Here is a 72,089-nt window from a genome sequence, read left to right on the forward strand (position 1 = left end):
GGCAGGGAGTGGGATGAGACTGCTAAATAAACCTCACAGTGCTCTTCCTTTGGACGGATTGACCTTTATCACGGCAACACTATACACTGTAATTGTGCTCTTGCTCTTCTACTTTTAAGGTGGGTCTGCCAGACTGCTCATGGAAGAACCCTTTTCACCGTACCAGGCACAATGTGACTATGAAGTTGGACTTGAATTTTAGATAATAATTGCTTTACCGCTTGTGTTCTTTTGTCCTGGATTTACTGAGCAGATTACTTACATCAAGCAGCCTGCATGGGGACTGTGATTACACTCTACAGTTAAACCCCTGGTATCGAGCACCTATGGGGATTGGTAGAAGTGGGATAAGTTGCTTTTTCGGTTGCTTGGGACTGTGTGTTGCATGAGTAGTGAACTAACGGTGAGGCACGACAATTTTACACTTGCATACTTTTTACCTCTTTATTTTCTGCTTTTTTTTTGCCGGTTGCTTGAGGGTGCCGGTTGTTTAAGTTCCAGATAACAAGGGTTTTACTGTACATTGCTAAATATTATCAATGTTCTCAATTGAACCTCAGAAGCCAAATCAAGGCTTACTTAAGATGATGGAAGGCAGGAGTTGAATGGAGTATCTTCTCCCAGATAAGTTAATTTAGCTGTCTGTTCGCTCAACAGCCTAAACATTGCTTTCATTAAACTTTGCATGTGATAGAGAAGGAGAACTCACTCCATGAAAATTTACAACCAAAGTAAATTAAAGCAGTTTGTAATGTGCTGATGCTCAGTGTTTATCATCTTTCAATTACTTTAAATTGTTGGTTTGTGTTTTATATTCAGGTTTGAAATTAGTCAGATGGTAAGATCTCTTAGCAATTCAAACAAATTGGTGATCAATCTACAAATTCATTAAAAGTTTTGCCTTTAATTATCTTTGTTACTTCCTGTCCTTAACCACTTGTCTGCTTTCAAAATTAATGACATCCTTGAAGGATGTGCAAAACACTCAAATTCCACTCTTGAAACCAACAGCTAAACACCTGGTATGAGTTTGAACTGGTCACTTTGTGTCAGCTTTGCAAACAGTACTGAAGTTTGTAATGTGAGTCTCTCTCTCCCAAATTTGAATAGGTTACTTAAAGCTTGGAAACTGTGAATAAAGGTGAAGTGGCACTGGCGATATATCCGTAGGTGAATTTCTGTCAGCAGGCTCTTGATTCTGGAGTTGGTGCTTCAATGAAGGAAGTATTCCTGCACTCTAATAGGGGAGAGGTCCAATATTTATATCTGAATTAGTCTGATCAAAAATGAAAATCATGAGTTGGCATCAAAAAATCAGATTTCAGATTTATTGTCAAAGTGCATACATGACATCACATACCACCCTGAGATTCTTTTTCCTGCGTTAGTGCAGAAAAAAACTGTACACAACGTTTTGTTGAGGAGGAGTCTGATGGTGGAGGGGTAGCAGCTGTTCCTAAAGCTGGTGGTGCGAGTCTTGTGGCACCTATGCCTCTTTCCTGATGGCAGGAATGAGAACAGAGTGTGTGCTGTGTGGTGTAGATCCTCGATGATCGCCGCTGCTCTCTGATGGCAACGCTCCCTGTAGATGTTCTCGAGGGTGGAGAGGGTTTTGCCTGTGAGGTCTTAGGCCGTGTCAGGTAAGGGCAGGTATGATTCTCTATGCACATTCTTTTTGGATCCAGTCAAACCTTGTGTAAAACCTAAATCTGGAAAAATCTCATGTAAAGCTGGGAAATATGACAACCTCCGTACATAGCACACTTTTTGACTACACACTGTTCGTGATGCCAGAATCAGAATTTATTGTCATGAACATGTCATGAAATTTGGTGTTTTTACGGCAGCGTCAGTGTGCAAACATTTATCTTATAATCCTCTTACAACATTACTATAAAAAAATTAAAATAATAGTGCACAAAAAATGTCTTTGGTTCATTGAATCTTTGGTTCATTGAATCTGATGGCAGCGGAGAAGAAGCTGTCCTTGTGCTGTTGAGTGCTCATCGTTAGGCTCCTGTACCTTTTTCCCGATTGTAGCAGAGTAAAGAGGGCAAGACCTGGGTGGCGGGGGTCTTTGAGGATAGAGGCTGCATTTTTTAGACACTGCCTCATGGAATTAAGTCTGGTACCTGTGATATCACAGGCCGAGTTCAAAATGTGAGCTGGAAGTGAGTCAAGGATGAACAAACAGAGAGCAACCAGAAATTCTGGAAATCTCAGTTAGTTGGGTAGTTTCAGTGGGGGGAGGAATAAGTGTTGCATGTTACAAGTTAATGTTTCACAACGATGAATATAAACTCCGTTTTTCTCTTTCTGCCTAAACAGATGTTCAAATGCACATCCCAACAAGCCAAGATGCATGGATCATTGGTGGACAGGTGAAGATGCATGTATGTAAAACAATAATATCCTCAACACCAACTTGGCCCCCAACACTTACTAATCTATTTCTGAGTTATCCTAATGCACATACCAAACTCACGACCTTTACCATCAAGAAGTTCAAAGACAATAAGTATATGGGAACACTATCAACTGGGGCTTCTTCTCTACATCAAATCCCACCTTCTTCACAGCAACGCTGCCACTGGGTGGATCCGGGAGAGCGGAGAGTGGAGACATGGCACTGCTCTGTAGGGTCCTACTGCCTGGTCCTGATTCTGATGGCTCCATAAAGGCTTTAAAGGGGCTGACTGTGCTTTTTAAAAAAATCCTGTGCTCAATATGACAGCACCTAGACTGGACAGCGTACCACGAGGGGCTGCAGTTTCTGCGGGAGCAGCTGACCAGCAGTGTGCCAGAAATGGAGAGAACACCCCCCGTTGAGAAGGAGAAGCATGGTAGATGATCCTTCAAGGAAGGTGATCATGGCAGAAGATAGAGGGTCTCAGTGGCTGAAAGACCCACACAGATTATGGACTGCTGGAGACTGGCTCATGGGAAGATCTGTTTATGAAATGGGATTCAAGAGAGTGCTGAAGGCAAGAAGGGCCTCAGGTGCTGAAGGCTTCCTTATCGTATTGGGTTTCCATCTGGAGCTCAGGTTGCCAATAGTTTGAACAAGACTCTGTGAAGCTTCAGAGGTCTGGGAGCACTGGAGAAGGCAGACAAAAGTTAAAGTACTATATATCGTGTTCAGTATATTACATTTTGATGTATTATTATGTGGGAATAAAAGGAATCTTAAATCTTAAATCTTGGAAAATTGAAGGAATAGTTTCACTAGGACGACTAAAATGATTGAAGAAGCTGGATAAAAATCTACTTCTCAGCAGAAGTTAGAGATGGGCAATAAATGTTGGCCTTGCTGGATCCTCATAGATCGCAGAAAATTATTTATTAAAAATAAACATCTTCCCACTTTATATCTGCGCCTTTCTTGTACTACAAGGTGGTGTGATCCTGATTTCCTGTAATATTCTCGAATGGACATGATAACACCAGTTCATGAAAGCAATCCTGCATTTTCATCCATTGGGAATTATCATCTTTGCACTTCAGTTCCACTTCAATGAAATAGGAGTGGTAGTTAAAATGACTAATTCAAGTACTTTGGATCGAATTGACACTGTTACTTGCCTAGCAGTAGCATCTTTGAGTGGGTGGATATGATGATTCCAAAACCAGAGCCAAGTAATTTTGCTGTTTTCTAAACCCAGTTATTGTTAACTTGTTAATTGATAGAACTTTATGAGTTAGTCACTGCTGGGGAGTCGGATATTTCGTGTAGTCTGTACTTGTTTTGATAAGTCGACGCCTCAGTGGAATGGACATACCTCAAGAAATATAGTGCAGTACACAGAAGTGCTGGAGAAACTCAGCAGGTCACACAGGATCTAAAGGAAGTAAAAAGTAGCTAATGTTTCAGGCCTGAGCCCTTCGTCGAGGTGCCTGAATAAAAAGCTGAATAAAAAGATATGTATTATCTCTTTTTTGCTAGTGGATTGCATATCAATTTGTAGTTTTGGGCCCACCTTCAATTTTTTTGAGGCCAGGTAAATGAGATGAGGGTTGTACATCCAGAAAATGGAAGTCACTCCTATGGACTTCAAAACAGTTTGTTCAGGAAATCCTACTACAAGTTTAAATGTTGCTGTATTTCTCCAATATCAACCTGAAGAAAAAGGAATACTTATTCAGTATTAACTTATTACTAGAGCATTATTAACAGATAATATTGGGCAATTCTAAGGATAGAAAAAAATAGTTAGGAATGAGGAATTCAAAATTTTCAGGCAAAATGGAGAAGGTATCAGAAACTCGTGAAGCCACTGTTCTAGATGAGAGGTTATGCATATCGGGATTGTGAGAGAGATCAGAAAATAGCAGAGAGAAGCAATGAGGTCAGAGAGTTATGAATGACAGTGATATTAGGTATATCTCAAAATATATTTGGACAAGATGGACCCAAATGCAAAATTAACTATGAAACTGTTAAATTATATGCATGTAATTTTCCATTACTCATTGTTGAGGTTGTGAACTTGAAAGTACTTGACAATCTCACTGTTCATTGCTCTAACGCCACGTCTATATTCCTCATTGAACCAGTTTCCTATTTCATTTGCGGATAAGTGCAAAGCTGACATTTAGTAATCGACAGCTAAATGGCACTCATGGACAAGATAGTTCAGGGGCAAACTGGGCAAAATCCTTTGAAAAGTATCCAGTGCAATTCCCCTGAATGGTAAAGGAAATGAGAGGTTATTAATAAAGATTACATTAATAAAGGAGAAAAAGATGATGGACAATGTTGTGGTTAATAGAGATGTGTTGAAGTATAATTAAAAGCTCACTTTATGTTGATGAAATGCATTATAGATTTTTTTAGAATATTTTATTTTAAAAGACTCAAGCAAATATATATACAAACAATATGACATTTTCTTATCTCAGAACATAATATACAGAGTCCAGTATTCCCCCCCCTCCCAACCTTCCCCAGATATTAAACGGGAAGTCCCATTCTAATCTATCAAAGGCCTTTTCTGCATCCAGAGGTACAACCTCCTCCTCCCACCACCCCCCCACCCCCCCACCCAGTCTAATTCCGACTGTGCCAGATGTATTATATTAAGCAATCTAGCTATGTTATCTTCAGTTTGCCTTTTTTGAATGAAGCCATCTGATCGGGATTCGTCAATTTCAGCATATATTTTGCCAATCTATTGGCCAATGCATTTGCTATAATTTTATAATCTGTGTTCAATAGTGATATAGCCCTATAGGATGTGGATTTCAATGGATCCCTAACTTTTCTTGGGATCACCGTAATAATTGCTGACGAGAAAGAGTGTATGTCTTTCTGCCACCTGATCTACCATCTTCATAAGAAGAGGTATTAAAGTGTCCTTACATTCTCTATTCTCTCCCAGGGATTTACCCACCTGTAGAGGGCTTAGAGTTTATTCAATCTCTTCTCGAGAAGGGGGTATCCAGTTCCTCTTTCTCCTCCTGATCCAAATTTGGCAGTTCCAATGTATGCAAGAAGTCATCTATTTTAGTAGGGTCTCCACTTGATTCTGATATATGCCATTCTTTATGGAATTTACTGAATGTATCATGTATTACTTTTGGTTTATACAAATTCCCCCATTTAAATTACGTTAATTGTCCTCAAGACTTCTTCAGACTTTATGGGCCTTTCCCCCCCAGCTTATAATATTGTTGCTTTGATCTTAAAATCAACTCTTCCTTGTTTGTAATGTATTGTATTTGACCTTTTAATTTATGAAATCCTTGTATTTTTCATCAGACTCTGATCTTTGACATTCTTTTTCCAGTTGAGCTATGTCCTATACCAAATTATTAATTTTTTTGATATTTGCTTCTTTTTTTAACCCTATTATCTGGCTCCTTAAATAAATCTTCAACACATTCCAAATTAAAAAAAATATTATCAATAGAAGGGCAGTTTGCCTCACAGAACAATTATATCTAAGTTCTAATAAAGCTACAAAAGCTACAACAGAGGTGAATTTAGTTGCCATCTATATGCCTGGCATTATACTGAAGAAGGTCGGGGTGAATGATCCAACAGCAAATACACCTTGTACTCAGACGCCATTATCCTACTTTCCAATAGGGCTGACATCTAGAAAAAAATCAATTCTAGTGTAGGAGTCGTATTGTCTTGAGTAAAAGGAATCATTTCTTTCTCTTGGGTTTAGCCTTCTCCAAGTATTTATAAGTTTCAAGTCTTTCATTAAGGCCACTGTGGACTTGCCATCTTGACCCTCCTCACTTTCCTGGCTGATATGTCCATGAATGGATCCAGACAAAACTTGAAATCCCCTCTAATCGATATATTTTCATTCCCATCAGCTACTTTCAAAAATACTTCTTGTATAAATTTTTCATCGTCAAAATTCGGGTCTTGTACATTATTCATGTGTGTACAGGATTCTGAATATATTTGACAATGTATCATTTTCAAACCTCCCTGCTGGGTCAACAACCACTTCCCGGACCGACACTGGAACATTGTTTCCTATCAAAATTTCCACTCCACTGCCTTTAAAAGAAGAATTAAAAGAGGATGGTGCCGCCTGGCCTACCCATCCCCTCTTTAATTTATTGTGTACTTGGCTTGTAAGATGGGTTTCTTGCAAAAATACTATATCAGCTTGAAGCTTCTTAAGGTGTGTCAAGACTATTTTTCCTTTGATCGACCAATTAAAACTTAAAAATTTAATTTATTTACTCATTACCCCATTGACTCTCCATCCTCCCCTTCCTCTTCCTCTTTGTCTTCTCATACCTTCCTTCCATCTCCTTCCCCTTTTCTTGGTTCTCCATACAGATTCTTGTGTGTAAAACAAACCCCAAACAAATTAACTAATCCAAAACCAATATTTCAAACAGAAAGATTAAAAGCCCCAAAGTCCCACCCCAAAAAAACACTAAAAAGGCTAAAATCAACAAAGTTGAAATAATAAAAAATATTGGATATCCCCCACCCCCTTCTCTTCCAACCCTCCACCCCCTCATCCATCCCTTCTGGCATCTACACCACTATGACAGGTGGCAACTATCCCCTTTATATTAAGCATGCCTGACGCCTTTGCCCAACTCCTATTCTGTCTCATCTCTTCCCGTCTGAGCCTCCTTTATTCCCTTTCAAATTAACTTTATCAATAAATATAATAATATGACATGTAATTAATAAAATCATAAATCATGTAATCATGGAGCCCTATAACATATACCCCCACCATTTATCATGTAACGATGTAACATTATAACAAACATACAACCCCACAATCTATCATAATTTTCCCCTTAACAATATATATAACCCCACCATATATTTTGTAAAAATATAACATATATACATTCTCACAGTCCATCATAATTTTTCCTGTTAACAACAAATCTAACAATATTAAACATAAACAATAACAGAAGCCATATAAATAATATAATTGTATATCAATATACCAATATAACAGTCTTCATTCATAATTACTGTGATAATAATTATTTTTTAACATAAGCCATTGCCTCCTTAGCTTCCTTGAAAAGTTTATTTTCTCCCTCCGGCTTTGTTACTTCCAAGGTGGCTGGGTGAAGGAGGACATATTCCAGCCCCCTTTTTGACTGGGTCAAATTCCTTTCTGTGACTGACAAGTGCCGCACTCATACCTGGGGAAAAAAAATTCTATCCCCATTCCATATTGCTGAAGCTTCCCTCTTCTTCGCTCTCTCCTCCGCCGTCTCTAAAATTCACTCCCTGTCCTGGACTGAGCAGGGTTTGTGACCCAGAGCCGGGTTGGGAGGTGTGGAGGGGGTCGAGAGACCGGTGAACCTTAATTTCTAAATTATCAGTTTAATTCCCACCCAACACCTCTGGAATCCACTTTTTGAAGAAACCTGCCAGGTTCCCTCACCCACCCCCCCCCCCCCCCCCACCACGCCCTCCTTCACCTCTACCACTTAACAGTATTTACTCTCATACAATTTTCTAAATTGTTAATTTTATCCCAAATTCGATGCATATTAGATTACTGAAGGAAGCACACTTAGTTATTACTAGAATCATTGGTTACAATATTTTAATTTTGATTGAATAAATGAGTGAAACCACCATATTTGCTATTACTCAAGTTAAGAAGACATGGATGTCAGGAAATCACAGGACAGTCAGCGTAACATCATTGGTGGGAAGATATTAAATAAATAATCAGAGATAAAAGAAACTTTCACTGGGAATGAAAAAGTCAGGCTGAATAATTTCTAACAGCAACCAAACGATAATTTTCACATTGCAAGAGGAAATAATATTTCTTTGATTTTCACACCAGCAAAAAAAAATCCAGTAATCATCAAAATGACTGTTCGCCACCACAGAACTGGGGTGGATCCAAAAAAGCAATAGAAACAGAACTAAGAGCAGTTAGCTCTGTTCATTTCAGACACGACTATTTCATTTTAAATACAAAAAGATGAAATTCAGTATAAAATTGTAAGTCTGATTATAATTGTCATTTTCAACATTTGACTTTTACTGTGAAAATAATCAGCATTAATTCATATAAGGACCACATATCACAAACAGTTTCTTTCATTTGCTTTTGGATGTTTGGAACAGCATGAAGCGATGCTATTATTATATCCTGAGGTTACGTTATTCTACACGTAGCAACTTCTACAGAATTATGTTGGTTAGAGCGTAAAGGCAATTGATATCACTAAACCAAAAAAGCACCCACAACAGATCCAAACCGACACAACTCCCTTACTAATGTACTTCAGTCTGCACTGTGAGGAAATATTGTCAGTCTCCGGGGGCAGGGAGGAATAGGCAAAGAAAGAACAAGGGTTTTGGTGAAGCTTTTTCCCCCTCCAAGTAATGCATTCAAATTAAACAAATGAAAAGTATAGAAATAGAAATAGCTTAGAAAATGAAGTCCCCAGATACAAATAGAGAGAATAGTGTTAGGGACCTTATTCCTAAAATGTTTTGCATTTCTCTAGTCCAGTTTACAACTGTGGGACTTCCCAGAAGGGAAATGTGAAATCACCCCTATTCTGAAGAAAATCTGGTATAAATGATATTTAATAGACAGAACCACATCAAAGTCTTCAGAGTTAGATAGGACCTAGTCAAATGGGCATTCAGTTTTGTTAATATATACGCTCACGATCTTCTGAAATTCAGCTCCCCATTGTTTGCATATTTAGTGCAAGCAGCACAGCATGTAAATTTACACCCCTTGAATGCCTAAACAGCAAACATGTTGAACTCAAAAAGTGAATTTGTAATGTTGTGGTGCCCTGTTAGCCAGAATCAGACACACACAAAGATAAAGACTGCACAACAGGCTTTAATCCACAAAGACTTCCACAGAACCAGGCTGGCTGTAGCTGCAGCAACTCTGAGTCAGGCCTCGGGAGGCCGGCACAGGCTTGTATCCCAGAGGGTGATTGACACCCGATCGGGTGGGGCTTGATCCCTTCAGGCCGACTGATTGACAGCCGGCCAGGTGTTGTCCTGTCCCCTTACGCTCCTGCAGGTACAGAGGTTTCCCCCTGCAGTAGGCCGGTGGTGTACCACCACAAATGTAGACCTGGATTTTTGTGGATATTTAATGTGAATAAGTTTGAATTTTAAAAAATGATCTTTGTGATCGATCTTTGTGAATTTTTTTCCCTCCTTTTTTCAGAAATGTTTTTGATATGGTGACTTATCAAAGCAGAAACTAAAAAAAAAATTAAGACATACGGAAATCTATTTTTGCTCTAAAAGCAGAATTTTTGAAGATGTTCTGTAGCCTCTTCTCAACTCGAGTTAGAAGACATAGAAAATATAGAAAATAGGTGTAGGAGTAGGCCATTTGGCCCTTCAAGCCTATACCGCCATTCATTTTGATCATGGCTGATCATCCACTCAGTACCCTGTTCCAGCTCTCTGTCCATACCCCCTGATCCCCCTAGTCACAAGTACTAAATCTAACTCTCTCTTAAATATAGCTATGGAACCAGCCTCAATCACTTCCTGTGGCAGAGAATTCCATAAAAACAGTTAATATATTAATGAAACCAGAAGGTATGGATGATCATCTCCACACTTGGTATTTTATAATTTCAAAATCTAATGTTTAGAAGGAAGTAATCCTTCCCACCCCCATCCACCCTGCCACAGGGCACAAGAGATGGATGATAAGTAGTGTGGCAGAGTTGCTGCTTCACAGTGCCAGACTCAGGATTAATCCTGACCTTGGGAGTTTGCACATGGTCCCTTTGAACTGTATAGGTTTCCTCTACATGTTCCAAATTCCTCCCACATCTTCCCACATTCTAAAGACACATGTTGGTCACTCTTAATTCTTTCTAGTGTTCAAAACTGGGAGAAGCAGATGAGAATGTGAGGAGAATAAGAAATAAAATGGGATGTTATGTAGCATTAGTCTAAATGGCTAGTCATGATTGGTGTAGACTTTTTAGACTCTATGATTAAAGCAAAATCACCACATTGTACAATGCTACAGAACAGATGTATGGTTAGTTGAAGTTAAACATATGAATTGGTAAACTTAAGCCAACACAGATGATTTCTGAGAACATCAACAGTTTCTCTGGGCTATTGACTGAAACCACGACTGTTCTGTGCTACACATTCCCAGTCACAAATTCAGAAGAACTCACACACAGAGTGAAACTAACCAGAGCAGAGTAGAAGTCTTAGATCAAAATGAAGCATCATTATTATCTGATAATATCACAGTAGCTACAGTATTGAATGCAGTGTTTCTTTCACAACTCATTAGCCACAAGAAATTCCCAGTGATTTAACCAGTTTTGAAGAGTTTAACCACGGGTTTACCAATCTCCTGCTCTGAGCCAATAGCAGGGTCCACATACTTACAAAGAAGTTTGATGACCTCACGTACCATGTGAGACAATTTTCCAATGAGCTAGTGACTAGCTGGAGATTCTTCAGGCACAGAGCTCTGGTTGAGCTGACACTCTCTCGGGCCTCACTTTGAACCACAGAACCACAAGTGTGGTGCAGCCTACATCTCAAGACTGCACCTGAACCTCTGTGGGTTTATTTTCTTTAAACCAAGATCCCCCTCCGCTGGATCTCTGCACATTAACGGTAAGCAGTACCACCCCCCCTCCCCCACTTTGTTGAGGGGTTTCTCAGCGATGCCACATTTCTGCTGTTGCATTCTTCATAATTGTTTCTTATTCTGAATGTCTGCATCTATCTCATGTTAAACTTGTGGCTGGGCATTCCTGTGGCAGTGTAAACCCAGATTCTTGGTTACAAATTCCTTTGGGATTTTTCTGTTTTCTCTTGGTTGTTCTAGTATAACGTTCTGAAAAGTGACAGCATAAGGACTGAGAGAATCATCTGGAACGGACCATGGCTTCCAACAGCATATTTGATTCTTTTACAACTTATCCACAGACCTTCTTGCGGGGTAAGTACACGCCTCTTTTGTCTTTCAAGGCAGGAAACCTCAGTGTACAAGAGTAATCTTTTTGAAGGTGTATCTCTAGTTCTAGTAAATTTGGTTCAATGTAGCTTTCCAATAAATGACTGATGAAAAGTTATACCACACTGAAGTGAGATGGAGCAGATCAAACCCCTGCATATTGCTTTCTGGTTCAGAAAATAAATGATTTCAACAGCTTGTTTAAGAGTGTAATTGTGCCTTACGGAGCTGCAGTTATGATCAACAGAACAACTACATCATAATTTCTCAATAATTTTCTTTCAAATAGGTGTAGAGCACAGGATGATGTCAGCACAAACCACGGAAATTAATTACTTTTATTTTGCAGTTGACTTTCCCTCTGGCCAAAGTTATTTCTTTGCAGGGAAGGTTCAACATTTTTCAAGGCAACTAGACTCTTACCACAACCAGACCCAACACCATGCACCATTCAATCCTGATATCTTCCAGGAATACCAAAGGAGTACTGCTTTCATAAATCAAAGTGAACCATTTCACTTTGCTGAATTGTCTGGAATACAATTTTAATATTGCTTTAGACTGGACAAGTTAAATTACAATTTTTCAAGTGATTTCCTGTAACAGACTGAAATTCTGATTTCAGGATTAATCAGTTAAACTGGAATTATTTTCTGATTTAATACAAGTTCAAAAAACTTGGTAAATTGCTTAATGTCCAAATACTCACTTTTATTTCATACATTGCTCAAAGCACACGAGCAGTTTCACTTCAATGTAACATATTAAAATTTGTCATTTTTGATATTATTTACGAAAAAATATGGAACCTTACTTTCTGCAGGTTCTCATTTCATAAAGGATTAATAAATTATAAATTTACTTAAAATGCAAGATGATCAAAAGTTATCGAAATATAAACTGTAGGCTGCTCCCAGGAAGGTCAAATAATATCTTCTGATTAATTGATCTTGTTTAGTTCAGTATATCTAATATCATTTTCTTTTTCAACAGAGATCTTACTGAGCTAACCTGCAATTCCTTATGTTGCTCATGATATTCTGCCAGTGGCATATATTAAGTTCACTTTAGTGAGTATTTTTACACTGTTGGTGAATGCAGTGTAGGAGATCTATTCCACCTATTTTTTGTTTAATTGAATTCCTTTATGCACAACTTGTACATTTGAGCATGCAATTAATTTATCCAGTCGGCTTGTGGCACAATCAAAATGCACACTTCATTCAACAAGTTGAGCAGGAGTCATTTCATCAGAATTCTGTAAATACCTTCATTTAGATATATTCCACTTTTTGTTATTCTTGAACATTTCTGCATTGTGAAAGGAAAACTACAAAGAGCTAATACATCAGTGGTTCTCAACCTTTTTCTTTCCACTCACATACCACTTTAACTATTCCCTATGCCATAAGTGCTCTGTGATTAGTAAGGGATTGCTTAAGGTGGTATGTGGGTGGAAAGAAACAGTTTGAAAACAACTGTTTTAATTGTATCGAATTGACTCGTTATCTGCACATTTTCATAACTCCAAAGTTTTTCTCAAGCAAAATATTTCAGTAACAATTGGTCCTAGAGCAGTGATTCTCAACCTTCCCTTCCCACTTACATACTACCTTCAGCAATCCCTTACTAATCACAGAGTACTGATGGCATAGGGATTGCTTTAAGTGGTATGTGAGTGGAAAGAAAAAGGTTGAGAACCATTGTAATACATGTATGGGCAAAGAACTATGGAAACATGAATGATTAGGGTAGACGGCACCTTCATACCATAGCTATAGAAGGCACTTCATGCTGTATAAATTAGATGGTGTTATATCTTAATGGCATTCACTTCATAAGTGCTTGAAAATCTATCTCTCTCTCAGACATTTTAGCTGAAATGTGAACCTTTATGTGAAAACTTGCTCAAGGCTTTGTTTCACAATATGATAGTATGTACATTCTTCCACATTTAATTCTGTCTAATACTTAAACAACAAAAACAAGGCAGTGATAAAGTTGTTGACAATAACCGTGGAAAAGCCTATCACCTCAATCACCCAACACTGCTGGCCAAATGAGGAAATAGTGCAGTGGTAGGCAGTGTTGGTAAGATCTGAAAAGGGAAATAGGGAAAAATAATGTGGTTATTTAAATATCTAAATCAGTTAATATTACAAAAATAATCTGAAAAATGCTTTGATTTCTTATTGAGTTAATGCTGGACCCTTATCTGTGATATAAATAAATTAGATGTGAATTTAGGAAGTATAATTAGTAAGCTGGCAGATGAAATGAAAGTTGTTGGTGCCATGGATAGTGAAGAAGGTTGCCTGAGGCTACTGCAAGTTAAGGGCAATTGAAAAATTGGGCAGAGCATTGGCAGAATGTGGTGGAACATGGTAATGCAGGAGGTGACCTCACTTGACTGTACAGGCTGTCCCGCCTCTAACACTGTACTGAAGAACAGAGAGACCTAGGGGTTCATCTATAGTCCCCTGAAAATGGCAGCATGGGTTGATAGGGCATTGAGGAAGGCATGTGGTTTACTTGTCTTTGTGGGTCAGGGCATAGATTTGGGATATTATATTGCAATTTTACCAAACTCTAGTTAGGCCACAGATGGGATATTCTGCATTATTCTGGATGCCTTACAATGGGAAGGATATGGAGAGAGCACAAAGGTGATTCACCAGAATGATCGCCTGAATTGAACAACTTTAGTTACAGCAAGAGATTTGGATAGCTGGGCATATTTTCAATGGAAGAAAGGAGATTGAGGGATGACCTGTCAGAAGTATATAGATTATGAAAGGCACAAATAGAGTAGAAAGTCAAGATCTTTCCCTCATAATAAGGGAATCAAAAACAAGAGGCCATAATGATGTGAGAGGAAGGAGTTTTAATGTGGAATCTGATGGGATGTGATTGAAAATACCCAGAAGCAAAGGGACCTGGGAGTCCATGTGCTTCGTGAAAATAAACTTGCAGGTTCAGATGGTGGTGAGGAAGCAAATGCAATGCTGGCATTCATTGGAATAGAATATAAGAGCAAGGATGTGATGCTGAGGCTCTGTAAAGCACTGGTGAGACCTCATATGGAGTACTGTGAGTAGTTTTGGATGAATTGATGTTGAAGAGGGTACAAAGGAGGTTCACTAGGATGATTCTGGGAATTAAAAGGTTATCGTTTGAGTAGCATTTGACAGCTCTTGGCCTGTGCTAGTTGGAATTTAAGAGAATGAAAGGAGTTCTCATTGAAGCATTTTGAATATTGAACAGCGTGGACAAAGTAGATGTTGAAAGGTTGTTTTCCATGGTGGGACCTAGGACAAGAAAACACAACTTAAGGATTGAAGGTCATCCATTTAGAACAGAAATGCGTAAGATTTTCTTCAGCCAGGGAGGTAAATCTGTGGAATTAGTTGCCATAGGTGGTTATGGAGGCCAGGTTATTGGGTGTTTTTAAGGAAGAGATTGATAGATTTTGATTAGCCAGGGCATCAAAGGTATAGGGAGAAGACCAGGCAGTGGAGCTGAGTGGAAAAATGGATCAGTTCATGATTAAATGGCAGGTCTGTGTCAATGGGCCGAATAGCCTATTTCTGCTCCTATGTCTTAGGGTAAGTTATCAGAGTTATGTAGAATGAGCTGCCAGAGAAGATGGTGGAAACAGATACAATTGCTATATTTAAGAGAAATGGATACTTAAATTGGCATGGCAGAGAAAGATGTAGCTTGAATATGGACAAATGGGATTAGTGTAGATCAGCAGTAAAATCAGAATGGAGTTGTCAGGGCCGATTGTGTCCTGTAAACACCATGACTCTATTGAATACTTACAACAAAAGGGGGTTTTTAAGCAATCCTGGCAAAAATGGAATTCAATTGTTTGGTAGGATTTACAGGAGCTTAATTTCCAATAGATGATACAACCTTTTCTGTTCAGTTTCCAGAGACTTGCTGTCTCTTGTATTCCTTCATCTCCATTACTAACAGTGTATGGCTTGCCTGGTAATGGGCACCCTATCAAAAGAATATTTATTTAAACTAAAACTTTTGGCCACCACCAAGGTGTTCTGAACATAGAACAAAAATCTAATATGCCTCTCTTCCATTCAAACAGCTTATCCCAGAAAGATGCACAGTGAAATTTAATGAAAGTCCTTAAAATTGGATGGTTAATGAAGTTTTAGCTGACATTTGTTTTAAATGTATTGCGCAGCTCAGTGGAAATTGTAACTAAATATCACAGAGCAACTCAATAAACATCTTCTTGGATGTAAGCATTTAAATTGGCGGGGAAGGGGGGTCCGCTTCATGAAGAACAGTCAAGCTTCTAATGTGGCCTGCAGGCCCAGTGTTCTTTTCTTTCTTTTTCAATCTCTTTTTATTGGTTTATATAATAAATACAGTGCAATGCCCAGTGTTCTTAATTAAAGCCAACCTTTGCCAAAATAAGTTACAGAACATTTAAGAGAAAAAAAGTGTACTCACTTTCAAAACCTCCTGTTTTTCCTCTAATCCAAATGTGTGTTTTGAGGAAGGTTTCAGAATATTCATTAAATTCCAATTGGCAAAACAATTTCAATTTGCTAAACACTTGGATTATTCATCACAGCTGTTGAGCAATTCAAAACCCAGAACATCTCCATTTTAACAATGTACATGATTTTTAAAAAATAGACATAAACATAATGAGATTATTCTTTCAATGTACATTCAGGATGTGAAAATGTGCAAAATAATCGTTCTTTGCCCTTTTTCCATGTGGTGGAAGATTGCATGAAGTTACAGTGGATAATATTGGTGTAGAGTCCTCTTTGGTGTTCCAGATATGTGCCTGCATTAACCCAAGCAAAGCAACAGTTTTCAAGGTCTTTCCACTGATGTAAGACCCCACCAACTAAATTCTGGAGGGATGAATCCCAAGAATGCCTTCAAATATGGTGCTTGAATAAATCTATCCTCAATTAAGGCAGGCATTTAATTAATTATATTAGGTTGAGTGAAACATGATAGGCTGCAGATGCTGAGATTGTGGTAAACACACTGAAATGCTGGAGGAACTCGGCCGGTCTCTTCAGCATCTATAGGAGACAAAGATCTATTGCTGACATTTCAGGGCTGAGCCCTTCTTCAAGGAAAAATCAGGAAAGCCAGATCTATCAGAAAGTCTCAGAATTCAAACAATGGGGGAAGAATCAAGACCAATAAAATGTGTTAATTGGATATGATAAGGGACTAGGTAGAATTTATCATGTCTGTGTGAAAGGAGACAGGGAATGGAGCAATGCCTTTACAGCACCATGCTCTCTGTAAGGAGTTTGTGCATTCTCCCAGTGTGGGTTTCCCTAGGGGCTCTGTTTTCCTCCCACAGTTCAAAAATGTTCCAGTTATGTAGGTTTATGGGGTATAAATTGGGCGGTACGGACTTGTGGACTTAAATGGCTGCTACTGTGCTGTATGTCTAAATTTTTTAAAAAACAAACAGAGTTTCATCACATCACATACTCCATTGCAGATACACCTCTTTTTGTAAAAAGAGTCCACCCCCCCCTGAGGGAAGCTGACGTGTGACAATAGGCATTATATAAATTGATATTTCACTTCCTTGCAATTACTATGAAGTCAAAAAACTTTTCATATTGTAGCCAGAGCATTGTAAAGGGTGGATGCTGGGGGCTTCATGAAGGAGGGAGTGGCGAGCTTAATATTTTCTCCTATGTCGTACATTTTCTCAGGAATCTAAGCTTAAAACCCAAGAACTTTCATAGAGACTTTGGTCTTCCAGAGCTTCATCAGTTTTTGCAAGCAAACTGAAATGTTAAAACATACAGAAGGAATTGTTTAATACAGTGTTTTCTGAACAGATATTTTCAGTTGACTGCTGCCCGATACCTTTATGGACCAAATCAGCCAATTCTATAGTCCCACCATAGGACTTGGAAGCTTGAGGACCATGAGTAAGATAATAATGAGAAGGAAAGTGGTGAGGATGGGGGAGGGGGCACACTCATCACTTCCTAGGCAAATATTAAGCATTTGTTCAGCAAAACATTCTCTATTCCTGTCTGATCAAAATCACCTTGCATCAAGGCTTGCCTCCAGCAGATGTTGACTGGACACCTTCACTAAATCCCTCCAAATGAAGGAGCATCTCACCTCCACCTCCATTAAGAGCTGGAAGCTGAAATACTTAGTTGCTTATCAGACTCATTTCAACATGCAGGAGAATGCACTATTGAACAGTTGCCCTTTCAGAAGTTCAGGATGTCTTTAAATCCCAACTAGGCCTTGACATTTCCAAAAGCATGACTGGGCAGTCTGGTCATCTGCCTGCTCAATATTGATGAGGGAGGGAAGTATTACAACTCAAGAATGACTAAGGGTCAAGCCCAAGATGAGGTCACAAAACCAATTCAATGCCCAAACATGAGGGGAAGCCGAGATCTTCCCACGGAATGTCCAACATCTCTGATTCACTCTGAACAAACAGCTTCATTTTTAGAGTTGTGCACAGTTACATTTTTACCCATTGTGGTGACTGAATCCTGTATTACTTTTAAAAAAAAATCATGACACACTGGGTTCATCCCATGGGTCAGCAAATTCATCCAGTATGATTATTCTCACTGGGCTGAAAGCAATTAACTCGGTCTGAGCAGAAGGTTGAAAATGGGGTCTCCCTACTTTGCATAATTTCAAAACTGTGAATAGCAGAACCACAGACCCTGAAAATGCTTGTGCCTGAACGTAAGCCTGTGTTGAGCTCGTCAGTCTCACAGGATGATCTCAATTTCTCCTTCACATGAAAATTGATATGAAAAAAAACTAAGATTACAATGAGCCATACCATTAGATTCTGAAAGCAACCTTGCAAAACAAACTTCATCCTCACTAATAAAGAAATAGGATGGCTATAGTTACTTGAGCCATTTACATTTACCTCCCTTCAATTGAAATGTTAGAGAATAACAAGAAAGTGAAAATTTCCACCAGAAAATGAAACAAATTCTCCACCAAATTTGTTGAAATTAAAGCAGAAGAGTTTGTTTTAGCATAGATAATACTTCAATGTCGAGACATTCTGAGTCACATTGGCAAGCTTTGGAATAATTGGGCATGTCGTCAGTAAGGAGATGACAAAGGGGAAATAGGAATAACCTAAGTAAAGTTGTAAAAGTTTTAACACATAATTGGCTTAGTGCTTTGATATATCGATGTATATAACTGGCAGATATTTATGTAACAAGCTGACAGATAACTTCAATTAACAAATTAATTTCACATTCAGGTCATCATTTGAGATTGCCTATCTACCAATCCAATGGCTGATCATTCAATTGATGTTATACTCTGTGACCAGTATACTATATGAAACTTGATGTGTAATTGGTAGATACAGAAGGTCTGAGAAGTATATGGTGGTACTCAATTATTTTGCTGAACTTTAACTGCTGACCTTTCCTTCCTTCTGACATTAATGCCTTACCATGACAGCTGGATGTACAGTGAAAAATGCAGATTCTGGCAAAACATTTAAAGTTAAAATGGCAAAGTTGCAACGTGTAGTGTTTAGAAGGCATACCACTTTAAATCACATGCCAAGATAACTTCTGTAAGAATATATTTTCCTCACAGAAATCTAGTCACTATGTTTCATTAACTAAGCAATTATGAACCAAATGATTCCCTCTGATCAGCCACTTAAGTGTCTTGTCGTAGAAACTCGCCTCATCATGGGTTTTACAAATGATAACCTCTTCTTCCAGGTCACCACAGAGTTCCTCTTGTTTCCCTTAGTTCAGGGGAGACACTCTAGCCAGTCATTTCCTCTTGTAAGGACCACAAGGGTTTTCAACAGGCTGAACTTAGAACTCACAACTCATCTTCAAAATGACGTTTGCCAAAGCTTCTAAAAGCCACTGCAGAAATTCTCTCTCTCTCTCACTCTTTCTCTCTCACACACACACACTCTCTTAGAGAAAGCCTATTTAGTCTTTTCTCTCTCTCTCGACTTCCAAAACCACATGCCCCCTCTTAGAACAGCAAACTGCAGATTGCCGGCACTGGAATCATTTTCTGCCTGGACATCTGTTGCTTTCAAAACAATAATCCATTTACTCCACAGCATCAGTCCAATTAACACCTTCAAAGTTTCTGTAAAGTCACAGTAGACGTGAAGTCTCTCTTTCAGCAAAGCTTTCACATTTTAAATGAAATGTCTTGTGAAATTTTACTGTCTTTTTGTGGTAACCTACACACTAACCCCCCCTCCCCCCACAATCTATCTCTTTTAAAGACATATTAATATATCTTCTCTCTCTCTTTGGCTTGGCTTCGCGGATGAAGATTTATGGAGGGGTAAATGTCCACGTCAGCTGCAGGCTCGTTTGTGGCTGACAAGTCCGATGCGGGACAGGCAGGCACGGTGGCAGCGGTTGCAGGGGAAAATTGGTGGGTTGGGATTGGGTGTTGGGTTTTTCCTCCTTTGTCTTTTGTCAGTGAGGTGGGCTCTGTGGTCTTCTTCCAAGGAGGTTGCTGCCCGCCGAACTGTGAGGCGCCAAGATACACGGCTTGAGGCGATATCAGCCCACTGGCGGTGGTCAATGTGGCAGGCATCAAGAGATTTCTTTAGGCACTCCTTGTACCTCTTCTTTGGTGCACCTCTGTCATGGTGGCTATAAAATATAATATACCCTGTAACAGTCCATTCCCACATTGCACAAAAATTAGTGCTGTGATTGATAAGAACCTAAGAAATAGGAACAGGAGTAGGCTATTCAGCCTGTCGTGCCTGCTCTGCCGTTCTCCTCGTACCTTTTCTCCATATCCCTTAATTCCCCAACTTTGTTAAAATTTATCCAACCTTCTTTGAAATATATTTACTGAGGTAGCCTCAACTGGTTCAATGGGCAGCGAATTCCACAGATTCACCACCTTCTGGGAAAAGCAATTCCTCCTCATCTCTGTCCTAATTCTATTACCTTGGATGTCCCGTGGTTCTAGTCTTCTCCCACCAATGGAAACAACTTACCTACCTCTATATTATCTATGGATTTCACAATTTTATACATTTCTATAATATCCCCTCTCATTCTTCTAAATTCAAGTGAGTACAGATCCAGATCACTCAATCTCTCTCCATAGGCTAACCTCCTTCATCTCTGGAATCAACCTGGTGAGCCTGCACTGGGCCATCTCCAAAGACCTGTACATCCTTCCTGAAGAATTGCATGCAGTACTCCAGATGCAGCCTCACCAAAAGTTGGTCCAATTGCAGCATAAACTCCCAGCTCCTAAATTCAATCCCTCTAGCAATGAAGGTCAATATTCCATTTGCCTTCTTGATAGCCTACTGCATGTGCAAATCAATCTTTTGTAATTCTTGCAGAAGAACTTCCAAATACTTCAGCACAGCAAAATGCTGCAATCACTTGGCATTTAAATAATAATTTGATCTTCCATTTTTACTTCCAAAGTGGATAACCTCACATTTACCAACATTGTTCTCCATTTTCCAGATCCTTGCCCACTCATTTAACCTATCCAAATTTCTATATCCTCTGCACAATTTGCTTGAAAATTCTGTTCTTCTTACTTGAGGAAGGATGTATGGGCCTTGGAGGCAGCCCATGCAAGTTGATTCCAGGGATGAGTGGGTTAGCCTATGAGGAGAGATTGAGTGGTTGGAGTTGTACTTGCTTGAATTTAGAAGAATGAGAGGGGATATTATAGAAACATATAAAATTGTGTTCCCCTCTATCTATCATTATATCCTCAAAGAATTCTAGTGAGTTTGTTAATCAAGCCCTGCCTTTACTGAATCCATGCTGCATCTACTTGATGGATCAATTTAACTCCAGATACCTCAATATTTCTTCTTTAATGATAGCTTCAAGCATTTTCCCCACTACAGATGTTAAACAAACTGGCCTGTAGTTCCCGGCCTTCTGTCTACATCTTTTTTTGAATAGAAGTCTGATATTTGTCGCCTCCCAATCTGCTGGGACCTGCCCAGAGTCCAGAGATATTGCTAAATAATCACCAAAGCCTCGACTATAACTTCTGCCATTTCTTTCAGTGCCCTGAGATGGATTCCATCAGGACTTATCTATCTTTAGACCCACAAATTTGCATAATCCTACCTCTTTAGTGATAGCTCTTGCATCTAAATCCTCACTTCCCATCACATCCGTAACATCTTTCTTTGGCATGGCAGATGTGTCCTCCAACGTGAAGTCTGGCACACAATAGTCATTCAAAGCCTCAGCCATTTCTTCATTATCCAATATCAATTCCCCCTTCTCATCCTTCAGGGCCAACCTTCACTTTAGCCACATTTTTCTGTTTTATATAATTATAAGCACTTTTACAGTCTGTTTTTCTATTTTTTTTGTTTTTTTATTTTTTGTTTTTCTATTTTCTGTTTTTCTATTTATGCTAATCTTCTTTTATAATCTACCTTCCCTCTTTTCATTGCTTGCTTCATGGTTCTTCGTTTCTTTTTAAAGTTTTCACAATCATTTAGTTTCCCTCTACTCTTGATGACTTTGTATGCATGGCCTTTCAGAAACATAGAAATATAGAAGATAGGAGCAGGAGTAGGTCATTCGACCCTTCGAGCTTGCTTCGCCATTCAATGAGATCATGGCTGATCTTAAAGTTCAGTACCCCGTCCCCACCTTCTCTCCGTAACCCCTAATTCCTAATTCCCTAATTCCCTAATTTAGTTTGATGCCTTCTTTATTTCCTTAGTTATCAAAGGCTGGCTGCCCCTGCCCTTACTGACCTTGTTTATAACTGGAATATACTTTTGTTGAGCAGCATGAAAAACCTCTTTGATAATAAAGAGGCTAATGTTAAACAACAGAATGATATTGATCAACTAATAAACTGAGCCGAGCAATGGCAGATAGAATTTAATCCTGACAATCATGAAGTGAGGCTTTTTGGGAGCCAAATAAATGAGGGAAATATACCATAAAATGTAGACCTTAAGGAGTATCAAGGTGTGATGATGTAATGGGTGGGGAGGGGGGGGGTATTATACTGACTGCTTGCTATTGGCTATGGCTGTAGAGATACTCCACCCTACTGGAGCTGCTTTCCCACTGGCCAGTTTAGTGGTGGTTATAAACTGTTAATAAAAGCCCAGTATTAATATAACACTTGTCTGGCCCATGTCTATGGCATATCAATTTTATTAACAGACTATAAGCTAGCCAGTGGGAAAGCATCTCCATCTGTTATACCAAAGATCGTTTCTGATTTGCTGTATCATGTAGGAAGCTGGAGAAACATTAAATTAACTTTTATTGAATTTAGCATGCTTAATCGCATAAAGATCCTGACACGTGGCATTAATTCAACTGACCTAAAAATGTTTTGCCACTGATTTTGTTTGTGGTCAGCACCTGATGCCTCTCATGTCAGTGTCCCGCATTGATAGATTCCTGTTGCCCTGATACCACTTTTCCATGGTTGCAATATCCTGGCGAAACCTTTCACTATGTTCATTACCAACTGCACCAAGGAAGAATTCCCAAGTGTGAATGCAGAAAGTGAATTTTCAGTGGCATGTTTGCACTTCATGGTTTTGCATGTTTGAAGTAGACTTAAAATATGACAGGAAATCACAAAAATAGGTAGTATCTAAAAAACAGTACGTGAGTGGAAAAATTTGATGTGATTTTCATGAGTATTTGCATCTAAGTTACTATTTCAGTTCGTAACTCATGATATAGTCCCTCAGCAGGTCTATCATCATACAGGTATAAACGATTGAGTATATAGATTATAGTATATGGAACAACCATACATCATAGGTGACAGTATGATATACCATGCACTATTAATTAGGAACAATGATTGAATGATTAGGATAGTGAAGCGTTTATTGAGTTTTAGGGACAGAGGGAGTCTGTCTGAATCTTACCAGCACAAAAGTGTAGGATCAAGAAAATATTGCTGTAAATAATTAACTTGCCCTCGGTGTTCCTTGAGAGTCCAGAGAAACATGCACACCAAACTCATGGATGAGGAGCTGGTGGCTTCTCAAAGAAAGCATTCGAGGTCAGCACGTTCTGGAAACCCTGAAAGCAAAGATAACAAGGTTGGAAAAGTCAAATGACCAAGTCAAGTTTATTGTCATCTGATTGCACAAGTACAACCTAGTGAAACAGTGTTCTTTAGTCCTCGGTGCAAAATACGCAGACACATAACACACATACGGACAAACGATTCCTATGCAGGACAAGTATTGGTATATTCAAATAAATAAATAAATATTATCTCATAAATATGAGCGTCTCGCATGGTTAGTGTGAGCAGTTCCTTTGGTCATTCAGCAGTCTCACTGCCCGTGGGAAGAAGCTGTTCCTCACCCTGGTGGTGCTGGCCCCGATACTCCTGTATCTCTTCCTGACGGGAGTAGCTGAAATATGCTGTGTGCAGGGGAGGAGGAGTCCTCAATGATTTTCCATGCCCTCTTCAAATGACAAACCCGGTAGATCATGTTGATGGGGAGAGGAAGACTCCAGTGATCCTCTCTGCCAGTCTTATGGTCCTGTGGATTAACTTCCAATTCATTTCTCTGCAGCACCCATATCACACTCTCAATAGAGCTCCTGAAAAAGGTTGACATAATGGTGACCGGTAGCCTTGCCGGCTTCAGTCTTCTCAGGATGTGCTGTTCACTGTTGTGCATGCTGTCAAGTGAGGAGATGCTGTGTATCCAAAGCTTAGATGATAAAGAATATTGAAGGTTTGATCAGAAAAAAAAAGTATATGACAGATCCAGGCAACTGAATTTGAATGAGTAACTTGAGTAAAAAATGTAGAAGAGAAAACTAAAAAAAGGCATTCATTCTCAAAATATATGATATAAAAATATGTTCTGTTGTGGGCAGGGAGAAAAGTTGTCTCAAGAAATTAGATAGGTGTAGGACATGCATATTAAGTGTTTGGACACTAAACATGAACAGAGTAACCTAGAGGTACAGATCCATGGTTCCCTGAAAGAGGCAACACACATGGATTAGGGGATGAAGAAGCATTTTGGCATCCACAGTTCAGAGTATAAACGTTGGAGATTACAATGTCTAGTCTGCGCTTAGAATATTGTTTGTAAGTTTTGGTCCATGGTCACGTGGTTACACTGGGGCTAGTGCAGAGGAGATGTCACCTAGATTAGAGGACTTTAGTTATGTGGAGAGGGTCTGCTTGAGTTCTCAGGCATGAAGAAAGCTGCGGGTTTACCCAGGGTTAGAGAAATATGCAGCATGGAAGCAAGCCCTTTGCCCCTTCACATCTATGACAAAAATCAGGCCTATCTTTAATAATCTAGCATGCCCATATTAATTCAATACCCTTCAGTGCCTTGCCCATTCTACATTACCAGATGCCTCTTAAATGTTGGTTGTTCCAGCATCCACCACCTCTTCTGGCAGCTCATTCCAGACACCAACTCCTCATTGTGTGAAAAGCTTACTCTTTAGATTCTCTTTAAGCCTACCTTAAGCCTCTGGCCTTAGATATTAAATTTACAACACAGTAGAAGCTAATTCCGGCCATTGAATCCTGTGTTGTTCAATTACACCCAATTAACCTACATATCAACCAATCATTGTGCGAAAAGCTTTCGCCTCAGGACACCCCTCCCCCTCCCTCCTTTATCTACATCCTCTTACTTTAAACCTATCCCCTCCATGAACCCCAACACAGCAAAAGGACTATCTGCCCTATCTATGCCTTTTGTAATTTTACACATTTCAGTCATTTCTGGAAGCCTTGAGCTGTAGGGAGAGATTGGATAGGTGAAAACTGATTTCTCTGGAGGGGAGAAACTGTGAGATGAAGTGACAAAGGTGTGTAGAATTATGATAGACATAGATAGACAGGGTCTGCATCCCATGCCAGTGGAGTCTAAAACTAAAGGGCATAAATTTAAGGTGAAGTGAAGGAATTTTAATGGGCTGCTGAGGTGAAAGTTTTTTTTACACTCTGGGTAGTTGATACCTGGAAAGCACAGCTAGACGACATGTGGAATTAAATACAATCACAATGTTTAAGAGACCTTGAAACAGGCAAGGCGTAGAAGAACAGTGGGCTCATTTCTGCATTGTGTAACTCTATAATTAAAATGCTGGAATGGGAGATTGCAAAAGCCGTGGTTAAGTTTAATGTTTAGATCAGCCATTCTCAGCTTTTTGTCAGCTATGCCCCCCCCCCCCCCCTTGCAGGACTCTGCTCAAAGTAATTTCCCCCCCCCCCCGCCCCAACTCCCTTCACTGTCCCTGTGAAGCAGTCAGGTTTTGGATTCTTTCGTACTTCTCTCCTACCAACTGCATTAAAAAAAACACAAAGGATATTTATGTTTCGGGAGGTGAAAAGAAAACAAGGCTTTTACTTAAATCTGCTGTGGCCCCCAGGGAACTGTAGGCATCTGTTGAGAATGGTTGGTTTCGACTGAACTTAACTAACACTAAACTAGTCTGAAAATGAACTCTTCAATCTACCAAAATACTGTTTGTTTCTTCATGAAACTGACAGCCAACTTGAAACTGCCCACTCTGGTTCTATTTATACGCATTAAATACTACATGCTAATAAAATTAGACTGCTCCATAATAACCCATGATACTCAATCAAAGCAGTATTTACATCTTTAGCTGAAAAGATGTCTTAAAGCATTATTGCTGTCATTATCATATCTCGGCAAAAGTTTCAGGAATGAAGGAGGGACTTGGACACAACTGGACTGACTTCAATTAGGCCATTTGATTCAGTTCAAGCAATCGCAAATATCTGACATTACATTCCAAAATTTGTAATGGTGTTGAAATCTAGAGTCTAACCGCATATCGTTATTCTTTTATTGCGCAAATGGTTGAGTATTTCTTTCATGTGATTTTTAACTAAGATGTTTCAGCGCAGATTTAACCTGACAATGGAAATATAAAATTGAAATAGCGTCACAAAGTGAACATTAGCCCTTCCTTCGCTCAAATCATGATTAAAGTCTGGATTTGTCCCCAGAAATATCCACAGAATTTGTCAATTTATAATGGATAATGTTAAGGGAATTCCTGACAGTCATGTTGTATGTAATTTATAAAATCAAATTGAAGTGACTGTGAGATAGTGGTTAGAGTCAATCCCCAGCTAGGCTCTTATCAATTATTGACAACTGTGTGGTATTTTATAATAGCAAAAGTTTTAACCAAGGTGTTAAACCAGCAACCTATTTAAAGCATAATGAAGTCATCATCTGATAATCTTCATGTTCAAAAAGATTAATTTCAAAACATTCTCAAAAAATTGGTATTCATAAATTAATTTCCGGTCAAGGCCAATATATCAATGAATCTAATCTGTATTCCCATAGGATTCCTGAACCTACAATGCATTGCAAGATCAATGTTTTTTTTTGCAGTAATAACTATTTTTTAAGTCTTTCCTCAACTTCTTTCAAGAAATGCCTTGCCCTGATATTAAATTTGATTAGGTACTCACCCATGAGATAATTTCACTTCCATTCAATGTGTAAAAAAATAATGTGAAGAATTTAAGGATTTTTGGGGGTAAATAATTAAATCTCAACGCACTTGTATTTTTTCACATTTTCCATTCTCTTCTTATTACCAAAACAATCTCACCTGAAATGTTGACGCTGTTTCTCTTCCCATGGATGCAGCCTGACCTGCTGAATATTTAGAGCACTTTTTGTTTTGCGTTTTAACTTCCAGTATCAGCAGAATTTTTTAAACATATTTTAAAATTTCTGTTCTGTCTTTTGAATCTTTTCCCAGAAAATATTCATCTGCTCTGCTGATCTTCTCTGTAATCACTCTTTCTAATTAACTTATATTTTGGTGGAATTGAAATCTTCCTCCAATTTTATTTTTTCCTCTTTTTTCCAGTCCTGCATTTTGATCTCCTGGTATTTAAAAAAATAATGGTTCAATTTACTCAATTCTTTTCAAAGTATTTGTCATGAAAATATGTTACGTCATTGCACAAGTTACGTGGGTCAGTGGGAATGCACATGTCCGGGTAATGTGATTACATTAGCACTGCAGTAAGTGCACACTTCAGTTTGTGTTGTTACAGAGTTCTGTGTTGTGTATTGACCTATGTGTTGCGTGGTTTTATGTTGAAAAGTGACAGTTTGCCTTTAAGGGCCAAGGTGAAGGTGGACTGTTGAGAGAGTGGGAGATGGACTGAGCATGTGCAGAAAATGATCTAAAAATTCTGGACTTGGATGATAAACCACCACTGGGGGTGCTGTGGAGTGGAAGAAGGTCCAGAGCATGAGTCATGGTCTGGAGTACAGTTTAGAATGTTGGGATTTCAAAAAGGATGAACGTTCCGAAGGCAGCCAGAAGGATCCGCAAGCAACATAAGACGTCTTCGAATTTTGTGCTCTCTCTCTCTCTCTCTCTCTCTCTCTCTCTCTCTCTCTCTCTCTCTCTCTCTCTCTCTCTCTCTCCCACTGTTTACCAAACAAACTGAATTCTATTTATAATCTTTGCTTCAGTTAAGATCGAAGTTTTGTGAGTCTTGTGTGTTTTGTGTTTGTTTTGTGTCTAAGTTTTTCTGTGGGCTGGTTGGAAGTGTAGCTTAGACTTTGATTACATATGTTATATTTAGGCTGGGGAATTTATTAGTTTTATGCTGTTATAGAGATTTTCATAGTAACCAGTGGGCATTGTTATAAAAGGGGGGAATTTGAATTAAAGTTTGAGGGTGAATTTTTTTTGTTAATAAAGTCATTGTTCATCTTTACCCCTGTGTGATCTGCCTTCTTTGTGGTTGCTGGTTTGATCTTGTAACATAATTTGGGGGAATCGTCCAGGATCAAACCAATTTGAAGGCTTTAGGGGCGATTGACTTGTGCTTAGTTATCAGTCGTCTGAGTTTGACTCAACCTCCAGCTTGAAATTAAAACTAAACGGTGAGTGTATAAATCACCAGCAGAAAAACCAGCAATTATGAATATTGTCCAGTTCATCGCGAACCCTTCAGTGGTTAATTTAAAAATGGCTAAAAAGTCAGAACTGATGGTTATAGTTGGCAAGTTAAAACTTCTCACAGTAAGAACTGGGTTAAAAAAAAAGGAAATTGCCCGAAAGATTATTATGCACTATGTAGGAAAGGGGGTATTTGAAAAAGCTGCATTAGAACAGTTTCTAAAAGAGAAAACTTCAGAGGAAGTAAAGTTGGCTTTGAGAAAACTAGAGTTAGAGGAAAAAAGAGAGGCAGAAAGGAAACCCAAACAGGAAGCAGTAAGGCAGGCAGAAAGGGAAGCCGAACAGGAAGCAGTAAGGCAGGCAGAAATGGAGGAAAGAGCAGTTGGAAGGGAGGAGAGAGAGAAAGAATGGAAACATGAGCTAGAACTAGCTAAATTGAGGCAGACCCTAACCCAAGGAGAGGGAGAAGCCCAAAACCCACGTGCTGGTCAGGAGAAGTGAGGTTAGTTCCTCCATTTGAGGAAGCTGAAATAGACCAGTATTTTCAGCATTTTGAGAAAGTAGCTGTAAATTAAAAATGGCCACCAGACCACTGGTCACTCCCACTACAAAGTGTTCTTAAAGGGAAACCCTAACAGGAGTACTCGTGTCTCACTGTACAACAAGCAGCTGATTATGAATTTGTAAAGCAGGCTATACTCCGATCTTATGAACTAGTCCCAGAGGCTTGTAGACAAAAGTTCAGGAATTTAAAAAAAGCAGCAACCCAATCTTACCTGTTTGCTCTGATGCATGGACTCGAGGATCCTCACACCATCCCTCCCACTCTTTCTCCACTCTGAGTGGTGTCAAAAACCAATACAATTTGCATTATAATAGTATCTCATTGATTGCAAATCTCTTGAGTTGCAAATCCCTATTTTTAAAAAAAATTATTAGCAGTATTTAAGAATGTAAATCATGGATTATGGGAACTGTTAGCAATTGTAAAGGTGCCAAAAGTGTTCAAGCAATCCTGTTTCATAGCATCACTCCAAACTTGGATCAATCTGAGGGGATGTGGCAAGAGCAATTAGTGAGAGAGTTTGGTAATAATATAAGAGATGCAAAAAAGGAACATGATCAAGACAATTCTCAACTCCACCAAGTACATCATCCCCCACCATTTCAATAATAAGTTATAAAAACAGGGGTGTGACTTCAGAGGTGCATCTTGCAGCTACCCAGTTGCCAACCACCAAATGAAAGTTTCAGTTACCATCTTTCCTGGGTGTGTCATGGAACATCCTCGAGACCCCAGTGTAAACCTTCATTCTATTCACAGAATACACAAACATGTAACAAAATAAACTATTCGTTAACAGTAGCTTTATCAAAAAGTAAAATCAGACTTCACAGAAGTACCTCTGACCACACAGAGAGAGAACGATCAACAGCTTTTAGTTGAGGATTGCAATGGAGCAGATCAGAGAAGCCTTTGACTGTTGCTCTCTTATTGAAGATGTTCAGTTTCTTACCATTCTATGTGTAACATTTAACATTTAAAGTGGTTTAAAAACTTCTTTGTAAATGGTAAAGAAAATAAATCTCTCCAGGGTGCAATTTAATTTAAAGCAATGATTTTATATGCCCATTGCCAAGACAATGAAGAACATAAATTCGCTATTCTTCAAAAGCAATGTTAGATTTTCTTCCTTCCAATCAGTTGAGACCACTTCAGAATTCAGCAAACTTTGCTAAATCACAAGTAATGCATGCATCAACTAACTTTGTAGTTCCCCTTTCAGATGCATCAGAGGCTGGGATTTGTTAAGCTCCATGGACTATGCGCCTTTAAGATTTTGACATATTGCTAGTGAAGTTAACTCTAACGTATTTTGCATTGCTGTCAACTGAATTAGTTTATTATTGTGGTAGAGCATACGGAACTATAGATTGATGTGGTTCAACTGCAAGCTGAATTGTCAAGGTAAGAAGGTCAAATGCAATTTCTGTATTTGCTTTTTTATTGGTTTAATCTCAAACTAACCACACGTAAGCAAGTATTTTAAAAATCCACAATTATTCCCAGCATAAATCCCTTAGTTGCTTAAAATACATTGTGATGGTTCCATCGCTACAATCTCCTGTAGAAAAAATTCTACCTTACAATTATATAAAATTTTCAGGTCAAGCGTAAATTTATTCTACTTAGGATTTAACTGCATTCTGATTTCAGTGCTGTTATACTTTGCTCAGATTATAGTTTCAAATGAAATGCATTGCAGATGTGCTTTATAAATCAAATATTATAGAAGTAAATCTGTTTTGCATCGTATTTAGAAAGATTAGGTGTGAGCAATAATTTATAATTTAAAACATGATCATTTACAAAAAAAAAACCTCAGAAATCCAATTTAGTTTCCTCGTAGATCATTGGAACTATGAAAATCGAAGGCAGACTTTATGTCCCTCAGCCTGTTCTGCTATTTGATGTCCATCTCCCACTGCCTACCTTTGCCCCTAATAATGTATCAAACAGAACAGAAAAAGGAAAAGATGCTTACATTTAAATTAGAAATTAGCTGAACATTAAAATTACCATTTGTGGAAGAGAAATCCAAATTTACTTTATTGTATGTAGAAATATTTACTTACTTAACTGCTAAAGGTTTTATCTCTAACATATGATTCAAGAGTCCACAACCACTGGAAATAGTTAATTTCAGTATACTCCATTGTTTCCTTAATATATTGTAAAGTATGATGAAGTAATTTCTTTGCCTCCTATATGTCTGGCAATATAACCACAAATTGTCTAATATATGTTTAGACATAGCTATTGCTGTAACAATGCAGGGGTTTTCCTGGATTTTCAAATTAAATGTTTGCACTCTGAATGCACCATATTTAAATCAAGCAAGCGAAAAGACAATAGAAACATATTAACTCATGACTCATGAGAAGGACATTCATATTGTTCTTGTGCCATTTCTGACGTAATATAACGGCAAACAATTTCATCACTAAAATGAAAAGTATCTTAGTATCAGAATAAGCGACATAGATATAGAAAAAGACGCAAAATTGAATGCGGGGGATCTGCAATAAAAATTGCATCTGGGTAAGGATGGCAGGTCAACGAACATCTGCAAAAATATAAAGGTTCAAACATCAAATGGCCCAAACATTTCAACAGCTTTGAATAATTAGGTGACTGAAAATCAAAAGGCTGTAGATGCTGTAAATATGAATGAAAACAGAATCTGCTGGAAACACTCAGCAAGACAGGCAGCATCCGTGGATAGTGAAACAGAATTAAGATGCGGGATCACTAACCTTTGATGTTCACCTTGCTTCTTTTTCTCACCTGCAGAGTGTTTCCAGAAGTTTGTGTTTTTATTTTTGCACAATTATGTTCTTGCAATCATTATTTTGCCTCTCTCTTTCAGTTGTAAGCTGGCCTCGTAGTAGTTTACAGAACCCCTGATTTTATATCCAAATCATGTTGATTTCGAACATAGAGCCATCGAATCCTAAATTGTTGAAGGAGGACAAGGCCCATTGAGTTTGTGTCAACTCCTTAACTAGCGATCCACTTAATTCCACTCCCTTCTCTGTTGAGTTTTCAAGTAAGTGTCCAAATTCTCGTTTGAAAGTCCCTGTTGAATTTGGTTTTCAAATAGAGCATGCCAGATCAAACAATGTACTGGATAAAAATATTTACAAAATCTTCTCATTTCTGCACAAATTATTTTTATGAACTGGTAGAAAATGACCTTCCCTAGAAATTAATCCAAAATTGGTAATACTAATCATCTGAGGAAATCACTTAATTGGGCTATTCTTGTCTCTGAAATTCATTGGATTGAAGTAAATAAGGTGAATTTGGTAGGCACGGTTCTATAATTTAGCACATTTAGAACTATTGAACCATAATTAATTTCTAAGCATTTCTCTATTTTAATTGAATATGAATGTATTACCTGGATAGAACAGATTTTAATCAGAAATAAGTGAGCTGAGTAAATACTTAGGATATCATTATATAGATACCTTCAATACGATTCACATTCACATTTGGAAATACTACATTTTGGTTCTGTGAATGTATCATTAGAAATTTACATGGTGTAGTATTATGTTTCTAGAAAAGAATGTCACCAATATTAATTTTGTTTAATTTTCTAAAATTTCATACCATGGTTTGCTCTCACATTCAAAGATACCTACTACAAATGTGTCTTCCAGTGAACTTCTTTAAAACCATGATTTATATCATAACATTCACTGAACTGACAAAAGAATCCATTCCCTATCTAAATATATTCTTTACTACAGCTACCTCAAATTTCCCAGACCTGCTATTTTAGAATAATTTTTACAGTACCTTTTTTGTGATTTAATATTTATACAATGCAAGATATATTCAAAGGGGATCTGGAGATAAAAGGAATAGCTGGCAAAAATAGGCCTTGGGATCTTGGCCCGTGAGGTTGGATGACAAGATCACAAGATAGAGGAGCCATTGGGTCATCAAATCTCCCATTACCCTTGATGTCTTGACTAATCTCATCTCTGCCTTAAATGCACTCAACGACCTTGCTTCCTCAGCCACCTGTGGCTACAAGTTCCAATGCAATCTCGAGATCTTTCCCCTGTCTCCAACCCAAATGGGATCCAAATTTCAAGATTCAAGATTCCTTTATTGTCATGTAAAAAAACAGTTATAATATTACATACAATTTGTTTTAGTCTACCATAAAACTGACAGATTCACTATCAGCAGAAATTGCGTACCCAAACTGTAAGTTAATCAGTTCCACCAGTCAGATCAAAGCCACACCTCTGCTTTCTCTTGAAGAAGATAGTGGACAGTCAGAGGCATCAGAAATGTCCTGATCTCCACAGAGGAGAGGGTCATGATCAATTGGAACAGCTTGCTGAGGCTGTGATCAATGTTTGGGGATATGTGTGAAATGATTGAAGATGATGACACCGTTGTATCCATTCTTTCTTGCATCCCACACCCCATCTAACCTATAATCCCTCTGATCTGGCAACATGCTTTAGCTCTTATTTGGTAGTAGATTTCCACATAACCTGTAGCTCAATCTTTCCAACATGGAAATTGTGGTTAACTCTAACTCTGGAATTAGTGTTGCTACGTTGCAATTTTAATTGTGGGCAGGTCGTATCTACAAATCAGCTAGGAGTTTTGGTGGAAGATAATGCAGTTTGCATGCAAAGTCAGCTTGCAGCCTTAGAAGTTCAGACTGCTGCCATTTGCAGATTATAGTGTTCAGAGGAGCTTACAGATTCAGACGGAAAACTGGTAATCTATCCTCTAACCGAAGACTAGAATTATCAAGGTCCTGTGCCAGAGAAGTGATGGAAACAAAACAAAACCTGCCAACCTCTTGCATGATAACTCTTACACCTCTACTCTGCCAGTCCCCTTGTACTAAAACTGGTGCCATCCATTTGACCATAGAGTTATCAGCAGTGAAGCCTTCAAGCTGCACGTCTCTTGCTCTTAGGTCCCTCCACTTGTTTATAGCTGTAGGAGAGTCAGGAGGCAAAGGTTTGGATTTCACATGCTAAAGGAATGCACACTGTCATTCATTTTCAGCTGCAGGCAATGTGGCATGAATTCCTTCATAAAGTTTGGTTTGGAATGTTTATTTTGTGGTATTTATGCTTTGTGACAATGCAAAAGTGTGTTTAGTCATGCAGAGAAGGCAAGGTGTGGGCCAGTTGCTGAATAGAGATTTGGAGTTGTGGATCCTAGCAGCACGTCTCCAATGCAGTGTCCTTTATGTTCTTTTCTCTTTCTTCTTTGGCTTGGCTTCGCGGACGAAGATTTATGGAGGGGTAATGTCCACGTCAGCTGCAGGCTCGTTCGTGGCTGACAAGTCCGATGCGGGACAGGCAGACACGGTTGCAGCGTTTGCAAGGGAAAATTGGTGGGTTGGGGTTGGGTGTTGGGTTTTTGCTCCTTTGACTTTTGCCAGTGAGGTGGGCAAAGGTAAAAATATATAACCGACATTTCAGGCTTGAGCCCTTCATCAAGGTATGAAAGAATGTCGGCAGGCATCTGAACAAAGGATGGGTGGGGGGGGGGGGGAGGGGGGGAGGTGGCAAAGGCAGAAGATGGTAGGTGGAGAAAGGAGAAAGGGGACAATAGTAATGAGAGGGAGGGGGAAATAGCAGGACTGAGGGATTGAAAGAACTGGAAAGACTGGAAAAGGGAGGAAGGGAAAGAAAAGAAAAGCAGGTTTAATGGAAAGCACTAAAGTCAATGTTCATGCCATGTGGCTGGAGAGTGGCCAGACAGAAAATAAGGTGTTGTTCCTCCGATCTGAAGGGTGGTCAGGGTGGAACAGTACCAAAGGCCATAGACAGACATGTGAGCATGGGAGTTTGACATGGAATTGAAATAGTCGGCCACTGGGAGGCCATGTGGTTGTGAACAGAGCGGAGGTGCTGAGCGAAGTTATCTCCCAATCTGCAACCGGTCTCTCCGATGTAGAGAATGCCACAAAGGGTACACCGGATACAATAAATAAGTCCTCTGGAAGTCCGTGAAAAGTTGCTTCATGTGAACTGTCTGTGATTTTATGATTTACTTCTGGGAGGAGAGTTGTTGATCAGATGTCTTATTCTTTCTCCTCCTTCTTCTTCAAGTAGCTTGAGCTGCATTGTGCTGCTTTTCTTCCTCCCTGCATAGCTATATCCTGAGGGTAATATGCCAAAGGTCATATGTAATACATGCATTGTATTGGTTGGCCCACCCTTGATACTATAACTCCTCCCAAATCCCCTCTGACAGTACTGCCTTGGAATTGGAGCAACAGCTTGTAAGTTTATAGTGATTAAAGCCTATTAATCTAAACTTCTGGTCTGTCATGTCGAATTGATAGCGCCACAGGTTAAGCCAGCCATAAAAGCCCTTCTAGACTCTACATGGCACAACCTCGCATTTTAAATGGGAATGCAATACAAAAACCATATGTAGAATCATATGGATAAGATGAATTAGAATCATTGAATTGTAATGGCCTCTATATATTGTTCTGTATGTTTGATGATGTGGGGGCAGTGTTACATAATGCCTATTCATCCATGAGAGGTTAAGCAAAGTTTTGAGTTGAAGAATTGATCTCCAAAGTGACAGAGTTGCATTCTGAATGACATCGCAATCTGCCTGCTCTGCATACTTTCTTTTGGTCCAGTCTGATTCACAACAGAACTATGCACACATTTTTGTCCACATTCAATAGTATTCAACTAGAGCCCTGAGGATCACAAATGGATTTGGAGAACAAGATTGCCACTGAAATAATTTAAGTGTTGAAAATAACAAAATGTTCACAAAACATTTACAAAGTTATCATGAAGAAAGAATTAAATAATGTCAGAAAAGTAAAACTATATCGAAGAAAAAAATTGTGATGTAAAGGAGTTACAGATCTAGCAGAAAAATATCATTTTCTCTGCACAAAGTCTAGCAAAAGAGTAGCTTCTTTGCAGAGATGCACAGCCTAGATTTTAAAACTGCTATAAATCACAATGTAAATTCCATTATTTCTTAGCTTTGTGTGAAAATGTTATACAGCCACTCCCCAACATGCGTCCGAGTTCCATTCTGACTGACCGGTCAGATCTCAAAATGGACGCATGTTAGCAGGGCGCGTAGAAGTCGTATATCTGTACAACATTCTTTTATCCTACTCAATAAATAAAAGTACATGTACTTGGCTGTGGGTCATCACAGTCTTCTTCTCAATGGGTTGAGGGGCAAAGGGTTGTGGGGGAAGTCACACGTTTTAAGAACATGCTTAAATTTGTTTGAATGGTTTGCTTTTTTTCCGCAGAGATTTGACATTAGCAATTTAAAGCTTCCTGAATTTGTCAATCAACCTTGGCAAATCTTTTGACATTTTGGTCCATGCTTTCAAAATCAGCAAAAGCTTTATTCATTTGTGAAAACACATTTGCCAACCCTTTTACAGTGAACTTCTTCTGTGGTTCCTCCTCTTCCCAAATCTATAGCGAGTCTTCCTGTAGCAGACTTATATTAATCTTAAATTTAATGTTAAATTATATTTCTCATACATAAATATCTTAGTAGATGTATTCCTAGTAAGTTAGTTTGGGTGATTACAGGGGCACAAGATAATACATTGTTTGGGTTTGTGATTTCATCGTGGAAGAAAATAGCTACATTGTGAGTTTATAAGTGCTTTATAATTATTTCTGAACTGAGAATTTAAGACCTTCAACCAAGACTAAAATGATGGTGAACTTTTAAAGATTGACTTTTCAGAGTGGGTCTTTAATTACACACACACGCACCCACATATTTACATTTGCGCAGAGTGAGGTTAAGTTTAGAGCTAAGTAAGAAATGTTATGCTATTAATAGTTTAATTTAAAACATCTATTATTTTGAATTTACAGTTGCCTGGTGAATTTTCCATTGCTGTTCCTGAGTTAGTGCTAACAAAGTCCCTTTAGTCCCAAAATAATTACGAGGGTTTTTAGTTAAGTGACATTCCTGCCAGGATCATTTGAAGTGATTTTCCTTTTGCTGTCACAAGTAAGTCAGCCACTGGCAGAGACATTTCATGAATACAAATCAGAGATCATGGGTTAAGGGTAAAAGGGAAAGATTTAGGGGGAATTGCTTCACAGAGAGAGTGGTGGAAGTGCGGAATGAGCTGCCAGCTGAAGCGGTGAATGTGGGCTCAATTTTAACATTTGAGAAGAATTTGGACAGGTCCATGGATGGGAGAGGTAGAGAGGGCTATGGATTGGGTCCAAGTCAATGGGACTAGGCAAGAAAATGGTTCGGCACAGACGAGAAGGGCCCAAAGGACCTGCTTCTGTGCCATAAAATTCTATGGTTCTTTCTCTTCCTCTTTCCTCCTTTTCTCTTCTGCAACTCTTCTATTTCGATTAACTCTTCGTTGGTCAATTCCTTCAAGCGTCTTCCTCGGCTTCTTGCCAGATCAATCAACAGGGTTTTCCTCTTGCTCGTCATCTTCTTTGGGGTTTAATACATAATGGTTTAATCCAGCATGAAAATTCTTGAATAATGCACCCTTACCGAATGGGAACTGAGAGCGAGAACTGAGAGAAATGCTGTGATGCAACATAATGCCGGGATATTGTCTGACAGTCACTATTGTACACATGCAGCTGTTAGCACTGGTGTAAGGTATATTTATATATAGTTGTTATTTTTTTTTAATTTACACAGTTTTTTTTTTCGGTCATATGTCCAGATGGCCGTAAGTTGCCTAGGTCGTAATAGGCAGAGGGAAAGCAGTGATACCTCAAAACTACTCGTAAAACATCTTTGATTATGCCATCCAATTGGACTAATAGCAAATTCTTTCAAACTCAAGAGATTTATGTTCTGCAGCCTTGCACATAGTTCAAATTAATATTAAACAAATAAACACCATTTAATTAAATACCACCATTACACTCAAGATATATGGTCAGCAGGTATACGTTTGGAATCAAGGGAGCTATTGAAAACACTTCTGATTTTACATCTAGCAGAAACAAGTTAATGTAAAATTTATAACACAAATTTGTCATGTTTTACCGATCATTTATTACAAGAAAAATGTATTCCTTTTCCTTGCCATAAGATGTGCTGACCATAAACAAATTAAACAAAGTTAACACCAAGGTGTAAAAAAAATTATGATCATATTTTTTTAAACCAATGCATCTTCCGGTCTTCACCTGAAATAACATCTCTAGGTATTTTTAATTAAATTATTTATTTTTCGAAGGCCACCCTAAGTCTTTATTCATTGTGTTCTATGACATCCAAAGTGTAGAACTGCTCCCAGTAAATTATTGTCCATATGCACGGGGTAAGATTTGGGATGCATTTAATTGTCTCAACATGTGTAGCATTTGGCTCATTGTGAGTGACACAGATAGAAAAAAACATTGGGTGCGAAACCTTCCAAATTCTGGGATTACCAAAGGGGATCAGAGGATCTAGACTCCACTGGAGGCCATAACACATTTAAATAAAGGCCTTGTTTCCTTTACATTTCATGTAATGTAAATATTTTTAATGTTTTTTATGTAGTCAGTAGGAGAAAAGTGTAGAAGAAAACAAATTGAAGTGTTGATTGTGGAGTGTCATGTAACCTCTCCATCTGGAACCTAATCAGAATGTGGATTGGGGAGTTAGACTCCACTTGCTAGGTATTTTCACCTGGGGGAAAATCATACATCATGTAATTAGGAGTCACCTCACCTGCCATTCAAGAGTTTGATATGCCCACCTGTGAGGCTGATGTGTGATTGGCCCTCACAGCTAATGTGTGATTTCCCCCTCAGGTGCCAATCATTGGTTAGACCTGCCCACAGGTGAAGCTGATGCATGATAGGTCCTTGTGGGTCACAATGGATGGGCCTTGCATTGGAAATACCTAGCAAGTGGGGTCTAACATTCTTTGCTGCTGCTTTGAGATCGTCACTGAAGTCCAGGCTGCCAGCCATGGGTGGACACCAGAGTGCTGACTACAATAGGCCTGTCCCAGATCCCGAGCTGTGGTCGATGCTGGAAACCAGGTTTAGTTGTGATACTTGATAGTTGTAATTAATTTACTGTTCATTAGTGTGATGTGCCTGTGAGTGGATAGACATTGTGTGTTTAACCCTTGCAATCCCAGTCAAGAGTTGAGAATGTTTAGTAGTGATTCATTTGCACTCAATTTATAGTTATTTATGCATTATTCTGGGTTAGTCTTGGAGTGTGTGTCCTTTGGTGAGTTCCCCTGAGTGTAAGTAAAAACCACTGTTTGTTGAAAACAGGTGACCAGCCTTTTTGGACCCATCAAGTCTATACTGAACACAACACAAGCCTTGACTGCTTATAGGGAAGGGGACCCATAAACTTTGAGCAGAGTCTTAAGGGGTCCATAACTGGGGCAAAAAAGATTGAGAATAGCTAATGTTGACCTAAGCAAGTCTGAGATTGATGAAGGGCTCTGGGCCCCTGTGTGTCATGTCATGTGCATTCAAGAACTTGCTTCACAAGTGAACAAACATCTGGGGTCCTATGACCCAAATACATTCAAGGACTCACCTCAGCCCACATGACTCAAATACATTCAAGGACTCACCTCAGCCCACATAACCCAAATACATTCAAGGACTCACCTCAGCCCACATTCATTCATACATATTAAAACAAAACTGCCAAACAAAGAAGGAACCAACTCACTCAATGCTTAATTCCATAAACAAAGGAACCTCAGAATATTTTTTTTTAAAAAACACACCAAAATGCTGGAGGAACTCAGCTGGTCTTTTCAGCATCCATAGGAGACAACAATGTATTTGCCAATTTTTCAGGCTTGAGCCCTTCTTCAGGGAATGAGCCAGAAGCAGGAAATCTCAGAATTCAGGCAATGCTGGCTGTGGGAGGGATTCAGGCAACAAAAGATGTTAAATAAATATGATAAGGTACAAAGTTAGAATTTATCATATTTGTGTGAAAGGAAAGACAAAACTGGGGGAAGGTGACAGAGGAAAAAGTGAGGGGAGGGGAGGGGGTTAACAAAAGCCAGAAAAGTCAATATTAATGCCCTCCAGTTGGAGGGTGTCCAGTGGAAGATGAGGTGCTGTTCCTCCATTTTGTGGGTGGTGTCAGTTTGGGAGTGCATGAGACCATGGACAGACATGTCAGAAAGGGAATGAGATGGGGAATTGAAATGGGTGGGCACTGGGAGATCCGCACTCTTGCAATAGACAGAGCTGAGGTACTCGACAAAGCTTTCTCCCAATCTGTGTCCAATCTCTCTGATGTAGAGAGTGCCAGATGCAGTAGATGACCCCTGCAGATTCACAAGTGAAAATGTTGCTTCACTTGGAAGGACTGTTCGGTGCCCCGAAAGGTCGTAAGGGAGGAGGTGTTGGCACAAATGGGGCATCTCCTGTGGTCACAGGGGTCAGTCCCAAGGAGACGATTGGTAGGAAGGGAGGAGTGGACATGGGAGTTCTGGAGGGAACAGTCCCTGCGGAAGGCGGAGAGGAGAGGGAAATATGTATTTTTCTTCGTTCCACCAGATCTAGGTGATGGTTATGTGCCAAGTTTTACTGGGGTCCAGTATCAGGCAGTCAGTCTAGCCCTTAAACTGCTGAAGCAGATGATTTTAGGGCACTGGATTATAATGGTCTCCATGCATTGTTCTGTATGTGACAAGAATGCAAATATACCTCGTTATGTTGAATATTGCTTCTTTAGAATCAGTTTTTTGAAACTTGTTAAGTTTGATTACTGGAGTAGAATGGATATCTGGGGTGACTGTGCTGACAATAAAGTATCCGGGATTTTGGATTGCAAGTGTCAATATCTGTACTGATGAGCAAATTCTTAGAATGAAGATAATGTGCACTAGAATTTTCTATATTAGGAGAAATCCAAAGGGCTGAATTTAACATGCCAATATCTATCATTCAATCTGTAGATATAGCATTTATTCAATGCCATATTCATTCGACTGCCATTTTCAAAATGGAAAATGATTGACATTTTCAATAAAATTCATCCTGTTATGTTTCTTTTCTTGGAGACATCATTCCTCAAATTTTAAATGTTTTCTTGCTGACCTACAGAATAATTTTAGTCACTACTACTCTGGGTTGCTACCCACCTGTAATGTCTCTGCCTGCACCCATCCTTACCCCCCCCCCCCCACCATGATTAAAACCTCCTAGGTTAATTTGATGCTGCCCTGCCCGATATTGGGCAAACCAGAATAGGACAAATTCTGTCAGCATCCCTGTGTGGTTTCCACATTTTTTTAATAGGATTCCATGTAAATGAAGACTTGTTTAGATTAGTTGGCATTCAGTCAGTGCACTTCAATCCTCAACCTTCAAAAAGGTCATTCATATAGTGAGGCATCTATATCAGCCATTCTCAACCTTACTTTTGGTTATGGCCCCCTCAGGACTCTGCTCAAAGTTTATGGGCCCCCTTCCCTGTGAAGCAGTCATTTAGTTTCTGTATTTTTCTCCCCCCCCCCCCCGCTCCTTATTAAGGATTTCAGTTTGTGGCTACCCTTAAATGTGCTGTGGACCCCCCTCCCCCCAACCTGGGAAGGGAGGCATATGGTCTCCTGTTGAGAATGGTTGGTCTACCTAATTGTATAGAGAGTGAAAATCTGGAATAATTAGAGAGTATTGGATATGCAGAGAGCATTGAATACCTGAGCAAATAAGTTAAGAGAAATTATTAGCTGGAGTGAATGCACAGCAAGTACTGGTTACCTGCAGTAATTACATAGACGGTAATGGTTACCTGTGATGATTACATGGAAAGTAATGCCTATCCAAAGTAATTATATGGAGAAAATTGGTAATCTACTGTCATTATAGTACTGGTTGCCAAGAGTAATTACATACAGTATAATGGAAACCCAGCTTGGTTACATTGAGAGTAAAAACCCCAATGCTGGAGCACTCAGAGGACAAACAATGTATTTTATAGAGCAAAGAAAAAGGTACATAACCAATGTTTTGGGTTTGAGCCCTTTATCAATACCTTGGACACTGTTTGACCTGCTGACTTCTCCAGCATTGTGTTTTTACTTCAATCAGAGTCTACAGATTTTAGTGTTTTACTCCTGGTTACATTGAACGCATGTGCGAGGACTTGTATTAATCATCAGATGTATTTCTGTGAGCATCTACGGAATTAGGTTCTAAGATGAACTTTGATCAGTTGAAAATTGTACTTCACTAAAATCTAAATGTGTTTGATAAGAATAACATCATATTTTAAATAAAATCAGAATATACTGAAACAATTTAGCAAGTCAGGCAGTGGAAAGCAGAGTTAACAGTTCGCATTTCAAAAAATCGAACCGTTGAAGGAACTTAATGGGTCAGGCAGCATCTGTGGAGAAAGAGCGATGGTCAACATTTTGGCGTCAAGATCCTGTATCGTTCCAGCTACAGGGTCTCATTCCAAACCTTTGACCACCTCCACAGATGCTGCTGGCTCGTTGATTTCCGCCATCAGTTTGTTGTTTTTTGCTCCTGAATATAGTGTCTGCAGTCACTTGTTTCCATTTAACAGTTCAGGTTAATGACTTTTCATTAGAAGCGAGAAAAGTTGGAAATCAAACATGTTTTGCGTTGCAGTAAAGGACGAGGAGTGGAGAGAACCAAGGGGATGTCCAGGAGAGGCTGGAACCCATAACAGACTGAATGATCCTAGAGGCTCAACAGTTGTGAAGGCCTGTTAATCACAGATTAAGTATCTTGAGGATATCAAGAGAAGATAAAAGCAAACAGAAAGGGAGAGAGGTAAAATATCAATGTTGGAACTAGGAGATACAGAGCAAGTCCTCCTGCTGGAAATTCAAAATACATTTGAGAATGTTAGAAATATTCAATAAGTCAGGCAGAAGCTGTGGAATGAAGAAATCCAGAAGTTACTTCATAGATTGATAAACTTTCTCAAGACTAGCCAGGTCTAATACAAAGTCTGGAAATCTGAAATTGCTGAATTTATTGAAAATTTCAAAGTCCCTTGAAAGATGATGTGATGCCATTCTTTGATTTTATGTTGGACAATGAAGAAAATACATCAAAATTAAAATATAGGAAGCTCAGAGTGGGAAATTCAGGGTTATCCTTGTGAACTGAATTGAAGTGTTTACCAAATCTCTGTTTGGATCCTTCAGTCCGGATAGTGAGCAATGACTACAGTTCACTAATTTCAAAGAATTGGAAATGAATAGCTGATGCAGTCAGGAATGTGTGTATTCTGATTGATGAAAATAGAAGGTATCAAGGGCTGTTACTGCATTTTGTACAGTTAAATAAGAAGTGGGTAGTGGTGACATTAGAAGAGCGAACTAGTGGCTGTCGAAGCTAATGGTACCATCAAAATGGTGAAAATGGAGGTAAAGACAGTGTGTTTGGGTTTAGCGTCACCTGGAAGTCGCCAAAATTATGGAGGAACTGATTCTATGTGACGACTGCTCCAATAGACATTGAGGCTGGGCAAAGCTTTTCTTTGAGAGGGAGGAGATGAGGTGAGAGCATGGCAGACTATGGCGATGGGGAAAATGAAGGTAAATCGAGGACATCTTGAATGCATTATTAAGTGTCAGAAGGATGTGAATGAGCCAAGGAAACTGAAAGAATCAAATGATCCCCTTGCAGGAAACAGAAGGAGAGAAGATGTGTTGGCATGTAATGAATTCCTGAAATGGGGACCTCTGACAGATTTCCTGTACTGGAGAACAACATCAAGAAACTGAGGGAACAGTTAGAGTCAGAGCATGTAATAACAAGAGCAGGATGGAAAGAATTGAAAAATGATGAATTTCTTCACATTCTGCATGAGGATGAAGAAGCTGAAGAGAAATCATCAGCCTGCCCGAAAGTGAATGCAGAGTTGGGAGAAGGTCCAACATAATAACTCCACAAATAAATTGGTACAGACCAGAACCAAGAACTTTCCTGGTTACACCTTTGACTTGAAGAGTGAGTGGAGTTAAATAAACTGTTCGATGTGAGAGAGTTCAACTCGGTGAAAGATGATAATGTGGAGTAGGACTAGTCAAGCCTCTATTCATGGAGGAAGCAAAGGGCACTCGAGACATTCTGTGAGGGTGGAGGCCAGTGGGACATTCCTGATGAAGTGAGCTGGTTGGGACTGGAATCTGAAGAGAGTTGAGATAGGAAGAAATACTTTTTATGTGACAAGAATGGTCTGAAACTGTGGATTGACCAGAACAACACTGCTTGTGGATTTTAGGAATGAGGAGCAAAAGGGTTGGGTACTAAGAAATGATGTTCAGTAGTGGAATTGGAGGAAGCATGATAAGGTATCAGAGAGCTAATGTTCAACCTCTGCAAAATACATCTCATGTTGAAACAGGCCTTGCCAACTGGTTTGATAATCATATCAGAGTTGGTCTTTAGTGACCGGTGAATAACTGGAATGGAAAACTGAAATTGTCAATTTTTTTCTGAAAATTAATGATTGTATGGTGTTTCTTCCAGCTCTTGGACAGAACTTTGATCACTTCAGAAATTAAGTTTGAATTTAATAAACTGAATGCAGATGAAAGCAGAGTTTTTAATCTTACAGTTTATAGATTGTTTCTTTTATCTCTTCTTATTCTTGTCCTTCTATTTACATTTGCTCCATGAAATGGTGATTTGCCATTTAGTTTATTTAAGTCTTTACCTGCCTACATCTCTGCATTCTTTCTGTAACTTCTTTCAGTTCTGATAAAAGTTATTTACCTGAAATATCTACTTTTCTCTCCACGAGTATTCCTAGAAGTTTCTCTTTTTATTTCCGATTTTAAGTGACTGTAACTTCTTGTTAAACACTAATTAAATTTCACTTGCTTTTTGTTTCTCCTAGTATTCAAGCTATCGTTGCTGAAGATGTCTCACACATTAATTCTCGGAAATTAATTCTTGTAAATTAATTATAATCTGTTAATTCTATCAACTGGTTTTATTTTGTTCTCAATCTCCCAGCACAGTATTGAACATTTTAAGATTTAGTCTAAGTGTCACAAAGCTATCAGCATTAAAAAGAGCTAAGGAAAATAACAATGAAGAACCCCACTCCCAATAGAAGGATGGGCCAGGCAGGTGATCACAGACGGCTGACAATTGAATGATTTCCTCGATTATTGAGAACATGTCTCCAACTATTCCAATGCACTTGAGCTTCATGTTTCATGTCAGAGGAGTGCAAAACTACATGCAGGAATTGGAAAGGGTTAGCATTTCTAATATGTTGAAAAACAATCATCAGTTCATTATAAAGAACATGAACAGAATTGCAGAAACCTGATCTGTGTTCCATTTGACATGTAACTTGTTCCATTTATACTTCCTCCAAATGTTTTCTGGGCCACAAGAAAAGGTGACATTTATTTGAATATTATGCTACAGAATTATTGTGCAAATGCCCCATTTGAGATCTCTTATTTCTGTGATTTGCACATTTAATTTAATTGAGAGGTATACCACAGTAACAAGGCCCTTCCGCCCCACAAGCCCACACTGCCCAAATACACCCATGTGACCAATTAACCTACTAACCCTGTATGTCTTTGGAATGTGGGAGAAAACCAGAGCTCCCAGAGGAAACCCACATCGACGTGGGGAGACTGTACAAAACCAGCACTGGATTCAAACTCCGATCACTGGCGCTGTAATAGTGTTGCACTGACAGCTTCACTAAATATGCTGCCCCATGAGCTCACTTAGCATTATGCTGGAGGAGAAACATAAAATAACAAGAACATATGCAAGATTAATATTGTTAAGGAAATAAAAGCTTTCCAATAACCTCAGAATAAAGCTTTGGAAGATTAAAACCTGCCTCCAGTTTTAAATATAATCATGTACTCCACTCATTCCTAGAGATTATTTTGGCTCATTGGCCTAGACACTCCTTCCCTACCATTTTTCTACAGTGACTAAACTGTCCAAATGCTGTTGATGAGAAATTCTATCAAAAATATCCCTAAATTGTTTCATGGCTTACATCAGAAAAGACCTATTTCAATACACACGACCAATCAAGATTACTGCAGAGCATCTGTGGTAGTACACAAACCATAGAACAATACAAAAACAACCTTTATCACCGTTGCGTGAGCAGGAATGAGTGATGATAATGTCCGGTAGACTCCATGTCACCCCAAGGTAATACCAGAACCTCATTCAAAGATCTAAGTGAAACAATACAGTGTAAAAAGCATTTTCTTGCAAACAAATCTGATAGGCATCTCTTTGAACTTATTGTTACAACCTTATATTTTACATTTTGCATTGCTCTTTTCTAAAGACAGGAAAATGGTTGATGTCAAATAGTTATTCACATGCACAAGTCATAATTAAAAGATATAATTGCTTGCATAAGAAATTGATAGAAGTCTGAAAAGGTTGCTTCCAATACACAGTAACATATGTATTCTTTAATTAACACATGTAAATAGCTGGTCTCATAATAACATTAAGCCATCAATGTTAACTAGAAGTTTCTATAAGAAGTTTCTAGGCTTAGCTGGCGCCATCAGTGTTGCTGTGTGTGCACCCTATGGCCATTGACAACTCAAATCGTGACTGACAGGTTGTAATGTTCACTCAGCTGCAGAAGCACAGGAAGCCATTTATGAATGGGTTGCTCGTTGACAGGCCGTTCACTTGACCAGCAAAATCAGTTTGTGCCTCTGTGTTAAAAGGCCTTCTGGATTCTGTAAGTCTGTTGAAGTACTGTTTACCCAGGAACCCAGGGAATGGCTGAAGTAATTAATTCAGATGACTCTGGAGGATGGGATGAATAGTTTTAATTGTCTGGGGTGTGCTTATGACCAGTAAACATGTGGCTCTCTCTGGCTCCACTTTTAAAATAAGAGACTAGTGTTTTTTAATAAAGCCAAACTCAGTGGTGCTTTTTTTATTAATAGCTGTCATTTCTGAATAGCACAGAAATGCAAACTTATAATCTTGCCTCAGGAGTAAGTGTGATGTTGGAAGAAAGAATGAGAAGGTGGAAATGCACCATTAATTTCCTTCTGAATTTCAAGCAAAAAAATATGCTGACGTTGATCTTGGGAATAAATGGGTAACCCCTTATGAAGTTTATCAGCAGTTTCCACACTGATCCCACTGCCTCAGTCTCTGCCTACAGCCCCATGTCGCACCCCACACTGATCCCACTGCTCTGTTCTCTCCCCGCAGCCCTGTGTTGGTCCCCATACTGATCCTTACTTAAAAATAAAATGTTTACAGGTACACTACAGTATCCTATATAGCTTTGCTAAGTATATAATGTGGTGTTTGCACAATGTCCACATCGTATAATGCCCAATTTCACAGATTGTATCATGAACATTTGGTGGTGCATACCTGTAATTGATTCAAAATGGATTAACTCAACATTTCTTTACCAACCACGTAACCAGTTGTCTTTTGAAACATTCATTGTATGTTTTTACAGCACAGTGGAAGCTAGCCATTTAATTCCTTGCCATCCAATTACACCCTAATTAACCTACAACTCCAGACAATTTGAACTATGAGAGAAAACTGGAGCACCAGGAGAAAATCAACATAGACACGAGAAGAACATACAAACTCTGTACAGACAGCATTGGATTCAACCAGGGGTTGCTGGTGTTGTAATGTCATTATGCTAACTGCTAGCTAACCGTAGCAAATGTAAAGCTTTGTTACACTTCTTTCTGTTCCAGCTTCTGCAAGCATTACAGCAACCTGTCACATTTGAGGGAGGAGGGACATTCATGTGGTGTTGCTCCAAATTCAAAAGATCTCAATGTGCAGAGCCTGTGCAGGCAATGACCAACTAACTTTCATATCACTCAATGTGCACACAAACTGGGGGTAAAGGCATGGAGGGGTTAATATGCAATGAACCACCTTTAATGAGCATGTTCTGTAACCGTATCAATCCCATAATAAAGTCCAAGTTGCAACTAAAAGGGTGGTATTTTCTCATATCAGACTTTTTCCTTTGGGAATGAATGGTTGCCATTCAAGTGCTCAGTTGGGTCTAATAATATATATCACACTCACAAGCATGCACAAAGACATATACATGTGTGTGTAGAATATACATCACTGCCACAATGAAAAGCAAAACCAACATTGCAATCTGCTTCTGCAAGTCAAATAACCTGCAAAGCTGTGCTCACAGATAAGCTACAAACTTTACCACAAGAACAAGAGTCCTCACGCTATGCTGAACACACAACTGCCATCTTGTCTGGCAAGTTCTGCATTTCTAGCAGGCTTCTAGTCTAAAGAACCAATTCTCAAACCTTTTTTTGTCCCTCCTCTGTCTGACATTTAAGTTTCAGTCCTGTCCACAGACAAACAGCTGACCAAGTCAGACAGACATCCTCTCTGCGGCCACAAACTACCAATAAGGAACTGCTACAGACTTTTCCTAGTGCATAAGAGATTGTGGTAGCAATTGTTAATCAACCATCTGCTTTAAATCAGCTCAAAGAAATGTTTAAATCATTATAAAGTGCCAAACTATAGCTTGAGTGGGAAGAATGACAAGATTTATGCAGAGTAAAAACACAAAGCTCGAGAAGCTCAGCTGATCAGTGTCCTTTACGTAGCAAAGATAAACCAATGTTTCGGGCTTGAGCCCTGTTTGATCAGCTGAGTTTCTCCAGCATTGTGTTTTTACTTCAGTCAGAGTGTCTCCAGACTTTTGTGTTTTACTCCAGATTTATACATATTCTCCACAGACCTAGAACTTTGAGAGAGTTTTGAAGATGTGGGCTTTCCTTTTCAAAGATTTTAAATGTAATCACAATATCTTCTAGGTATTGCTTTACTTTAAGGGAGAAGTTGAACAGATAGTAGTCTTGTCCATTAATCCTGAAGCTAAAAGAACTGCTTCAAGTTGGTGTCAGTTGAATATTTTCTGGAAGTGGAGATAGCCATGCCCCCACATTGAAAAGGGATCAGTGCATTCAACTCCATGGCAGGTAGTGAACGCTGCCAATCTGTTTGTATCGAGGCACTGCTGATTTTCCAGCCTTTCCAGCGACCAGAGTCAGCACCCAAAAGCAGTAAGACTTGCTGCTTCTGTGGGAGGAGAATTCACCACCACCATGATTGAAAGGCAAAGCACTCTCTCAATGAAAGGAACTGTCAAGAGCAATTACCCTTTTAGTTGGCATGCTCTCACAGGGAGGACAAGTCTGAAGATTCGAACTCCCCATTGCCCACAGGACTTCAGTAAGATCTCTTTGAAACCTGTCTTGGTCTCTTCTGGCCAAAGTTTCCTCTCACCAAGATGGCAGCTCGGCAACTTGCAGTGCACGAATTCTGCTTACTTGCAGTGTACAGTTGATGGTGGTTTCATAAAGTCTTTCAACAGCAACATCTGCATCTCAAGTGGCCTTAACAGAAGCCTCCTCAAAGAATTGACTCAATGTGATTTCCAACTCGGTAACTAGGAAGTGACTGTTGGAGGAAACCATAATGGAGGTAGGGTGGAGTTAGAATCAAGGCTTCTCCATTTGCACATCATATAACCAATTCATCACATAAACCTATAGACAACAGTTAATAAGATAAATTCAGTGAGAAACTAAAAAGTTGGAAATATCCAGGATGGAATTGAGTTCTTTAAAAATAAATAAGTAAAAAAGAAATAATATGTAAAGAATTTGATTAGGGCTGCATTTAATTTACCCATTATTGAGATCAACAAATCAATTAATAAGCTGCAGGTATTTTTTCCAAACAAATAATTATAACATATGGTTTATAAAAATGTTCAGATTAGAAAATTGATCTTGATTTCCTTGTAGTTGAAATGTCTGTGAACTTTGACCTTGAATGTCTCCAATGCCTCTGTTCACACCTCTTTGGGGTAGGAGTATTCCGTAGAGTCACAATAGAAAGAAGAAATTCCTCAAATCCATTTAAAATTATGAGATTTTATTCTGAAATTGTTGTCTGGTTCCAGAGACCCCACCCCCCCCACCAATTCATGGACACATCCTCTTAGATTTGATCCATCAATCATCCTCAGAGCCCCATATGTTTTAATAAGATTACCTCACATTCTTCTTTATTCCAGTGAGCATAGGCCTAACCTGCTTAATCTTTCTTCATACATCAATTCCTTCATTGTGCCTCCATGTAATTAAATATAGAAATCAAAACTGAGTGTTGTACTCCAGGTTTACTCAAATCATTGCATGTACATTTCCTTATTGTTACACTACATACTGTATCCTTTCTGATAAAAGTCATTATTCTATGTGTCTTCCTAATTTTTCACTGAACCTGCATGCTTACCATTTTTAAGAGGGTCTCTCGGTCTTTTAGAACTGCAACATTTTGCAATCTCGTTTAAATAACGATTTGCTCTTCATTCTTCCTTCCAAAGAAGACAACCTCACATTTTTCCCAGTTACACCTAATTTCTTTACTTAGTAGACATTCTTTTAGAGGAAATTCAACACCAAATGTACTACTGCTTCTGGGGTACACTGAAAACTGTTCCAACACTGATTTCTGGATTTAAGATTATTTCAAGTTAAGTTAGAACTGTAGAACATTGCAGCACAGAAACAGGTCTAGTCTGTGCGGAACCATTTTTTTTTCTTCGTTCCACTGACCTGCACCCAGTCCATACCTCTCCCACCCATGTACCTGTCCAAATTCTTCTTAAATGTTAAAATTGAGCCCACATTCAGCACTTCAGCTGGCAGCTGATTCCACACCCCACCACTCTCCTTGTGAAGTAGTTCCCCCTAAACATTTCCCCTTTCACTCTCAACCCATATCCTTGGGTTTGTATCTCATCTACCCCCAGTGGAAAAAACTTATCTACATTTACTCTGTCTATCCCCCCCTCATAATTTTAAATACCTCTAACAAATCTCCACTCATTCTTCTATGCTCCAAGGAATAAATTCCTAACCTATTTAACCTTTCCCTGTAACTCAGCTCCTGAAGTCCAAGCATAGTAAACCTTCTCTGCCCTCTTATTGATATCTTTAATGTAGTTAGGTGACCAAAACTGTTCACAATACTCCAAATTTGGCTTCACCAATGATTGGCCTTCATAAATCAAAGTACAATGTGCCAAAAGCTCTCTTTACCTCCCTATCCACTTGTGATGGTACTTTCAGGGAATTATGTATCCATATTCCCAGATCCCTCTGTTCTCTCGCATTCCTCAGTGCCCTACCATTTAGTGTGTATGTTCCTTCTTGGTTTTTCCTTTCAAAATGCAACACCTCAAACATGTCTGCATTAAATTCTATCTGCAATTTTTCAGCCCATTTTTCTAGTTGGTCCAGATTCCTCTGCAAGTTTTGAAAACCTTCATCACTGCCCACAATACCTCCAATCTTAGTGTCATCTGCAAACTTGATGATCCAAGTTACCTCATTATCCTCCAATTCATTGATATGGATGACAAACAACGCCTCAAATCCAGTTCACTACCTCCCCATGAATACCTAGTGTTTGAATCTTCCTGACTAACTCTCATGTGGGACTTTGTCAAAGGTCTTACTAAAGTCTATATAGACAACTTCCACAGCCCTTCCTTCATCAACTTTCCCAGTAACCTCCTAAAAAAAAATTCTATGAGATTGGTTAAACATGACCTACCATGAACAAAGCCAGGTTGACTAATCAGTCCATGGCTATCCAAATAATTGTATATCCGATCTCTTGGAAGACCTTCCAATAATTTACCTGCTGCTGATGTCAGGCTCACCAGCCTATAATTTCCAGGGATATTTTGGAAACAATGGAACAATGTGAGCTACCCACCAATCCTTTACACCACACCCATAGCTAAGGATGTTTTAGATATTTCTGGCAGACCCCCTACAATTTTCTACAATAGCCTCCCTCAAGGTCTGAGGGGGATTTATGTACTTGTATTTGCTTTAAGACAGCAAGAAGTTCCTCCTCTTTAATCTGTATAGGTTCCATGACCTCACTACTTATTTTTGAATTAAATATGATCTACATTCAAATAGCCAGATGGTGTTACAACAGTACTGTTCAACTCATCATTTTAATGGTGATATTCTATCAGACTAGTTTATTAAATTGAGCAAAAACGTGAGGATTTTTTTGTGAAGGTACATTTGTCTAAACAATTGCAAAAAAAAAAATTAGAATACAAGTTTTGCTTTGCATTAACACAATATCAACACCACCCGATGCCACTTAGAGTTATGAACTCATGAAGGATAGGGATATTGAATATTCAAAATCTCTGCCATTTCCTTATATCAAATACTCAGTCTTAGCCTTGAAGGGATTAAATTTACTTTGGCCTGCTAGTTTTTTTCTGATATATTTATTGTCTTTATACTTTCTGGTTCACTCATTATTTACATTGTTTTTAAGTTTGTATTATCCTCAACATGTTGAGTTGGCAATTGAAGGTCTAATCTTGGTATAGATTTTTTACCCAATAAAATATATAATTGCTGAGAATTATGAAATATATCCTTATACTGTATATTTGAATCTGTTCTATTGTCCTTTTTAATTTGTCCTCATAGTCCAAATTAGCTAGTCTGCATTTGTTCTTTTATCATTGCCTGTTGTTGAAGTTTAAGATATTAATTTCAGACTTCAGTTTCTCATTCTTATTTTCTCAGTGCTAAATTCTGAATCCCACTAAACTTCTTTCTTTCTCGTTAATGACTGACCTGCTGAATAGTTCCAGCATTTTCTGGTTTTATTTCTCCATTTCCTTTGTTCACATTGAGACCGTGAATTGTGCAAATTTTGTTTTTAGATATAAATGAAGACTGATACTGTTGCAATTTGACTCGTGAAAAGTCCTTGCTGCATTATATTCCATTTCCCATGATTCAAGAACTTTCCATGATGTGCCCCATACACTTTTAATTCCCTCTCCTTGGGGTAGTTTCTCTGTATTGGAATAAGAATTAATCATCCATTTATATTTCATCTGGACTGCTATTAAATAAATATAACGGTTTTATCTTTGGATGATTCTTGTGATCTACAACTTGTTGGTCCTCAAGCTGGGTCAGTACTTAATGAAGTCAAAGGACATGCTGTCAGTGTTGCAGGGCTACAGCTTCCTTTACACATGTTTGGTGCTTTCTTGCATCATTTGATGGACTTGCAGGGTCCATTATTCAAGTGGGATTTCCAAGTTTCTCAGTTCCTCACAATAATGACACCTGGAGTAATGAACCTTTAGGTGTTTGCATCTAGCAAGTAGTTCAATTTTTGATTGAATAGTATAAAGCCTCAAGATTATGGGCAGGTTTTGCTAGTGTTTGTTAGCTTATTATTTATGCTAAGTGTATTTCTTGTAGTTTATTTAAAAATAGATGTGAGGATCATGTTTGTCTTGTTATGAAATTTTGTAAGTTAATTGAAGTGGATAGATAACACAATTTTTGTGAAGTGATCAATATCTTCCACATAGGGCTGGTTTTCAATATTTCTCATTCTTGCTCACAATTACTTATGTTGATTAGAAGCAGTGCAAGATCCTTCCATATGTCTGCTTGCTATCTGTAAGCTTGCTGATGCAAACTGTCAGAATGTATGACTCAATCAGTCACTATTTGAGACCAAAAAGCAGTTCCAAATCAAAATCCTGTTGAATCTTTCTCTTGGCTACTCGTCTGCCCTCCACAGGCCACTACACTGTTTCAACATGAGATTCCAGATCATGGGTCTCATCAAGCCCTGAGCAATGATTCAAATACTTCAAACGATTGTTCTGTAGCGGTGGCTACACGGCTAACTGAAGAATTGCACAACCAGGCGGGTTGAGTTCAGTGAGCAAAAAAACTGATTTATTGCAGGCTGCCTGGCTGGTCTTGTACTTCCTCCCCGGACCTGGCTGATAACTGTGCTGGGGGTCCCCCGATGTCACCGGGGTGTCACGTGGGTCCCCAAGCGTGGGCTTCTGAGCCCAGCACCAAGGTCGGGAGGAATCCCCCGACAGCGCCATTTTAGCCGGCTACCCTGCCGCATGTGTGACAAGCGGGGCCGGTTCACCTGCCTAATGGCGTACCGCCCACAGCCTCCCCACCCCCCAACCCCCAGAACCACCGCCAATGTCCTTTTTTGCCAGACAGCCTCGCTTCTTGGGTTGGGCCACAACTACTGGTTCGGTGGGGTCGAGGTGGGCTGGCTTTAACATGTTCACCGTAAACAGTTCCCTCTTACCACCGATGTCCAGTGCCAAAGTGGATTCTGAGCGCTGGATGACTTTGTACGGCCCTTCGTATGGTCTTTGTAGAGTGGCTGTGGATGGGCCCCACCTGATAAAAAAATGTACTCTGCAGAGTACAGCTCGCTGGGGACGTAAGAGGCCCGTGTGCAGTGTCTGGGCGGTGGTGGGGGTGTGTAGGAGTCCAACTGGGCCCAGAGGCAGGGAAGTAGACCGTGCGGTGACTGCTGGGGGTTGTGAGGTGTGTTGATGAACTCACCAGGTAGGGCTAGTGGTGCACCGCAGACCAGCTCGGCTGATGGTGCATGTAGGTCTTCTTTGGTTGTCGAGCGGATGCCCAGGAGTACCCAAGGCAGCTCATCCACCCAGTCGGGGCCAGTGAGGCAGGCCATAAGTGCTGACTTAAGGTGGCAGTGCAATCGCTCGACTAGCCCATTGGCCTATGGGTATTAAGCCTTGGTGCGATGTAGCTCGATCCCCAGCCTGTTGGCGAGATGTGCCCAGAGCGCAGAGGTGAACTGGGCGTCCCGATTACTAATGAGGTGTACCAGGCAACCCAACTGTTCAAAAGCGCTCGGGAGTAGGAGTTTGTGGAGGCATCTGGCATTGGGATCGCCTCGGGCTAAAGAGTGGTGCGATCTACCACTGTGTAAAGGTAACGGTTACCTTGGGAAATGGGTAAGGGTTCGACGATGTCCACCTGTATGTGGCTGAACCGTTCCCGGACGTGTTCAAAATCTTGTATGGCGCTCTGATGTGCCTGTGTACCTTGGAAAGCTGGCAATGGATGCAGGTTCTGGCCTAGTCCGCAATCTGCTTCCGAAGCCCGTGCCAGATGAAATGTTCTGCCACCATATGGACTGTGGACCTGATGGAAGGGTGGGAAAGGTCATGGATATGGTGGAAGACTTGCCTCTGCCACTGCTGGGGAACCACTGGTCGAGGGGTGCCCATGGAGACATCGCGCAGGATGATGCTCTCACTGTGAGGAGTCGGGAGGTCCTGGAACCGCAGGCCCATGATGGCAGTCCTGAAGGCCCGCGTCTCCTTGTCGAGCTGGTTGAAGTTGAGGCCGGGTGTCAGCGTGCAAATGGCCGGTCGTGAAAGTGCGTTGGTGACCACGTTGGCTTTCCACGTCTTGTGCCGAATGTCTGTGGTGAACTCCGACACGAAGGAGAGGTAACGCTGTTGGTGGGCCAACCAGGGATCTCTTGCCATAGTGAGCACCTGAGTGAGGGGTTTGTGGTCGGTAAAAATGGTGAAAGGCCTCCCCTCCAAGAAATAGCGGAAATGACGCACTGCCATGTACATGCCCAGCAACTCATGATCAAAATTGCTATACATGCGCACTGGCAGGCAAAGAAGTTGGCTAAAGAATGCCAATGGTTTGCACTGTCCATTCACCTGCTGCTCCAGGACGATACTGACAGCTGTGGCAGAGGCATCGATGGAGAGCGCCATATGCAGGTCGGTGTGTGGGTGGACAAGCAGGGTAGCTTTCGTGAGTGCATCTTTCATGGCTTTGAATGCCCTGCTGGCCTCTGGAGTCCAGGCAAATGTCTTGTCTTTGGCTGCGATGAGGGTGAAAAGTAGCTGCTTGATGCGCGCAGCACCTAGAATGAAGTGGTTATAGAAATTGACCATACCCGCGAACTCCTGTAGCCCTTTGAGGTTGTCCGGGCATGGGAACTCCCTGATTGCAGTAACTTTCGTAACGGCAGGTGTGGCTCCTTCGGCCATGATGGTATGGCCCAGGAACTGCAAGGACTCTTTCCCCAAACTGGCACTTGGCTGGATTGATTGTTAGGCCGAAGTCAGCCAGCCGGGAGAAGAGGGTCTGTAGGCGTGACTTGTGTTGTGCCCAGTCTCTGCTGGCGACAAGGATGTCGTCCAGGTAAATGAATACGAAATTCAAATCCCTGCCCACTGTGTCCATAAGGCGCTGGAAGGTCTGGGCAGCATTCTTGAGTCTGAATGGCATGCGTAGAAACTCTAACAAGCAGAAGGGGGTGATGATGGCCATTTTGAGTATGTCCTCGGGGTGCACCGGGATTTGGTGATACCCATGAACCAGGTCGACCTTGGAGAATACCCCCACGCCATGCAGTTTGGCTGTACAGTCCTGGATGTGAGGGATCAGGTAACAGTCAGGTACTGTCTCATCGTTAAGCCGTCGATAATCTCCTCAGGGCACCAGCCGCCGGAGGCTTTTGGGACCAGGTGGAGTGGTGAGGCCCAAGGACTGTCGGAGCGTTGAATGATCCCCAGCTCCTGCAGATGTAAGAACTCTTGCTTCGCTATCTGGAGCTTATCCAGTGGGAGCCGATGTGCCTTGGCGTGGACTGGCGGGCCTTGGGTGAGGATGTAATGAAACACTCAGTGGTGTGGTGAGGTGGCGGAGAACTGCAGCTTGAGGAGGGATGGGAACTTGTCCAGAATATGCTGAAACTCGTCCTTGGGCGTGCTTACCATGGCCATCTGCGGTTGCTCTGCGGCAGGCGTTGAGGCAAACAGATTGGAAGGTACAGGTATCTACCAGTCGCCTACCTCTAATGTCAACCAGGAGTCTGTGGGTGAGGAGGAAGTCGACACCCAGGATGGTGGTTGGAAGGGACGAAACTGTGAACCTCCACGAGAACTTCAGCTGGCCGATCTCTAAGTGTACGGTCTTGTCTCCATACGTTCAGATCTCGTCAAATTGGCTTCGTGGAGTGGAGGTCCTCGAGGCAGTTTCTGGGACTTGATGGCTGTGGCCGGGATGACGCTGATCTGGGCCCTGGTGTCGACGAGGAAATGTCGGCCGCTGACTGAATCCCGCAGGTAGAGAAGGCTGTGTTCCTGGCCAACCGCCGCAGCCATTAACAATGGCTGGCCTGCTTGTTTCCCTGGAATGAGCAGGCCTGACAACACTTCCGAGCCTTGGCTCCCTAGTGCTGGTGGAAGAAGCAGAGGCCTGAAATGGATGACTTGCTTCTGGCTATGCTCTTTGAGGCCCCTGCAGGGGCCGAGTGTTCCACTGCAGCTCTAGAGGAAGGCTTTGTGTGGTCATGTCCGTGACTCATAACCTTGCTGGAGTGCTGAGCCCACCGGGAATCGTTTTAGCCATAGCTCCTAAGCTTTTTGAGCGACCTTCCTAGGGTCGATGAAGCTCTCCTGGGACAGTAATGGCCAGATGTCTTCAGGCAGATGGTCGAGGAAGATGCGCTCGAAGAGTGGGCAGTTGGTGTGATCACCCGTGAGCACGAGCATCTCGTCCATCAACTCGATTGGAGTTCTGTCCCGCAAGGCATCAAGGCGCAGTATCCGAGCGGCACGCTGGCGCCTGGAGAGGCCAAGGGAGCCGGTGAGCACCCTCTTGATGGTCCCATATTTATCTTCCGTGGGTGGGTGCTGAATGAGGTGCAGCACTCGTTTGGCTGTGGCTTGGTCCAGGGCAGCGACCACATGGTAAAACTTGGTAGAATCCAATGAAATCTGGCAGAGATGAAACTGAGCCTCTGCGTGGCTGAACCAGGTCTCTGACTCCTGAACCCAGAAGTCAGGGAGCTTGATGGCTATAGCGTTGATCGAAGGGTCATTCATGTTGGGTTCAAAGACGTTTAAACCTGTTGGAGTCACCAATTGTAGCGGTGGCTACACTGCTAACTGAAGGATCGCACAACCAGATGGGTTGAGTTCAGTGAGCAAAAACTGATTTATTGCAGGCTGCCTGGCTGGTCTTATACTCCCAGCCCAGACCTGGCTGAGAACCGCGCTGGGGCCCCAACGTCACCAGGGCATCACGAGGGTCCCCAAGCGCAGACTTCTGAGCCCGGTGCTGAGGTCTGGGGGAAACCCCCGACGGCACCATTTTGGCCGGCTGCCCTGGCACATGCGTGCAGGGCCGGTTCGCCTGCCTAATGGTGTACTGCCACAGTTCTTTCTTTTGTATAGGATCACATTTCTGCCATGTGACAATTGTGTTTGATCTATTACAAATATCCAATAATGATTATTCTACAATAGCTTTAGAATAAATTAATTCACGCTGCTTATACTGAGAAGTAACAATATCTCTTTGAAGGAAATGTATACTGGTGTAAATCAGGAAAAAAACAGACCTATTGAGAAGGTCTAATGAGTTATCCAGGTTATTCAATGGAAAACTTAAAGTCCCTGCACAAGTTCATTTATTATCCTATTGCAGAAGTACAACCCGACAAAATAGCATTTGCCAGTCCTGCAAACACAGGATTAGACATAACACACATTAAGACCAGCAATACATATGCAGGACAAATATACATATATAAAAATAAATAAACATTTTTAAATAAAGTGTAGTGTTCTGGATGGTTAGTGTGAGCAGTTCACTTAATCGTTCAGCATTCTCATTGCCCATGGGAAGAAGTTGTTTCTCAACCTGGTGATGCCAGCTCTGATACTCCTGCATCTCTTTCCTGATGGGAGCAGTTGGAAGATGTTGTGCATGGGGTGGTAAGGGTCCTCAATAACTTTACGCGTCCTCTTCAGACACAATCCCAGTTGATCATGTTGATTGGGGGGAAGGGAACCCCCAGTAATCCTATCTGCCGCTCTTATGGTCCTGTGGATTGATCTCTAATTCACTGCTCTACAACAGCGGTTCTCTATCCTTTTTCTTTACACTCTCAAACCACTTTAAGTATTCCCTGTGCCATAGATGCTCTGTGATCAGTAAGGGATTGCTTAAGGTGGCATGTGGGTGGAAAGAAAAAGTTTGAAAACCACTGTTTTAATTGTATCTAATTGACTCGTTATGTGCACAGTTTTATAACTCCAAAGGAAATGGGCCAATGACAATTTTTCTCAAGCAAAATATTTCAGTAACAATTGGGTCTTGAGCAGTGATTCTCAACCTTCCCTTCCCACTCACATCCCACCTTAAGCAATCCCTTACTAATCACATAGCACTGATGGATCACTTAAGTGGTATGTGAGTGGAAAGAAAAAGATTGAGAACAACTGCCCTACAGCAACTGTACCACTCTGTGATGCAGCCATCCAGGACACTCTCAATAGGTCTCCTGTAGAAAGTTGACAAAATTGTGGCCGGAATCCTGCCTGCCTTAGTCTTCTCAGGAAATGCAGTGGCTATTTCTCATTCCTGTCAAGTGAAATGTTATGTGTCAAGTTTATTGTCATCTGATTGTACAAGTACAACCCAACAAAACAGTGTTCTCCAGTCCTCGGTGCAAAAACATACAGACATACAACCAGAATGTGTCCAGGAGAGGTCACTCCAAGGAACATGGTGCTCTTCCCACTACTGAGTTATTAGTTATTATGAGTGGAGGGTGATTGTTCCTGGTCCATGATCATCTCATTCATCTTATCCACATTTGGACTCGAGTTGTTATTCTTGGACCATATCATGAGATTTTTCCACCTCTTCTCTGTAGTGCCACTCATTGTTGCTGATGAGGCCAACTGCTTTTGTCATCTGGAAACTTGATGACACTTGGAGCTGGATCTGTCATGGTAGTTGTGGGTCAGTAGCATGAACAGGGGCAGGCTGAGCACACAGCTCTGAGGTGCTCCAATGCTTAGCGTGATGGTGATCAACATTTTGCTCTCAGCCCTGACAGACTGGTCTTTCCATTCGGAAGTGCAGAATCCTGTTACAGAGAAGGTTGTTGAGTCCCAGCAAGGACAGCTTCTCCACCAGCCTTGGGGAATAAGCAGTGGTCAGGAGGAGGGAGATATTTTCCTGGTTGCAAATCTGCCACTGATAGGAAGAGGTGAATGCAACGAGGATCAGTTCTCATGTTACACCCACTTTTACTCACCATCTACATCAGTGGTTCTCAACCTTTTTCTGTCCACCCACATACCACTTTAGGTATTCTCTATGCCATAGGTGCTCTGTGATCAGTAAGGGATTGCTTAAGGTGGTATGTGGGTGGACAGAAAAGTTTGAACAGCACTGTTTTAATCTACCTAATTGACTCGTTATGTGCACGGTTTCATAACTCCAAATGACAATTTTTCTCAAGTAAAATGTTTCATGAACAATTGGGTATTGAGCAGAGCTTCTCAACCTTTCCTTCCCACTCACATATCACCTTAAGCAGTCCCTTACTATTCAGAGAGTACTGATGGCATAGGGATTACTTAAAGTGGTATGTGAGTGGAAGAAAAAGGTTGAGAACCACTGATCTATGTCTTCACAGACTTGAGCCTCATACAATACTCAGTTCCCACTTTAACTTGGCAATCGTTGGAAAAATCATCCAGAATGCAATCCCCCCCCCCCCCTCCAACCTCTGTTCTGACTCGCTGCTTCATCAGTAGACCAGTTCTTCCTTTCTACACCTCACATCTTGTGTAGTACATCCACATTTTTGATTATGACAGTTCCAATCTCCAAGCATCTCACATTTGCCAAGTTTAACCTCTAATCTTGTCAGAGAGGTTCGTGCACAATTCCAGACAGGAGTCCATCACTGGACAAGGCAGTATCAGCCTTTATATTCTCCCGTTGTGGGATGGTATCACCATGGGAGAACAGTCAGGTGCTCTTTTGGGATTGTGTCAGGATCAGCAGGTGGAGAGGATAAAGAACTTCAAATTCCTGGGTATTAACATCTCTGAAGATCTATCCTGGGGCCTCCATGTCGATGCAGTCATGAAGAGGTTCACCAGCAGCTATACTTGAGGAGTATGAGGAGATTTGGTAGCCAGAAAGTGTTCTGGCTGGTTGCATCACTATCTGGTATGGAGGTGCCAATCCACAGGTCAGGAAAAGGCTATAGAGAGTTGGGAACTCGGCCAACGGCATCATGGGCATCAGTCTTCACTCCTTCGAGGACATCTATAAATGGCGGTGTCTCAAGAAAGCAGCCTTTATCATCAAGGACCCTCCCCACCCAGGCCATGCCCTCTTCTTACTGCTACCATCAGGAAGGAGGTACAGGAGCCTGAAGATGAACCCCCCAATGTTACAAAATAGCTTTTTCCTCTTCATTGTCAGACACTACCTCTTTTTATTCTCTTCTTTTGCACTAATTTTTTTTAATAGTGTATTTACAGAAATATAGCATTTTTGGCCCCTGTAATGCACAAAAACTGCTACTGCAAAACAGCAAATTTCATGACACATGTTCAGGGCAAGAAACTTGTTTCTAACTCTGATTCTGCAACAATATTTACAATGTCACCAATGTGATGTATCCTTTTGTGTTCACACTCCTGTGTTGCACCTCCACCCCTCAGAGAGTAGTCCCGTTGGCGGCAAAGGGAAGGCAGCTTGCCTCCTTCCTTAGGACGAGGTCAAGTCTGCTCCTTCAGCATCTATTACAGCAGGGATTCCCAACCTTTTTTTCCCCACTCACATTCCACTTTAAGTATTCCCTATGCCACAGGTGCTTTGTGATTAGTAAGGGATTGCTTAAGGTGGGATGGGGTGGAAAGAAAGAAATTTGAAAACCGCTGTTTTAATCGTGCCTAATTGACTTGTTGTGCGCACGGTTTCATAACTCCAAAGGAAATGGACCAATGATCATTTTTCTCAAGCAAAATATTTTGATAACAATTGAGTCTAGAGCAGAGGTTCTCAGCCTTCCCTTCTCACTCGCATCCCACTTTAAGCAATCTCTTACTAATCACAGAGCACCGATGACATAGAGAATACTTAAAGAAGTATGTGAATTGGAAGAAAAAGGTTGTGAACCACTGCATTACAGGGTGACCAATGGGCAACAGGGTCACCCTGGGAGAAGTTGCCTACAGTGGGCACAGTGGATAAATGCTGATTACAATGAACAGTTGTGTGTATGGTACAATTTTTAAAGTGGTACTGATCTACATTATAAATCCCACATGTTATGCAACCACTTAAATAATGTAAGACAAAATGGAAAAGAGTTAAGTATCTCAACAAACTGTCACTGCACTTCTCTCTAACACAACGTTTACCAGCTCCTTGGGTTGACCTCTTGTTCTTTCAGATCTGGTCCCTTGCCTAGTATGGAATGGTGCACTCTCCTATTTTCACCTCATACGATCTGGGGGGGGGGGGGGGGTTGGTGTGCTTTTTAACATCACTCCCTTGCCACATTTGTTGTTGATCTGACATGGGCTTCATCCTCACTCTTTCTCCAACTCTAAGCAGTCCCTGTGTAATGGGAACAGGCCTGTCTTTTTTTTGGCAACTTCAGTTGTCTTCATGTAGAAAGGTTGTTTCCCATGGTGGGAGAGTCTTGGACAGTGGGTCTCAACCATTTTTTTCCACTCTCATACCACCTTAACTAATTCCTCACTAACCACAAACTACCTATGGCATAGGATGCCAAAGATGCTCTGTGGTTAGTGAGTGATTACAAGGAGGTATGTGAATGGGGTGGGGGGTGGGGGGAGGGAAGGTTGAGGAATACAAGAGGGTGCAATTTCAGGGATGAAGGGTGACCACTTACACCAGAGATGTGTTGGAATTTATTTAGCAAGTGTGGTAAATCTGTGGAATTTGTTGCCTATGGTGGTTGCGAAGGCCAAGTCATTTAATGTATTTAAGGCAGAGATTGATAGGTTCTTAGCCAAAGGGTCAAAGGTTACGGGGGAAGGATGGGCAGTGGGGCTGAGTGGGAAAACAGATGACCTCATGATTAAATGGCAGGGTAGCCTCGATGGGCTGAAACCCCTGTTTCTGCTCCGATGTCTTATGGCCTTATTATTTTGCCCTTCTCATTTCCCCGCTTGATGAAATGTATTAGTGTATTCATTTGCTAGTTGTGCATCTGAGGCATTTGCTTTGGAGAAATGGTCATAATCCTGTGACAAAGTGCATGAGCCCCACAACATGTACCATACTACTCCAGGTGACATTTTTATGGTTAGCTACAATGTAATTCTTTGGTTCAAAGAATAACTCCCATCTGGGACCAAGGTAGGATCCAGTGGAATGAGGTCTTTAGCTCCATCCTCTAATTATTTTTAGTCCTGCAACTTATTGCAATATCTCCATCATCTTTCACGGTTCTATTCTTGCTTCATGTTTCACGAAATGTACTTCTGACTGTTTGCCATCCAAGTCATCGAATCTGGTTTTGAATAGCTCCAAAACTGCATGTCTCTATGCAGGTTTTAAGAGCTCATCATAATTCTTTCCTTTGGGATTCTATGAATAATCTCACCTCTGAGGAACAAGTTCTGCAAATCTGCGTAACAGTGTCAGCCAAATTTTTTTTTTATTGGAATTTAGAGTTGTCCTATATAACCATGAAAATGAACATTAAAACATTGTATAGCTTGAAGCTTGAATACCCAAATCTTAGTATGTTCAAACTATCATTAGGTTTATATTGAAACTCAGATTCTTTAAATTGTTGCTCAAAAGTAGTTAAAAAGTATTTGAAACATCAAGTCATCAGACCTCCTTAAAACTCTCAAAATGCGCGTAGTGTAGCCATTAAAATGCAGTGGTGGCTGATGAATGTGAAATAACGACTCACAGTTGCAGGTAAATCAGAACTCATTTACTCGAGTCCCGTGTGTACTATTTTAAAACCCTGAACAACGCATTACACGTCATGATATTAGGATATCCCGTACCAGTTCGCTAGACTTCTGGGAGTTGTGGTCTATTTATGGTGCCGCTACAGCCAAGAACCAGCACTATTACCTGGTAGGTTTTTGGGAGGTCGACCCCTGCATCGGACTGCTGGCTGTTGAATAGGGGCAGGTCAATTGTGAATGACAGGGTGCCTGGCAGTGTCCAAAGTGCAGATTGAGCTCTTTCATCTTGTGGTCCCTCGTATGGCACCTGCAAGGGCTATCCATGTGTTTCTCTATGTATGAACACTTATTCATAATCCTTCAGTTCGTGTGGTACAAAAGAAACATGTTTGTCTAGAGTATCCCTTAGTTTTAGCTTTAGTATTTTTAAGTGGTATGTCTTCTGGAAATCTAGAAGCTGTACACATGATAGTTAACAAATATTCATTTCCAGATTTTTTTTAGGGCAATGAACCAACACAATCCACAATAACTCTAGATAAAGGTTCTCCAAAAGCAGGAATATTTTTTAAAGGAGTCACTGTGGGACCTTGATTAGGTTTCCCTGCAACCTGACAAGTCCGACAAAATGACATGACATCTTTCCTTAATCTAGGCCAATAAAATTGTTTCATAATTTTATAGATAGTTTTCTTTACCCTAAGATGGCTACCTGAAGATGTACTATGAGCCAAGATTAAAATCTCATCCCTGTAAACTTTAGGAGCTGCAACCTGGTGAACAACTACCACTTCCTCATTAACGCACTTTCCTTGAAATAATATCCAATTGCACTTTCTTAATTCTCTCAGCAGAGAGAGCCTTATCTCTCACTTCACTAAGAGCAAAATCTCTATTCTGCCTTTCTATAAGCTCCTTTCCGGATAATGACAAATCCTTTTGCAGCTGCTGTGCACTGACACAGACCTTCCGACCCTTTTAAATCCTTCTGTACATCACCGTTTTCACTGGCAAGCTTTTTTTCCCCCATCACTTTTGTTACTGCTCAAGATGGGAATATATCCAAATCTCTCTGTCTAATCAATGACTGACTTATCTGTTAACTTCACTGCAGGGACAACTTTACCCTGTCCACTTACATTCACGTCAATGGTATTTTAACCCATCCATTTTAATTGAGTTAACATCCAATTATAAAGACTGAGATCTCATCGTGGTTCAGTAAGAATAACTATAAAGCTCCATTTCAATAGACTCTTTAATGAATCAAAAATATCACAAAAGACCTTCAGAGCAAAATGTTCATAAAGTTTCTGTGATCTGTGTAATAATTAATCTCTTGAGTATTATGAATTCCATTCATTTTAAAATGATATCCAGAATTGGAATAAACATAGATGGCCTCCTATTGGGAATTCGTATCTGCGAGTGAATGATCATTTAAAATACGCAGAGTGTGGCATTCAATGCTGGTTTAACACCAGTGCTCAGAATTTTAGCATGCTTAATGTCAGTTCAGTAGCTAAAAGGTCACCGTCTGGGCTGGAAGACCTAATCTTGGGAGCAAATGCAGCAGAGACACAGAAATTGAGAGAAGGGGATGGAGTCCTTGAAAGTTGGAGTAGGAGAGGGGGGTAGTGAAGTTGAGATGGTTGATGACTTGGTGGCAGTTGGAGATAAAATGGTCCAGAGCGGGCAGCTGGCCAGGAGAAGGAAGAGGTCTTGAAACAGGAGAAAGGGTCTTAGGTGGGTGAGGGTGTTGGAGATTTGCGGCCATAGTAGTAGGCCTAGAGGCGGAGGCTATGGAAGAAGAGTTCAGTATCGCGGTGTGGACGGAGGGGTGAGACTTCTGCTGAGGATAGAGTTTTTTTTCATGCTGACTAATCAGTCCTTGCCTTTCCAAATGCATGTAGATCCAGTTCCTCAGAATCCCCTTCAGTGACTTATCCATGATTGATGTTAAACACCACGACCTATAATTCCCTGCCTTGTTCTTGCAGCCTTTCTAAATTAAAAGCACATTAGCCATCCTCCAATCTTCCAGCACCTGACCCGTGGTTAATGATGATCCAAATATTGCTACCAGAGTCCCCTCAATTTTTTCCTTGGCTTACTAAAATATTCAAGGAGCATTTCTACTTGCAGGAATTGCATGCATCCCCACAGGGTAGCATGTCATTGACTGTATGCAAGTTGTTTCCAGAGCCAACTGCTAAATTAAAATGATCCTCCAATTAGAAACTACCCCAAGACCTTAGTGTATAACCAAAGGCTGGGATTCATGCAGTTTAATAGTTGCCTGTCATCCATATCATCTAAATTTGAGCTACTCTGACAAATGATAGACATGGAAGGCATTGTCTATTTGTCCTCCCATAGCTCCTGATTTAGATTTTTGATGTGGCAGCACGGTTAGTGGTTAGCCTGTTACAGTGCCAGTGACCTGGATTTTAGTCTGGAATTGTCTAAGAAATCTGTATCCGTGTTTGCATGGGTTTCCGCCCGGTGCTTCAGTTTCCACCCACTCTCCAAAAAATACAGTAGTTGTAGGTTAATTGAGGTGTTTGGATGGCATGGGCTTGTGGGCTGGAAGACCCTGTTACCATGCTGCATGTGTAAATTTTAAATTTTAAAAATATTACATTTAAAAAGATTTATAAGATTTAAATAATCTAGAAGGGTTCACCATGTACAGAGTAACATTTCTGCCATCTGGAGTATTCAGCAGAGTGGCACAATGGATTTGTGGTACTCTATTGCATGCTATGTAATCTTGCCTGTGTCAGGGCTCGGAGTTTGCCACCAATTCTAGGTTAAGTCACAGCTGAGGAAAAAGAATAAGTGGCCCACACAGTGAGCTCTGTAATTCTGGTTCTCCTGGATACTGATCCACTAATATATTTCTTCTTTTCTTTGGCTTGGCTTCGCGGACGAAGATTTATGGAGGGGTATGTCCACGTCTGCTGCAGGCTCGTTGGTGACTGTCAAGTCCGATGCGGGACAGGCAGGCACGGTTGCAGCTGTTGCAAGGGAGAATTGGTGGGTTGGGGTTGGGTGTTGGGTTTTGTCAGTGAGGTGGGCTCTGCGGTCTTCTTCAAAGGAGGTTGCTGCCCGCCGAACTGTGAGGCGCCAGGATGCACGGTTGGAGGCGATATCAGCCCACTGGCGGTGGTCAATGTGGCAGCCACCAAGAGATTTCTTTAAGCAGTCCTTGTACCTCTTCTTTGGTGCACCTCTGTCACGGTGGCCAGTGGAGAGCTCGCCATATAACACGATCTTGGGAAGGCAATGGTCCTCCATTCTGGAGATGTGACCCACCCAGCGCAGTTGGGTCTTCAGCAGCGTGGATTCGATACTTGCGGACTCTGCCACCTCGAGTACTTTGATGTTGGTGATGAAGTCATTCCAATGAATGTTGAGGTTGGAGCGGATGGAAGCATTCTAGGAACCACAGATGATGCCGGTAGAGGACCCATGATTCTGAGCCGAACAGGAGCATGGGTATGACAACGATTCTGTACACGCTGATCTTTGTGTTTCTTCAGGTGGTTGTTTTTTCAGACTCTTTTGTGTAGTCTTCCAAAGGCGCTATTTGCCTTGGCGAGTCTGTTGTCTATCTCTTTGTTGATCCTTGCATCCGATGAAATGGTGCAGCCGAGGTAGGTAAACTGGTTGACCGTTTTGAGTTTTGTGTGCCCGATGGTTGATGGACCTCAGTTTTCTTCAGGCTGACTTCCAGGCCAAACATTTTGGCAGTTTTTGCAAAACAGGACGTCATGTACTGGAGAGCTGGCTCTGAATGGACAACTAAAGCAGCATCATCTGCAAAGAGTAGTTCACGGACAAGTTGCTCTTGTGTCTTGGTGTGAGCTTGCAGGCGCCTCAGATTGAAGAGACTGCCATCCGTGCGGTACCGGATGTAGACAGCGTCTTCATTGTTGAGGTCTTTCATGGCTTGTTTCAGCATCATGCTGAAGAAGATTGAAAAGAGGGTTGGTGCGAGGACGCAGCCTTGTTTCGCGCCGTTGTCAATGGAGAAGGGTTCGGAGAGCTCATTGCTGTATCTGACCCGACCTTGTTGGTTTTCGTGCAGTTGGATAACCATGTTGAGGAACTTGGTGGGGGCATCCGAGGCACTCTAGTATTTGCCAAAGCCCTTTAATATATATGTTAGGCCTAAACACCAGCATTCAGATCTACAATACTGCACTTGGTTAGTGCCATGTATGTAAAGAAAGAAAGAGAAAACATGGAGCTAATGAGCAGTTCAAGGTTCCACATCAGAAATCTGAAAGTGACCAGTTTCTTTTTTGGTTGATATTAGGAAAAGAAATTAAATATTGTTTGCTATAATAGGAGCTGTCTCTCTGCAATATCCCAAATAATGCATGAGATCTTTGATATCCATTGAGTATGTAGTTCAGACCTCAAGGAGTATTACATTACCACACTGGATTGTCAGTTTAGGTAATTAAGATCATGTCTCTGGAGTGAGACTTGAATTTGGATCCTTCTGATTCAGACATAATTGGCAGATTGAAGTTGACATAAAGCCTGCATTGTTTTCAATGATCTCCATGTTTTCTTTTGAGTATTGCAACCCCTTTGTCTGTTTTTGTGGTTGTTTAGTTTAAAAAAAACACATTAATCGAATCGTTACAGTTACATATTACCAGTGATATAATTTTCAAACTCAGCGCAGACAATACAGAAAATATTATGAAAATATGATGTCAATCCCAACTGGGAGAGGGGTAGAGGGAAGTTACCAGTCATATACAGAGTTAACCTTCCATGGCTTTTTCTCTAAAGAGAAAGAAAGGATCAATGTGAGCATGTAATGGGTTTTTCCCTAACTGACAAGTTGATCAAAGTAGAATCTATCAATTCTTTGTTCGACTCATTGCAGTTTTGTGACCTTTAATTCATTTGAATAGTCACTAAATGTCTCATGGTTGTTGAATTCAAAATGAATTGTTACCTGTAGCCGCAGAAACCCACAATATCGATGGTGCCAGATGAAATATGAGATAAACTTTAGATTATTACATAAATCACAAAACTGAAATGAATTTCTTTTCTGTACCTCTCTCCCACATAACACTGGATGTACTTCCAAAATAGTTCAATCTGAAATAAACTCCAATTCCTGGCTATATCATTCTTTTGTTGTAATAACACTACATTCCTCACATTGCTTGTTAGACCCCACATAAAAACAAAATAATGGGAACGAGAAGGACGAGAGTGAAAAAAGGAAATCAGAGACACAGCAGATGACCAGCCCAGAGGAAGAGGACCAACATCAAGACACCATTAATAAAAACAAAAATACCCAGCAAAATTAGATAAACAGCCCAACAAGAAAGTCAGAAGAGACAGACGGAGAGGACACAGATCCTGGAGTGGACTCAGAGGAAGATGAGGGAGAACATCAAGCTCAGCATAGAGAAATAGAAGATAAAGGGAAGGGACTGTACATAGATAGAAAATTTTTTGAAGAATATATGGAAGCAGTAAAAGAATGGCAGACACGAGAATTTAATGAAATAAAAAGAAGAATAAAAGGTACAGAGGAAAAAGTGAGTAGATTAGCGATGGTCATGACAGAAATAGGGAAAAGAGTAGACAAGGTGGAAGAACGAGAAACAGCCATAGAAATGGAGGTGGACGACTTAAAAAGGAATTTGGAAGAATCTGATAAAAAAGTTAAAGAAACACAGGAGCTGTTAGCTCAGAAGATGGATATAATGGAAAACTATAATAGGAGAAACAATATAAAGATAGTGGGCCTTAAGGAAGGTGAAGAAGGCAAAGATATGAAAGAATTTATAAAAGAATGGATCCCCAGGGTCCTAGGAATGCCAGAATTGCAGGAAGAAATGGAAATAGAAAGGGCACACAGAACATTAGCCCCTAAACCACAGCCACAACAAAAACCAAGATCCATTCTAGTAAAATTCCTGAGATATACGACAAGAGAAAGTAGCCATGAGTTAAGGGTCAGGGGGCAACACTTTAGGAGAAATATTAGAGGTGGCTTTTTCACTCAGCGAGTGCTGGCAGAATAGAATGAACTTCTGATTGAGATAGTTGCGTCAGGGTCCCTTCTGTCATTTAAGAGAACCTTGGATGTGTACATGGAGGTGAGGGGATTGGAGGTTTATTGGTGGTGAGCGGGAGGTTTGAGCTAGTGGAGTTGTTCTAGTGAACCGGTGCGGACTTGAAAGGCCGACGTGGCCTGTTTCCGCTCTGTAAATGGTTAAATGGTTATATGGTTATTGCTACAAAAGAGACAAGAATATTTTAAAATCTTTACTATAAATATCTCTCAGGATGCACTCTACCAACTTTATGTATTCTATCCACATTATTAAACAACTGGAATACACGTGAATATATCTTTATTCTGTGTATTTCAACCCATCAACCACACTGAGCTTCAGCCAATCAAGATCATTGCCTATAAGTGCATTGATTTAACCAATCAGGACCTAAGATTAGTAAACAAACCAGTAAAAGAAATATGTTTGGGGGTAATCTTATCTCAGAATCATTTCCGATGCATATGCCAAAAACCCTGAAAAATTCCTTGAATTCTGTACATTAAAAAAGACCTGAGCTTGCATTGTCTTTCCTGGGTTGCTTGTCCCACTGAGTCTGCCCAGCCATGAAATATCCATTTACACTGATTCTAAATTTTATTTATGTCTCTTCTCCTGGTATTCCCACCAATTGTTTCCTAGGTCCAATCACCTACCTATCCCATGAGCAATTTCTGGTGACCAATTAACCTGCACGTTTTTGGGAAATGGGCCCCTCAGAGGAAGCACACGTGGTCACACAGAGAACCTGAGGTCAGGACTGAACTTGGGTCCCTGGAGTTGTGATGTAGTGGCTTTACCTGCTGTACCACTGTGCCAACCAATGATAAACTTAAAAAGAGTGGTCACTGTTGTGATGTTAAAAACATAGCTATTAATTACTGCACCAAAAGCATCTACAAACAATGCAATGATCACCAGATAATAAAATAATCTGGGATATAAATAAAATGTGCAGAATTGTTTGCCATTACATTAACTGTAAGTATGTTGTGGATTTTTCTTTTGTCTGTATACATGAGGAAAACTAATATTGCAAAAAATGGAATGAAGCTTTGTCCAGTACTCGGAGTCGTCAACAAGTGCCTGCTATACCTTTGTTTAGACACATTAAATTGCTTCTGATTCTCAAATTAATAAGGAAAAGATGTACAAAATCTCTCTCTACACCCTTTAACATTGCTTCATATGGCTCCCAAAGGGAGTGTTATCGAGACAGGCTGGTGTAATTTTCAACATTAGAAATTTATAGAAAATCCAATACAGTTGACCCTAATGATAATGAAGTTCTCAGGAGCCAGACATTTACTGTGTTATGATGAGGTGCATGCATAAAGTACGAGGCACTGAAATTCTGCTCCTCAAACTGCTTTATTCTCGTCATGTCTCCATTACTTAACAGGAGATTGCAGACGGGGCAGTCTGAGTGTCTCAGTCAGAGTAATTGTCTTGGACTACTAATGTGGCTCTGTCTTCCAAAACCAGATTGTACAAAGAGAAAGAAAAAACTGTGAAATTCTCATTTTGTATTATTAGATTTTAATTAAGGATGGAGTCACCAATAAATGTTTCCCCTAATGCTGGTTCAAAACTATATGATAGTAATTTCAATTATTTGGTTATGGGTAGGAGGAACTTATTGAGTAGAGTGATTCTTGTTGCCAGCTGGATTTTTGAAGCCTCACTAAAAGATGGTGTCTCCAGGGAATACTTCGGTAAAATAAATAAATCTTATTTTAAGCAGAGCGCTGTAACTTTATTATGGGGGAAAAATATTATTCCATGGAGTTCAGTTCTGAAAAATGCCATTTTGAAATAGAAATTTATTTGATGCACGTGTGAAGTGTGTGTGATAATATTAATCCCATTTTCAATCCAGGGTCCCATCAACTGCCCCTTAAATTCTTATCACTCACTTCGTTTAATTCTATCCTGCTTGCATCACCTCATTAAGGTGTAACAGTTAGCTCCACATGATTACAGTGCGAGGAACTTGGTTCAAATACAGTGCTGACTGCAAGGAGTTTGTACATTTCTCCCCATGTCCGCGTGGGGTTTCTCTCAGCACTCTGGTTTCCACCCACCCTTCAAAACGTACGAGTGTTGTAGATTAATTGGGATATTTAGGTCCCATGGGATGGGAAGGGCATGTTACCATGCTGCATGTCTAAAATTTTAATTTAATTGGGTCGGCACGGTTAGTGTAGTGGTCAACAGAATGTTGTTACAATGCCAGTGACTCAGGTTCAAATCCCCTTGTCTGAGTGCATTTCCTCCGAGTGCTCCAGTTTCCTCCCATCCCACAGCTGCATTGTATTGCTGAACGGATAATCAATGTCCATAATAATGG

General features: G+C 40.4%; 1 long non-coding RNA gene across 1 annotated transcript; it reads left to right on the plus strand.

The window, feature by feature from the left end:
* Positions 1–10,957: 10,957 nt before the first annotated feature.
* LOC138741922 (uncharacterized) lies at positions 10,958–47,833 on the plus strand. Its single transcript, XR_011343887.1, has 3 exons — positions 10,958–11,104; positions 11,319–11,432; positions 47,418–47,833. It is a non-coding gene; the product is annotated as an uncharacterized lncRNA (long non-coding RNA).
* The last annotated feature ends 24,256 nt before the right edge of the window (positions 47,834–72,089 follow it).

Source organism: Narcine bancroftii, chromosome 8 (assembly GCF_036971445.1).
Source record: "Narcine bancroftii isolate sNarBan1 chromosome 8, sNarBan1.hap1, whole genome shotgun sequence".
Lineage (NCBI taxonomy): Eukaryota > Metazoa > Chordata > Chondrichthyes > Torpediniformes > Narcinidae > Narcine > Narcine bancroftii.